This window comes from Melitaea cinxia, chromosome 1, assembly GCF_905220565.1.
Source record: "Melitaea cinxia chromosome 1, ilMelCinx1.1, whole genome shotgun sequence".
NCBI lineage: Eukaryota > Metazoa > Arthropoda > Insecta > Lepidoptera > Nymphalidae > Melitaea > Melitaea cinxia.
In genome coordinates this window covers 15,377,358-15,449,446 of record NC_059394.1, presented here as the reverse complement: position 1 = coordinate 15,449,446, position 72,089 = coordinate 15,377,358, and the positions used below count along the sequence as shown (strand labels likewise).

The 72,089-nt window shown below is 33.9% G+C and overlaps 5 protein-coding genes across 5 annotated transcripts; 1 reads left to right on the top strand and 4 right to left on the bottom strand.

Moving 5' to 3' along the window:
* Window positions 1–14,463: 14,463 nt before the first annotated feature.
* LOC123657681 (trypsin, alkaline C-like) lies at window positions 14,464–16,105 on the bottom strand. The gene is made up of 4 exons (XM_045593206.1): window positions 16,057–16,105; window positions 15,669–15,834; window positions 14,982–15,237; window positions 14,464–14,801 (listed from the first exon to the last, which is right to left on the bottom strand). The coding sequence occupies exons 1-4, from the start codon at window positions 16,103–16,105 to the stop codon at window positions 14,496–14,498; spliced, it is 777 nt and encodes a 258-aa protein (XP_045449162.1). The 3' UTR covers window positions 14,464–14,495.
* A 1,277-nt stretch (window positions 16,106–17,382) lies between these two features.
* On the bottom strand, window positions 17,383–20,656 carry LOC123657693 (trypsin CFT-1-like). Its single transcript, XM_045593215.1, has 4 exons — window positions 20,627–20,656; window positions 19,012–19,174; window positions 18,479–18,737; window positions 17,383–18,133 (listed from the first exon to the last, which is right to left on the bottom strand). The coding sequence occupies exons 1-4, from the start codon at window positions 20,640–20,642 to the stop codon at window positions 17,837–17,839; spliced, it is 735 nt and encodes a 244-aa protein (XP_045449171.1). The 5' UTR covers window positions 20,643–20,656; the 3' UTR covers window positions 17,383–17,836.
* Window positions 20,657–25,262: 4,606 nt separating this feature from the next.
* On the bottom strand, window positions 25,263–33,918 carry LOC123657703 (trypsin, alkaline B-like). The gene is made up of 4 exons (XM_045593225.1): window positions 33,873–33,918; window positions 32,034–32,199; window positions 26,185–26,437; window positions 25,263–25,730 (listed from the first exon to the last, which is right to left on the bottom strand). The coding sequence occupies exons 1-4, from the start codon at window positions 33,916–33,918 to the stop codon at window positions 25,428–25,430; spliced, it is 768 nt and encodes a 255-aa protein (XP_045449181.1). The 3' UTR covers window positions 25,263–25,427.
* Window positions 33,919–38,915: 4,997 nt separating this feature from the next.
* On the top strand, window positions 38,916–41,083 carry LOC123654232 (trypsin, alkaline B-like). Its single transcript, XM_045590150.1, has 4 exons — window positions 38,916–38,961; window positions 39,253–39,418; window positions 40,095–40,353; window positions 40,696–41,083. Exons 1-4 carry the CDS (start codon window positions 38,916–38,918, stop codon window positions 40,990–40,992), a joined length of 768 nt encoding a protein of 255 aa, XP_045446106.1. The 3' UTR covers window positions 40,993–41,083.
* An 18,688-nt stretch (window positions 41,084–59,771) lies between these two features.
* Window positions 59,772–68,571, bottom strand: LOC123654221 (trypsin, alkaline B-like). The gene is made up of 4 exons (XM_045590140.1): window positions 68,560–68,571; window positions 61,728–61,939; window positions 61,039–61,297; window positions 59,772–60,101 (listed from the first exon to the last, which is right to left on the bottom strand). The coding sequence occupies exons 1-4, from the start codon at window positions 68,569–68,571 to the stop codon at window positions 59,805–59,807; spliced, it is 780 nt and encodes a 259-aa protein (XP_045446096.1). The 3' UTR covers window positions 59,772–59,804.
* Window positions 68,572–72,089: the final 3,518 nt, after the last annotated feature.

Genomic DNA, 72,089 nt, shown 5'->3' with positions numbered 1-72,089 from the left:
AAATAACCCTAACCTATTTAATTTAAAAATTACACCGTTTATAGACATAGTTTTGTTAAAAAAAATAACCCTAACCTATCTAATTTAAAAATTACTCCGTTTATCGACATAGTTTTGTTACTAAAAGAAAATAACCCTAACCTATTTAATTTAAAAATTACACCGTTTATAGACCGACTTCCGCTACCTTGGGTCATTAATACAAAATGACGGCAACATAGACCGTGACGTAAAAAATAGAATAAATGCGGGATGGATGAAATGGCGACAGGTCTCTGGAACAGCTTGTGATCCACGAATGCCCCTTAAACTTAAGGGGAAAATCTATAAAACGATCATAAGACCTGTCGTAATGTATGGATCAGAATGTTGGGCAACAAAAGTGACGGATGAAAGAAGAGTGCACGCAGCCGAGATGAGAATGCTAAGATGGATGTGTGGAGTAACGAGGAAAGATCGGATTAGAAATGAGTATATAAGGGGAAGTTTGAAAGTAGCACCTGTGACAGAGAAAATAAGGAGCAATAGGTTAGCGTGGTATGGGCATGTAATGAGGAGGGATGACCGCTATGTCGGTAAAAGAATGTTAGGGATGAATGTCGAAGGACGAAGAGCGATCGGCAGACCGAAAAAGCGATGGATGGATTGTGTGAGTGAGGATATGAGAAAGAAAGGAGTAAGCACTGAAGTGACGAATAATAGAGAGGAATGGAAGAGAAAAACATGTTGTGCCGACCCTACATAAGTGGGATAAGGGCAGGAAGATGATGATGATGACCGTTTATAGACATAGTTTTGTTAAAAAAAATAACCCTAACCTATCTAATTTAAAAATTACACCGTTTATAGACATAGTTTTGTTACAAAAAAAATAACCCTAACCTATCTAATTTAAAAATTACCGTTTATCGACGTAATTTTATAAGAGTAAATAAATAAAAATAAAATATATTTAATTAAAAAACATAACATGAAACAAGGCTGTATCGTCTTAGACCTTTGCTTTTACAGTTATTTAAACAAAAACAATGAATTTATGCCTACATTGCTTTGGAGAGAAACGATTAGTGGCGCGCCATTTTTTTAAGGCATCTATATCTCAGTCATTAAACATCTGTTAAAAAACCGTGTGAAAACAATAACTTAACGTCTGAAATGTTTAATATCAAGTGCAAAATGTGAATATAGCATGTGAAAGCTACGGAACTGAGCATGGTTACCGCAAGTTGTATCATTTGTTGATCTTGGAGTCGAGATCGTTTTTACGTACTCCTGTTCGAAAATAACTTATAAAATTGCGAAACGGCGCATGGATTGCACTGCCCGAAGCGCCGGAGCTAAGGTGAAGTCAGACGCCGAGCTCAAAGGTATTAAAATAGCTTTAAATTTTTCCTCCAATCTCAAAACTTTAACCATGGATATCTCCATAACCATGGGGTTTCGAAGTGTGTCAGTGTTACCTTGTATAGCTTCAACTCCGCATAACTTTTTACTGGGTATACCAAGTTTGATGACTTTTAACTTAATCAAAAGCCGAAGTTTATCATGTGGTTACATTTAAATTTCATCTAGATCTGATTACAACTTTTGGAGTAATCTTTGATAATGCGTATTTACTTGACTATTTTTTCGTTTACCTACGTTGTATTACTTGTCGATGTAATTGAAGTCGGTTTTTTTCCTTTGCCAGCAAACACAATTATTTCTCACATATCAACGATGTGCGTCGTATATGAATTGTTCATTTACTGATTAACACTTGAACTCGCGGTATAAGTAGCTACGTACCTAGGTAAACAATTAGTCTATATGTTCATTGTACGCACGAAATATCGGTAAATAATATCTCAAAAAGATCTTTTAATTTACGTATTCCCAGTGAAATACTTATGGTACACCCATAATAAGTTATTAACTCTATATCGCTTAAACCTTTAACCACCATCATACATTGTTTTGTCACACTGTTACCAACATGCGGTCAAGCATAAATCAACTTTAATTTGTATTTTTAAACCACCTTAATATTTTAAGCCTCGTACTTTTGGAATATTACACGTAAGATTAATTATTCTTATTTTACAAGTTAAATTTACTGTCGAATAATAAAATATCTGGTATAAATTATATGTAAAAAGTAGTTGAATAAATGTAAGGAAAATAGATATTATACATTTTCGATACAAAACCAAAAATTCGACATTGGGTAAGCATAATACACCATTAATGTATATGTTTTAAGCACATTCCAAACATACATATTTTGTGTTGTATTGTATTTGTACTTTTCACAGTAATTACGCTGATATTCAGTTACGGAACAGAGCGGAACAGAAACCGTTGTTCGACTTTAAAGATTTCGGAAAGATGACACGAAGACACGGACCTACGGATATGACGAAAAGATAAAGATGCGACGACATATTGAACGAACAGGGAGGAAGATAATGAGAGGAGGACTTTACGTAAACGTAGAATAATGTTTATTTTAATGATGTGAATACAAATTCGTATTGAAGATGAGACATTCTGAGAGCTACTGGTCAAAAGACACAGCAAGGCACGCCTAATGAAGAGCAAGGCAAAGTACTAGAGACTGGTGTACCGTGTGTAGTGTAAGTCGGTATAGAATAATCATTGATAATTAGTAGCCGGGAAGCTAAATACATTCTCCCTTATAACTATTGTAGCGTGATGTAACCAAGGTCAGCACCATTTATTGCCGAGTGCATTACTTAACACTATCATACTTTTTTTTATAATGTGAGTTACAAAAGTGAACAGTGTAGTTAAATGTGCTTAGTTTAGAAACTAGCTAATTGTTTAACAAAAATAGTTAGCTACACAATTTGTTTGTAGAAGTAGGAAGATGCTATCGTAAATGTTATTAAATATCATACTAAAAACTATAGGAAATTAACTAAAATCATGAATAGCAATCAATTTGACAAACATCAAAACACAGTACGAGGCATATGTTGATGCATGTTGTTGTTGTATAATAATCGTCATCATCATCATCAGATAAAGTCCACAGTTGACATACCATAAATAAATGCCCCACAGCAAACGATGCCTTGTAGAATGAAATTACCACAAGTAAAAACGGATTAACCAGAACATTTTTTGGCACATAAATGCATTTAACATGAGCGGAGATTGAACCCGCTATAGCTGAATACACACTTAATAGACGATGATCACTTAATGAATGTCACTCCGACTCTCAGAACCTTTTACTTTAAGTGGTAAATACTAGTGACGTAGATCTGTATAAACATACACGAGTAGGTATGTCCTTAACCCTGCCATATTACTTAAGTGAAAAATATGCTAAAGTAATTGTTCAATTTTCCACTATATTGCAACTAAAAAAAACTAAATGACGCAATATATAGTATAATAATACGAATTGTTTTTTTCAGTTATTGTAATGAAATCATATTTACTTTTCAAATAAATAGAAGTAACAAATAAACATCTATTGTACTCGTTTTCGACCAAAATCACAGCATTACCAAATATTTTCTCTCTATCTCCTAAATATACTTCATGTATAATTAATATAATTATATTATTTTCACTATCTGTCTTGTTTGCAATGATAAAATTACAAATAACAATCGGGAAATTATGACAAGCTAACGTAATAGCAGAACCGTGATGTTCTCAGTCTTTAAATACGGTAACTTTTAGTATCTACAATTTTTTATACGTTATTTACTTTTATAAAAAGAAGTCAATTTAAAATAAAATTTAATAAGTCTTAAAAATTGTACGAAGTACAAAAGAATATTATTGTTTACGTCATTTTTCAATGTATAATGCTTCAGCTTGTAATACCCCACTGTTGGACATAGATATATTTCCCCATGTAGGTAAAGGATCAGAGCTTAATTCACTACGCTGCTCCATTGCGGGTTGGCGGATATATTCCCTACTATGAGTAACGATCGCTATCAGGTATACATGACCCGGACCGACCGGGACCGACGGCTTAACGCGCCCTCCGAGGCATGGTGGACCCAAAGGACTGCCTAAACACCTAGACCACGGCAGACATCTGTTGGCAGATATAAATGTTTCTCATGTGCGAGGATGGAGCCCGCAACTGCCAGCGCAACAGCAACAAACAGTACTGTGACCGTTGCGCCAACGCGTCGTCTCAAAGTATATAAAAGTGTAAATGTAGGTACGTTTAAATGTTAGAATTCTATCATCAATTGACATAAAACAATTAATTAATCTATTATTTGTTTGTGAGGTTGGTTAACAACACAATTAATCGAGTCAATTGTTATTCCAATTTACATGTATTATGTTTAATATGCAAGCAACTATGGTACGAAGTTAAATGTGAATCAATAAACGCCATCAGAAATAAAGTCGTGGCTATATCAAATGCGATGTTTTATTAAATTATTATTTCTAAAAAAAGGAAGTAAAAGATAAAACTAATAGCCTATTGTGAACAAATATGTATACGTTTAATATTAAATACTTTTTCTTTTGTTGGGTTTAAGAGCTGCACTGTTATAAACTGGCAGTTTCTTTTCGCAAGTATTTTGCAAAGCTGAGATACATTATATTGATTAACTTCGAACGAGGCCATAGATTAATTTTGTACAAGGTCAGGTGCCTAATCTGTTTCAAGTTCGCGTCATTCGATGGAACTGAGACATTGTCGTGATTCACAAAGGGATCTTTGTGTTATTGTCTCTTTTGTCTGTAATACAGTTTATTTTGTAAAGGGAATCTGTTAATTACTCTCAGTACGAGATAATCCAAATGATTAAATATAACTGATAATACTTTATAATACCTATTTGTTACATACTTGTGTTTATCGAAACTTATAGTTCAATAAAATAATAATTAAAAAAAAAAAAACATAAAACCCGCCTGCGTGAAGAACAACTAATAGAAAATCAACTGAAAAAGCTGGAACAAGATAAAAATTCAATATTCACACAAAGTCAGCGAAATAAATAGAAACAATATCAAACATTTTATGCTGTACATTTAAAATATATTAATACGGTTGTCCTTCGAAACTTTATGCAACGTCGTACATAACATGCAGTCGGAGATATGCACAAAGAGAGAATGATTTGACTTATCCTTCAATTTCATGCCTTGATAAAAATTTTCAATTTAAAAGGAAAAGAAAGTTTTGCACTCAAGACTTTCATTTTTAAGCGCGCACTTTGTTTACGTGGCATTGAAAATGAGATCTTGCATTAACTAGCCCATTGGCGCAGTTTGTAATAGCCCTGCTTTGGGGTTGCCTGGGGTTCTGGGTTCAATTCCCACCTAAATCTGGGTGTAATTATTGTACTTATTTTTATAATTATGTATTATTTTTATGTATATCTATCAATATCGGTCGACTTTTACTTATAACACAAGCATGAATTTGCTTACGGTAAGAAGAGACGACCGTGTGTGTACTTTATAAGATATTTATTTATATTTGTTATTATACATGCTAGTAATATTTGGTTATTTGAAAGGAATTTGCTAAAATTAAGGAACTACTGCAAAGTGAAAAATGGAAAGTGATTAGTTGTGTGGAGGTAAAAAGACAAGAAGCGACGGTCGCTTGGACAACTAGTACGGGAATGGCGATCTTGCAATGAGAAGAGTAAAACAATGAATGCTAGTACCGGGCGACAGCGACTACACTGAATAGGAACATACAATTTAAAAATGTTTTCACGATTATGCTGAAATGGTAGTTTAAGTTCTTCAATTTTGTTAAAACTATTAGTGCTACAGTCCTACACTACGCCAACGCAAATTTAAATATTTTTAGTGTAGACAACCTTGCAAATAGTCTTGTCACATCAAGTTCCACCCGTTTCACAACGTTAATCTAAAATTATGACATGATGAGAATAGCCGTTAAGGGGGTGATAGACGTGCAAGTAAGTTCGCGAAGTTGTGGCTCGACGACCTTTTTCGCTGGTGTGTCACCCTAAGTACGCATACTTTAAAACCGCCGAGTAAGTTCGTTGACGATCCGACAAGTTTGAAATTTGACTCGCAACCCACCTCCGCTCGTGCTTGTGGCAGCACTGCGAGCCGCGAGCCACCAATTTTAATCGACTTCCAAAAAAGGAGAAGGTTCTCAATTCGATACAGAACCTTAGAACTTTTGACTGGGTAGACCGATTTTCATGATTTTTATTTCAATCAAAAGGTGGTGTGTGTCGTGTGGTTCTATTTAAATTTGATTGCGATCTAATAAGTAGTTTTTGGGTTATATCTAGTAATGCGTATTTACTTGACTGTTTTTTCGTCTACCTACGATGTGTTACTTATCGATGTAATTGTAGTCGGTTTTTTTTAAACACAATTATGTTTCGCTAGTCCGTGGACGTGCAACGCTTGTAGTGTAGGTATTTGTAATTTTTATTACTTGTGATTGAGAAATTACTCAAAATGAATTATTTTAGAACTATGTTATGAATCGAAAAATCTTTTTCTATCTTCTTTCCTAGCAATAGAGGAAATACAAATAAAGGAAAATGGCAAATTTGTCTGAAGTATTTAAAGAAAACTGGCGCTCTTATGAAAAAGCTCATATTGAATTGTTTGTCTCAAATTTTACACGCTGTTAAATATTTAAGGGGCATCTGATAAAATAATGTGCTATAATTTAATTGTAATAAATACCCTAAAATATAATTGTTTCCCAAAAGTCATGACTTAAAATTAAATTTTATTCACCTTCTCAAACGCGTAATAAGCTTATTAAAGTTTAAAGTTTCTATACGACATAAAGTAACACAATTTTATTAAAAGCCTTCACATAACAAGGACAGTGTAATCGTCTTCATTGTCATCGTCTTCATTGTCATCGATACCAATGAGGTTATATTTAATGTTTTTATTATGTGTTTGGTTCTATTAAATATAACTGAAGGACGTAGCTACGCTTAAATTTATACCGAGTATTTATGTACTATTAATGTAAGTGAAGGACTATTGATTATTATAATAAACAAAGACACAATAGTGCTATTTTAATTTTCATGGTTGTCGGTCTGTGGTCGATTACAAAATATCGAATAGTTTTGACAGATCTGATAAATTACCAATATATATTCTACTCAGTACACATTTATTCAAAATACTATTGTGCGAGGCACTACATACTGATATGTTTATTACAATTTAATAATTTTATTATTATATTTATATTATTACCTAATTATTATATATGACACGATTCAGCTAGTAACATCATAATGCTGGGCGTAGGCCACTTTCTATGTTCATGTATGAGAAGGATCGATGTATAATCTATGCTTCACCACTGCGTTTTAACGAATATATTCTCTACTGTGAATAACGATAACTGTCAAATATTTATGATAAAAACGGGGACCAACAGCTAAACGCGATCTCCAAGGCACGGTGGAGAGTACAAGGGTAGACATCAAAACCGGAAAGAAATGTTTGTAAATACAAATAGCCATCTCGGGCGAAAATGGAACCAGCAATCCGCCGGTGTAGAGAGGCCGACATGGCACACGTACCACTACACTACGTTTGTTATTAAATATATGTGAATATTTTTGCCAGTGATTTTATTATTACTAAAAAATTGTGTGATATAAATCAATTTTAATATGCATTATAGTTAGGTAGTAGTTATGAAATATCTAGTATTTAATTACATTGCCGCCACGAATAAGGTTTAATAAAGAATATACAATATAATTCAAACCAAACATTTTCATTACTGTAATCTGTTACTTTGTATTATATATTTAGATAAAAATAAAAAAATAAAAAAACATTGATACGATTAACAATAATGTTCATAAATTAATATGAATTATGAAAATATCTTTAAAACCATTAGAAATGTATTGAATCCCAGTTTAAGTTATGGTAGCGACTTATAAGGTTCTTACCAGGTTCATACAGTGAGATATCTTTTCATAATTATGATGATTTAGAGACAACACAGATTGTTTTTATATGATCCGAAACCCCTAAAAACTTACAAAAAAATACAAGTAAACTAGAAAAGTGACAGCAATTTAACATATACAAATTCCATTTGCAGCTAAGTGCTGTGCCCCATAAAGGTAAGTATATCACACAGATTAGAGTTCGTTTATATATAAAAAAACAACATTCGATTATAGAATCAAGGACTCGCGTGTCATTTATTATTGAGATATCACCACATCAATGTCAGTGTTTCAAGGTGAAGAAAATACTGTAATAAATAGAACAAAGTAGTGTTGTCAAACTTTGTGTAAAAAAAACTTTGTGTAAAAATTACTTATAACTTATTTTCCTCATAATGTAATCTTTATCTAAATAAATAAAATAAATAAATAAATATTAATAGAATGAATACATTTGAAAATTAATAAAAATTGTAACTTATCAAATTAAATTATGGCAAGCTTAGGTATTTGCCTCTTACAGCAGTTAAACCATGTGATAGAAATTTGTACCATGTATCATATAATTTGATAGAAAACTTTTCAACATTCACATAATTATCTAAACATAGTTTTGGTCATATTTAGATCCACCCTAACTCGAATTCTTCAAGATTGTTTTGAGAATCGTTAATTTCGGAATATAGTTAAGGACATGAAATGTTGTACAAATGATTTAATGTAACAGAAACTAATTGAAATTATTTCCAGATAATTTTTCTATGTAGACATTTATGAAATTTCACGTGTTAATTATTTCGATTCAGCCTGCAAGATCCCACTGCTGGGGATAGGCATATTTCTCCATCTAGGAGAAGGATCGATGCCTTATCTACCACGCTGCTCCACTGTGGGTTGGCGAATAATATTAATTATTTACTTAAATGTATTTAATTTGTATAAAATCAACAACGCACTATGATATATTTTACTTTTGTAAATAAAAAAACACAAATCTTTAATATTCTGTATAATATTTTGTGTTAAACTAAATATTAAAATATTTATATAATCAGAACTCAGGAGTATCAAAGGATTGCAGTCAAATCAAGCTGTTATATTACTTAATTCACTTTACAATAATTAACAGCTTGGATAAACTTAACAGGTATACTAAAACATTTGTAAGCTATCTAAAGTACATACAACCAATATAGCAACAAATCATTCACAATTTAAAATAACAAAAGTCTAAACCACGAAAACGATGTTATAAAAATAAATCATTTTGTTTTTCGAATTCCGATAAAGCAGCCTTGGCTCAGCCATGACCGTACCTTAATAGGAGCTATAAACTGTTGTTGAGGCATCCATAGCAAGTTCAAGTAGAAAATCGATCCGGTTGTCGGGCCTTATCGAGCCCGCTCGGGTGTTTCCGTTCGCAGATATAAGCTTCCATTTCACTCCATAGGCCAACTTGGATAAAAACGTCATCTACTCGTAATAATAAACTAATTCAAAACAATTTAGATTATCTTATAATAATCTAAATAGTTTTGTTTCTAATTTAAAAATACCAGAAGCTACAATTATTTAATAGTAATAATAACAAGTAGGTTACAATTCACGTTAAATTAAAGTTTCAATTGAAGCGTGTATTATTTTCATTTGAGAGATTGATTGATTTCAATTTAAAAAAAAATGGGAATTTGATTATTTTTATTTTTATTTTTTATGTAGGTATAGGTAAAATTTAAGTGGAACCACAACCACTCAACGCGGATTCTACGATTACAAAACCTTCACTTGGAACGCACACATTTTCAACGAATAACTCACAACGGAAAATATGTATATAATCGTTTTCATCGTTCAGAAAACTCAAATTACATACGTTTGACAAACGGGTAAGTCAGTCACTAGTTCCAATAGTAAAACACACTTTCAATTGTTTTGCTAATACAAAAGATCACTATCATTAATTGAATATGAATTCATGCACAAACAGGAAAAATACATAGATTTGAATAAGTACAATTATATATTTTTTATAATTATCTTTTATTGTATATACCCTATTATATATATATTATTGTCAAAGTAGCATAAGCAACTAAATAATCCAGAAACTGATTATTCTTTACGTTGATTAGATAAAACTTTTAATTTTTTATACTTATTACCTCTTCTTTAATTTAATTTACTTATATTGAAATGAAATTTATATATCATGCAATATGAAACTCAACATTGTGAATGAAAAATAAATTTAATTTGACTTGCAAATCGTGGCAAAATCGAAAGAGTTGTTGTTATAGATATGAATGCTCGGTCCTATACATTTTAAAATGAAGAAGACAGTAAATAGGTTATGTTACATTGTCCTTTTTTAACGTTTTTAAAATTACTAGTGGTCGCCCAGAGGTCTTAAATTCGACAATAATTAAAAATTTAAAACATGATTAAAATGAAGAACCTTTTTTAAATTATTCAATTTGACTATAGGCTATGAAAATCAACAAAACAGTTATAATATGCGTATGTGTATCACATACATGGTAGTGTAGTATTTTTTTATTCATCACATCATCATCATAGCAACCTTTCGCCGTCCACTACTGGACATAGGCCTCCACAAGTTTACGCCAGAAATGGCATGAACTCATGTGTTTTGCCCATAGTCAGCACGCTGGGCAAGCGGGTTGGTAACCGCAGGGCTGGCTTTGTCGCAACGAAGACGCTGCTACCCGTCTTCGGCCTGTGTATTTCAAAGCCAGCAGTTGGATGGCTATATTCTTTGATGCCGTATTTTTATTTTTTTATTCTATTATTTTTATTTATTTTTTTTATTCGTGAGAAAAATTTCTAATGTCGCTCTTCCTGCGTTTCTTGCTTCTGTGCATAGTATCAAGGGTTTATGTTCTGATATCTTAAAATCTAATTCAGTCCAAATTACAGATGCTACAGATGCAATAGAAAACTGGAAGTTAATGTGTCCTAATGGCGATATCTCGAAGGATGTTACAAAACAAAAACTTTGGGATATACCAATAGTTCACAATACTCATATAAGTTTGACGCAAAATCTTACAAGTGACAAAAACCTTGCCAGGCCTCTAGCTGTGTCTAATAAAGAGTCAGGTCACTGGTTACACGCAATGCCGTCAAAAAATCTTGGGACACTTTTAGACAATGAAAGTTTTAGAATTGCTCTCAGTCTCCGGTTGGGAGCTCCACTGTGCTTTGAACACAGATGTCCGTGCGGAAAAGAGGTCGATTCTTTCGGACTACACGGCCTTTCCTGTAACAACCCCTACCCTAAACGATACCATAAAAAGAGCTTTTGCCACTATCGACGTTCCTGCTCTTATCGAGCCTAGTGGAAGTCGCAATGATGGCAAGAAACCTGATGGATTGACGTTGGTTCCCTGGGAAAGGGGACGGGTGCTTTTGCACTTGCTCCGTCTCATGTCAGGGAAACAGCCTCAAAAGCGGGAGTCGCAGCGGAAAAAGCTGAAACGACTAAACGGCACAAATATTAGTCACTAATTCCAAATTACATCTTTGTGCCGTTTGCAGTCGAAACACTTGGACCTTGGAGTAGCAGTGCTAAAAAATTTTTAAATGAGATATCACCTCGCCTTATTGCCTCGAGTGGTGACAAGAGGGCTGGTGCATTTTTTGCCCAGAGAATCGGCATAGCGATTCAACGGGGAAATGCTGCCAGCATTCTTGGCACAATTCCACGCGGACATGATTTATACCAAAACTATCTGTAAATATTTAGTTCCTAAGTTGTGAATTATAAATATGTATAATATTTTGTATAAATAAAATTATGATATCTTTAAAAAAAATATTTATTTATTTATTTGTTATAAAAACCTTCCGAGGACTTTAAGGAACACTAAAAAAAATAAATTAGCCGAATTGGTCGAGCCATTCTCGAGTTATGCGCTTACCAACATTCATTTTTGTTTATACATACAGATAAGGGATTACAAAAACAATCTTGTATAATTGTGTTTGCTCGCAAACGAAAAAAAAACCGACTTCAATTAGTAAAAAATAGTCAAGTAACTACGCCTTATCAAAGATTACTCAAAAAGTTGTTATCAGATCTCAATAAAATTTATATGTGACCACATGAAAAATCAGCTTTCGATTAAATTAAAAATTATTAAAATCGGTACACCCAGTAAAAAGTTATTGCGGCTTTTCGAGAGTTTCCCTCGATTTCTCTGGGATCCCATTATCAGATCCTAGTTTCCTTATCATGGTACTAAACTAGGGATATCTCCTTTCCAACAAAAAAAGAATTATCAAAATCGGTACATCCAGTAGAATGTATGCGGTATAATACAACGTAGGTCGACAAAAAAAGCGTCAAGTAAAAACGCATTATTAGATATAACTCGAAAACTAATTGTTAGAGCTCAAATAAATTTAAATGGGACCAATTGACACACACCACCTTTCGATTTAAAATAAAAATTGTCGAAATCGGTCCACACGGGCAAAAGTTACATAAAAAAAAAATAATAATAATACAGTTGAATTGAGAACCTCCTCCTTTTTTGGAAGTCAGTTAAAAATTAGTTTATTCGACAAGTAAACAATAATTAAAATCAATATTAGTAACTAACCGAGTTTTCAGTTGATCCCATAAACCAATACCGCAAAATGAGTCCAAACAACCCTGTGTTAAAAGACTCAGACAGGTGACAGATGGTATTTATTTAATGTCCTAGGTTGTATGACTAGACTCGATTGAAACCTTTTATATAACATAATATGTTATATGATTGAATTATGTCGTAAAATGTAAAGACAATTGAAAATAATTTGTTCTTTCTCTGTTTCAGGTACGTCTATAGCTTTGTAAATAATGAATAGCTGCAATCGCGTCACGATACTTTGATCACGTCACGTTGATAACTCAGTAAGTTTAAAGTCGAATTACTCTTATGGTCGACTTCAGTTAACGCCTTAACGTCTCACGCTCAACAATAACTACCGAGACTTACCGGGACCAGGAACGGGTTAAGGGAACCGAGATCTGAAAACACACGCAATGTACGACTCAGGTCCAGACTACGGCAAACTTTTGCATATAAGAGTTTACTCCTTCAGAAACGATTTTCATATAAGGCCCCCGGTATGAAAAAAATATGAGGAGTAAAATCTACTGAACTCATTAGGTCATTACCTCGATACGTTTCTCGTAACGCCATCTATCGGAACTTAATAGGGTTCCGATAGATGACATAGTTTTCTAAAAACACGATCTATTGCCGATAGATGGCGTTATTTGATTCGATTATTTACCATTTGATATGGTATTAATCTTTTTCTTAGACTAGTAAGCCTTTTTTATGCCTATTTAGAAAGTCGATCTGAAGGAGTAAACTCCAGTCGTACGTCGGAGCTGACAGACATACTTTTTTTTTACATAATAGCGATCGAAATTGTCAATGCTAGCTCACCAATCAGTTGCTTTTAAAATATATAGAAATATATAGCGTGTATAAGTAGCTAATAATTAATCTGCAGCAATAGGAATTGTTTTTAACATACATAACTAATAGGAATTTGTGAAAACTTTACTGGTCATTGAATATATTGTTATAAATACTGTTTGTTTTCCAAATAAAAATAAAAAATAAAATTATTTGCGTAACGATCACAGAACTGGGTGTAGCTGTTGCGCTGGCGGTTGCGGCTTCGATCTCCGCACATGGGATACATTTGTACTGGCAACGCAGATGTTTGCGTGGTCTGGGCGTTTGTGCTTGTGTACTGTGTGTTATCTCCAACTGAGTGTGACGAGTTTATTTATTAAATCACAATACACTTTAATTAAATTGCCGTAACATAACCATTTGGATGGAAGATTTTATAGCTTCGAATGTTAATTTACTTTTAACTACTGTACTGCATACAGCATTTTGATACAGTTAAATTAAGTGATTTAATAACTTAAGTAGTACATAATGATCTGGTTAATACTTTTGCATGTATTAATAGTTTTTTTAATGGTCTCTTCGATAATTGTTTCGTTAAATTGTTTTTATGCAACAGTACCACATTACCCTATCAAAATTTACAAACTGTCGTAATGAATATATATTTTTAATTGTACTGGATATTTCGCATGAGAAAAAAATCCTAGCCCAGTTTTAAATTTGACTTTACTTAAATAGACGAGTTACTTTGATAGACTCGTCTCGCATGATACCTTACATGAACACGTCTATAATCTAAAATGAAAAACATTCTACGAAAAGAAGAATTCAGTTCCATGTACGGTTCTTCTATATGTGCGGCAGTTATTGTTCATATTTCAATTCATCGACGATTTTTAGAGATAAGAAAAATAGTATCATGCACAATACAATTTATGGTTTGAATTGAAAGTAGAATAACTGGATCCTACTTGAATCGGATTCAAAGTTAAGGGTTTTTGTTCCCGCCTCGAATGATGATGTTTTAATTGTGTGTACATGCTCATAAGTGTAAATTTAACAGAATTTGTAAAAAAAAAACATTTTAGGAAAGTTAACGGATTTATAAAACGTCTCATATAACTTAAGATTCAGAATGGGTTTGAATCCAGCTTGTGTAGCGGGAAACGCGAGTACTGACACCAGGAAAACGAGGGAGACCGCATCCCTCACCCCAGGACGTGATGCCGATGATAACATTATTATGGATCAGAGGACCACCAGAGTCGAACTGGCACGTATCGCGACCTCCGACATCGAGATGGCCAGAGCACAGCATATTATCGGTGACCGTGCGACTGATTGATTGATAACGACTTCTGCATACTGCCTGGTTAACAGTCCACATTTGGACATGGCGAAGCTGTTCGGAACGGGTACCGCCACCACTCTGGAATATATAATATGGCACCTTATTTTAATACATTTTTTTATAATAATAATAATATGCGGTTGACATTTTTTTCTTTACTAATTACATAACGTTATTGAAAAAAAACCTGATATTAAATAGTTTCAAAAATTTTTAAATGAAAATTGATTATTACAAAACTTATTTCTGAAGACTTACTCTAGTTCTTCCCCACCCAATTGCCCAAACGGGTGAGTTGTCAGCGGGGCCATAGTTGGGACCTGCTATGGCAGCTGCACGAACGTTGTTGTTAAAGGAGAAGGAACCGACAATTTGTATTATAGCAACATCATTGTCTACAGTGCGTCTGTTGAAACCGGAATGACGGATGATTCTGCTGGTCGTGTGAACAACGCCACCACTATTTGCATAAGTGGACCCAACTCGAGAACGCCAGCGATTAGGAGGATCTCCCCTAAAATAAACAAATAATTACTCCCACGAAAGTACTGACATTATACTGTAACATTCCTTAAATATCGAAAAGCAATAATTCGCTCTCCGTTACACATATTTTATAGTTTTCAAGTAAATATATGAAATGAGAATTTGTTCTTTCCACTTCAACCTATGTCATCATAATCATCATCATAACAGCCTATACAGTCCACTGCTGGACATAGGCCTCCACAAGTTTACGCCAAAAATAACGTGAACTCATGTGCTTTGCCCATAGTCAACACACTGGGCAGGCGACCTATGTAATCCATTTAAAAAAACATTTTTAACAAAGAATTCTTTATTTAATTCCACTCATACTTATTTAGCTTCGTATGATTTTATTTTAATTATTACGTTAAAGCTGGAGAACAACTTTTTTTAAGTTAATTAAAAATGTATACTCACATCAAACAATGTGCAGCAGTGAGAATAGCTCTGTTATTTACTATGGTTCCACCACACTCTTGTATATAATTTCCTATTCCAGTCCATGAGTACAGAAGAGAAACACCGAATGGGTACCTATCAATAGTTGTGACTGAACCTCCAACGATTCTTTGCGGATTCGCAGCTATAATAAAAATATTTACATAATACAGGTGTATTATGTAAACATAGGTATGTGTTATAAATACTATATATTATTAGTAGATAAACTTTTTACAAAAATTTAAAGTTTTAAAATTTAGTTTTTTATTGTTCTTAATTTTTTTAATTATTTTTTAATAAAAAATTGTTTTTATATGAATTTACTAAACCTTTATTATTTGGTGTATTTATTATTTGTTTTTACCTGCAATGGCAGCTAAGCTTAAACCCACTAGTAAGAGAGCAGCCCTCATCGTGGTTTGAATATACTTATGACTCGCTATACCTCCACTTTTTTTATACTTTTGCTTTATCGATTTAATTATAGATATGAGAAAGATATAAGTATTTATAATATTAATATCGATTAATGTCACTTTAATACAATCGGTTTTGTTCATAAGCAGTAGCAGTTACTAAAGTCAAATTGTAGAAGTGGCAATATCGTTGGCTTACAATAACATTTTTACTGTTTATTTCGTTTTTTTTTTCTTCGTTTTAGTCATACTAGTACTAACTCTAACTTACTCTATCTATATCTTATACTAACTAATCATACTAATACTAATAACATAGGTTTCAAAAAGGTGTTTTTTTTTTGTTAATATTTAAACCCACAAAATATTATTTGAAACGAAAAAAAATGGAGCAAAATTAAGACGTACAAAACGCGTCACTATTGTTTGAAACAAAACGTGACGTAAACTAACGTGACATTGGATTTGTCGGCGTCGATATTCATATTGTACTAGCGACCTGGCAGACGTTGTCTGCCTGCGAAACGGCTACTAAATTTGATTTCTAGCATACCGATAGCAGCGCCACCTACCGGATCCAATTGATATAAAACTACCCTATCTCCCAAGTTGGACCAAATTACAGATGCTTACAAAATTTGATGAAAATTAGTTCAGTAGTTTCAGAGCTACATACCGTTAGCAGCGCTACCTACCGGGTCCAATTGAGATAAAAACTACCCTTTCTCCCAAGTTGACCAAATTACAATTGCTTACAAAATTTGATATAAATTGGTTCAACAGTTTCGGAGTCACATACCGATTGCAGGGCCACCTACCAGGTCCAATTGAGATAAAACTACCCTATCTCCCAAGTTGGACCAAATTACAGATGCTTACAAAATTTGATAAAAAATGGTTCAGTTGTTTCGGAGTTTATACCTGGAACATAAAAAGTGACACAAAATTTTTATATATAAAGATTAGTAGTGTTTGTCAGAAAATTTTATTTAATCTGTATTTGTATGCCTATTTGAACTTAATTTAGATTTGTCATCAAAATGACTGAAATTGTCTTTTATTCGGCCCTATCGAAAAGTTCGTTCTTAGCGGACGAGTACTAATTATATGTATAAACTACCTCCCTGCCAAATGTCATCTTTATGCGTCCAACAGCTTTTGAGATTTATTGATGATTCAATGGCCTAACGCTTATATACATATATAGATTTTTTACGGAACCATAAATTTAAGAGTTGCCACCGAGTCACATATAAAAATAAAAATGCACATAATTCATGTAATTGAACAACGTTGGATTATATTATCGTGCTTATCAAAAAATACAATTGAACAAATATCTATACTTGGAATTATTTTAAAATCAATCAATAATATCTAATCATTACAACGTTCATTAAAGCAAATATTACCAAATGATGAACAAATTCCTGGTATTCCAGTACATTACATAGTCATGGAAATTTTTTGTCAAAATATTAGTTTAAAACCAGTTTATATACATTCGACTACAACAATCAATTTTTATATCACCTTTAATAACAAATATTATCAGTAAAAAATAAAGTATTTAAGAAACGTAAGCTGTTAAATTTATCATCACAAATAAATGAAAAATAAATACAAGCAGATATGTAAATTTTATTACTTAAAATATATTCATTATAAGCGATAATCTTGACACAAATATAGATTTGTCACTTTATTATAAACAAATAATTAACAATTTTAAGCATTTTGCTGAATCCATGGAGTGAATCGGCTGACTCGGGTATTTATACCAGGATAAAAAGGGAGCCCGCATTGATAGCCCCATGAGCTGATACCGACAACTACGGAATTGTGGATGAGAGGACCACCGGCGTCGTTCTGGCATTGATCACGGCCTCCAACGCCAAACCAACCAGCGCAGAGCATGTTAGATGTAACATTGAACCCGATATTTCTATAGGAATTAGCGCACTGCTGCTGATTTACTGTCCAGATCTGTACGTGACGTAACTGCTCTGACTTAGAACCTCCATACTGCAATAATTCAATTTAAAAAATGTACAGTTTAGCGAGTAAATATTGTTTTGCTCTCTTATCTCGCATACTTTGATGTTTTTACAATTTAAACTTTCTTACTCCTAAAATTTTTTAATTTTTAAATGATAGTGCAAACTTGGGTTTGCTGGCTTAATCCAAGATAACTTTATTATATAATAGTTTTCTTTTATCTTTTTCTGCAGGTTGATTTTTATGAGTAAATATGAATGTTTGTTACGAAATTTCATTATAGTTTTGACATTTAATAGAAACCAAAACAATAATAGCACCGTTACAGTCATACAACTAATCAATTTAATTTGTAAGTCAAAAGTAGCTTACCGAAGTAGTTCCCCATCCTACTGCCCAAACAGCTTGATTGTCGGGTAAGTTATAGATAGAGCTAGGTATAGTTGCCACGTGTACTGTATTTGTAACAATGCTAATAGGTGATGCAGTACGAAGTATAGCTATATTGCTGTCATATGTCCGAAGATCAAAATTTTTGTGAATTATGATTTGGTTGACATAATAAACAGTACCTCCACTGTGGGCTGAACTTGATCCAGCTCTTATACGCCAGTTATTTGTTTGATCAAATCTGTAAACAAAGATATAAGATTTAAAATTAACATGGTTATTACTAAAATTATTTAAAACGGAATATTTACCATGTTTTTTATTTTCCTTTTGCGGTGCTCAATATTTCTACATTATTTACGAAAATCTTTTTCTCGTGAACAAGACATTCGTAGGAAATGTACTACGTAACGCAGATAATGAAATACTGTTATTGGTATTAATGGTATGATGATAGAATATCAAGTCCCAAATATCAATACAGCATTTAACATTATAGCTTAAATAAAACTTACATAAAACAGTGTGCAGCAGACATAATGGATCTGGTTGTGAGAATAGTGCCGGCACAAGTTTGAACATAAGTAACTAGGTTTGTGGAGCGAAGTAGCGAAGTCACGTAAGGGTATGACTGGATGGTGGTGAGTGATCCGCCCATTACCCTCATTGAAGGCTGCGCTGTAATGGCATAAATTGAATAAATATGAATATTTACGTCAAATTATAATAATCTCAGAATCATATTATATTTTAAGGTAAAATCTGACAAGGGCAAATGTGCATGTGTGTCTATTTACATTTATTTATCAGCTTCAAAAACGGAGGAGGGTCTCAATTTGACTATATTTTTTATGAGTCATCATAACGTTTTACTGGGTGTGCCAATTTTGATATTTATTTTTTCAATCAAAAGCTTGATCTTTCCATGTGGTCCCATTTAAACGTGATCAAGACGTGTGACATGTACTTGTTCAGTTATCTTCAATAATATGTATTTAATGGATTATTTTTTTTTTTTGTCTACCGACTGTACCTATTACTTATCGATGTAAATTAAAAAACCTTTTTTTGTTTGGGGACATACATAATTATTTTTTCCTAGTAAATATTCAATCAGCCAAATTTCAAGTTTGTATCTGTCATAGTTTCGGAGATTTCGTAATGAATGAGTCAACCTACCATCCCCCGTTTTAACCCCAAAAGGGAGGTGATTTCTAAAGATACATGATTTGGACATCTCCTCACCATCTATAGAGCATACATTTTACTTCAAAAACATAGGACTTTCATACAAACTTCCAACCCCCGTTTTACCCCCTTAGGGGTCGAGTTTCGTAAAATCAGTATAGATGTTATTAGATGTCTACGCCCTATAGGAGCCTATCTGCTAAATTTCAAGTTTGTAGGTGTTATAGTTTCGGAGATTTCGTGATATATATAGATATATATATATACACATATATATATATATATATATATATATATATACTAGCTGACCTGGCGAACTTCGTATCACCTTATTTTTTTCTGAAATATAATAATAACATAATATATCAAAATAAAATATAGCCTATCTTTTAAGTTGGATCAAACTGCACACGGTGTGCAAATTTGACTAAAATCGGTTAAGTAGTTTAGGAGTCCATTGAGGACAAACATTGTGACACGAGATTTATATATATTAAGATAATATAATTTTATATATATTAATAAAATAATATATATATATAAGATATATATATATATATATATATATATATATATATATATATATATATATATATATATATATATATATATATATAAATTTGTTTTGTTACAATTATTGAAACTAACATACACATCTTTGGATTATTTGTATACTCAATAGTATATATAGTAGTATATATATATATGAATTTAGTAAAAATCGGTTAATTTAATATAACAAATATTGATATGATTGATATTGTTTATTAGTATAAATAATAATTATAATTTAATTCAAAATAGAATATTTCAATTTCTAAACATCTCGATAATCATTTTTTATAAGTAAGTCCAGTTGCCTGTGGGAGCTGATACACACACACACACACACACACACACACAAATGTAATTAATTACATTAAAATATCGAAATACACTTACAATTAACTATAGCCATCCCCAGGGTCAAAAACACAAACACAAAAGCGCTTTGCATTTTCATTTTGTTAAAAGAGAAACTATTTGCTTGTAATGTTCTTTCCTTGTACGGTTCTGATTTATATAAGCAGGTTAATTGATTAAGTTACAAGTACCTTGATAAAAGTAATACCTGTTTTAGAATGTTTGCAAAACACTTGAGAATAAAGCGCAAATGTTTTTTTTTTCTTTCTTATATTACGAGAACAATTTTAATCTCTCACTTGTAGCGATGAGCTACCATTTGGTTTTTGCTTTATGCATATCAAACTTTAAAATACAGTGATATTATTTTAAATAAAATGATAATCCATGGTACTTTTAGCCATCAGCACTTGTAAATCAAGAAATTCTTAATTTAAATATGATGAAATGACGCATTATTTTATATAGTTATTAAAGATAACTAAATTTCTTTATTTCTATAAAATAAAAATTAATTGCCGAAATGTACTGTAATACGCACATAGCTTCCAAACGTCTACAAAAATTAGACATTTTCATTTTTATTTTACAAAAGCTGCCCAGACAAACTTCGTTCTATCAAAATTTAATAGTAAAAATTTTATGTTTTTTTTTTTTTTTTTTTTTTAAGTATTAAAACCTTCCGTGGGCCTTGAGGAACATACGAAAAAATAAATTAGCCAAATTAAAGGAAGCAACATTAATTTTTATTTTTATAGATTCGTTATCGTCAAGACAAGGTTAAAAATATTATGGTACAAATTTGCCAATTCAGCTAGTAATGTCTAGAAATAAATAGGCGAAGTACCTACAAAGTGATATACGGTTTTGTTAAATGAATATAACTTTTTATTTCTAAATTACAGGACCGTCATATATCACATACGTACATAATCTAATAAATATTTATGAAATAAAAATAACAGCTAAAACTTCTGAAAGAGTTTACAAATGAACCGTATATTTTTATTAGAAGTGTGTGCAGAAAAATCTGAGCTAAATGCAAATAATTTAAACATCCAGATGAATCTTCTCCAGGTTTAAATCAAGAAAAGACATCATTCAATTTATGTATATATGGATAGTCCTCTTCAACGTCCTTAAAAGTTAAAAAAAAATAATTTGTTTAAACGCTTTCTTTTCAAATAGCGCTTTTTGTAACGTTACGTGCCCTTTTTCAGGTAGTTTGTCTAAGTTTTCCTTTCCAAGTTTTGACTATACTACAGCGTTTTTTTTTTATTTCGTAATTGATGAGCACTTGTTGCTCAATGCTCATTTGCTCTTCACACCTATGTCATCATGTCCGAGGTATGAGGTAACACACAAGAATTACCTCATTAGCAAATTAAATAACATTTTTATGAGACCAAATGGCAACTATTTCGTATCGAACAAAATAAGAATCACGTAAATCAGATCAGAAATCTCGGCGTAATCGGTGGTACACCAGATTTCATATATGTATATACATAAGAAAAAAAAAATATATTCATACAAAAGAAAAAAAAATACCTTCTTTCTTGTTACTAGTCAACTAAAATAAAGATTTAGTAAACACTGAAATAAACACAACACGTGTAGAGAAACCTGTGAAAATTTACCATTTACTCAAAAAACTTATTGCAAAGGAAAAAAACTCATCACCTAGCGAATTAATATTAAGTTACGGCGATCGCATAAATGAAAGAAGTGTGTTCAAATTTTGGCAGGTTAGAATTATCGCTTCAGTCTGTAATATCCCACTACCACTACTGGGCATAGGCCTCTTTCCCCATGTAAGAGAAGGGTCAGAGCTTGATCCACCACGCTGCTCCAATGCTGGTTGGTGGATATATTCCCTACTATGAGTATCGATCGCTATCAGGTGTACATGAGAACAACTTTAGGTTAGAATTAAAGACCACCAAATTGGTAGTGACATTTTGTGAGTATTTCAACTTCTTATATATAAAAATACATTTAGAGATAGATTTTTTTCGTTACCAGAATACTTTTTTTTAAGATGAAGTAAATCTACGATTTTCTTTTTGTGTTACCCACACATTAGGAATTCTAAACATTTTTGAATATCATATCAAAAATTGACCGCTCCAGCGGGGTACACACGGTCAGTCGAAGACGTGGGTTCGAATCCCGCTGGAGCGGTCAATTTTTGATATGATATTCAAAAATGTTTATGAAGTAAATCATTAAAATCTTTTCGGTTATGCCGTGACCAAGGGAAATAGGTTTTCATTTATATATATATATATATATATATATATATATATATATATATATATATATATATATATATATATATATATATATATATATAAATGAATACCTATTTGAAATGAATACATATATATATACATACTTCGTGAAGAACACACACTTGAGTTTAATAGTATATAAATTGGCTACAAATCACCTTCATGTTCCTAGAAAATTTGTAATGGTTGAACAATGACAGATTCTCATTATTAGGTACTTAAAAAGATAGAAAGATAAAGATTATAATAACGTTTCTTATGACACTCAAAACAACGTCACGATGCTTAAGTGGCAATGGGTAGAGTAGGTCGATAAACTGATGATCGTTGGGAATTCGAGACCCTAAAATAGCGGTAACTTTTTACGTATCAGTCTAACATAAAAAACACACTAAAGCGCAAGTCCTTCAATTTTTTTCAATTTATTTTCTTTCATTAGCGTTGGTTGGACTAGAGAACCGCACCGAATCGCGATTCTGTATAAAGCAGACGGTAGGTAAATCTGTACAGATATTAAGCAGCTGACCTTCAACATGTGCAGAAACGACTTGGTGTCTCTTTGGTGGTAGAAGTAGCACAGGATGTGGTTATAATTTTATTGTACAACTAGATGTGCCCGCGACTTCGTCCGCGTAGAATTTAAAAAAAAAATATTGTTCAGTTCGCAGAGTTACAAAATATATAAATTTCTAAAATAAAAGTAGCCGAAGTTACTCCTCATTACATCAGCTATCTGCTAGTGAAAATCCCGTCAAAATCGATCCAGTTGTTTCAGAGATTACCCGGAACAAACCGTGTCCGAAACAGACAGACAGACAGACGGACAAAAATTGTAAAAAATGTTATTTAGGTATATATATCGTGTATACATCCATATGCATTTAGTAAAAAGCGATTATTTTGATATTACAAACAGACACTTCAATTTTATTTATTCGTGTATGTATGTATGCAAAACACAATCTTGTCATGTTTATGTATTGTATATGAAATATCTTAATCTTTATGGCATGAGTTTTTTTTTTTTTTCGTTTCGAATATTTCTGACTCTGACTCTGAAGTGCAAAACTAAACATCCTGACAAGATATGATAGATAAAAATTTCGATGATGATAAATAATGAATACCTTAATAAGTTTCGGGGCAGGCTTATGAATAAGTGTTTTGTGTTTTGTGTTATTTTGTATTTTTGATCAAATAATAAAAAATAAAAAAAAAGTATATTTACTTGTTTATAACATCGCGTCGTATTTTTTTTACTGCGTAATTATTTTATGCTACGTTAGCGTTTATTTTCAAATAAATTAGCGAACATATATTGAGTCTTGCATAGCGATTATGTGTAGGAGATTGATTCTAAAACTCAATTAATAAACTGCTAAAAATATTTTTCATAAAAACTTCTACATAATTACTAATCTATTGTCTTTTTAGCCAAAACTCTGCATGATTTTTACAAATATTTATTAAGTGAGATTTCAACCTACGAGATCTATTTTTTTTATACGACTAGGGAAACATGCGTACGGGGCACCTGATGATAAACGGATGCCGTAGCCCATAGACGCCCGCAACACTAAAAGCATCTCAAGCGCTTTGCTAACCCTACCCCCGACACTTCCTAGGAGCTCTTGCCACGTTACTCACCACAGAAACACAACTCTACTTGAGAAGAGTGTTATTTAGCTGAGATTTTGGCAAAGTTGAGGTCCGGTGGGGCTGCTTGACATTTTGAGCAGGGTATACATACAATACGTTAAATCACATAGAAAAAAAAAAAAATATATATATATATATATATATATATATATATATATATATATATATATATATATATATATATATATATATATTTCTTTTTTATGTATAAATGACATATGCTTCGTCTGAATTATAGCTATGCTGTTGCTCGAAATATTTTTCAATGCCATCAAAACCAGTGTTATTACCTACGTATGTACTTTAGATACTCTCATGGTGCCCTTTCCCGTCAGATTTTATCCCATCTTATTAATCAGTCAGTCAGTCGGTTCAGCCTATTGCAGTCCACTGCTAGACATAGGCCTCCTCAAGTTCGCGCCAGACATCCTGGTTTTCCGCAAGTCTCATCCAGCCTACACCGGCAATCTTACGTAGATCGTCGGTCCAACGGGCCGGAGGACGTCCCATTTTATTATTGTGTAGGTTCAAATTGCCGTCGTGATTACGGAATCGACAAACTAATACGTCGTTATATTATATCATTATCCTTAAAGTATTTTTATTGCTTCCTAGGTCTTCTAGTCTAAAATATTATTACAAAATTGTATCCCGTGTATTTAAAATGAAAACCACACATATTACACATATTTTATACTATTAATATAATTCTATCAAAAATATGTAACTACATTAAATTTTTTTATCTTTTGCTTTACATGATTTTGTTATAAAAACATATGTCCAATAAAATTATATAATTAGCTAAATTATTCCAAAACAGAAACTTTCTTGTTTACAAATTTTTACATCTTTGCACGTCGTTATTATTTTCCTCATATTTACATTTAACTGTTATTTTGAATCCAAGAAATGTAGCGGGATACACGAGCGTTGACACCAGGGTAACGAGGTTGAGCGCATCCTCTTCCCCAAGAGGTTATACCGACGACAATATTGTTATGGAGGACGGGACCACCGGAGTCACCCTGACAACCATCGCGACCTCCGACATCGAGGACGCCGGAACATATCATGTTGTCGGTGACTCGTCTGCCACCTAATTCATCATAACGAGCTCTGCAGGTTGCTTGGTTTACCACATATACTTGCACGTGGCGCAGTTGTACCGATGGTACTGAGCTTCCAGACTGAAATGTCATTCATAACACATAATTAAATTGCGTTCTTTTAACCGACATCAAAAAAGGAAAAGGTTCTCAATTCGTCTGTATTTTTTATTAATGGTTTCTCGTTACTTTTTGCTGGGTTGACCGATTTCGATGATTCTTTTTTTTTAACCGAAAGTTGATGCTTGTCATGTGGTTTTAGAAAAATTTCATCGAGATTTGTCAAGTAACTAATACCTCTAATAATGCATATTGACTTGACTAGTTTTACGTCAACCTAAGTTGTATTACTGGTCGATGTAATTAAAATCGTTTTTTTTTTTCGTTTGCAAGCAACATAATTATTGTTATTGCTAAACCGAAAATATAATTATTATGACCAGAAATAAATGTACGTTTTGATTTTAAATGTATTACAAACATAGAAAATATAAATAGGCTTTTTCACTCATAAAAACAACGTCTTGAAACTTACACTAAGTACTCCCCATCCAATTACCCACACAAGCGCGTTGTCAGCGGGGTTGTAGCCAGCGATCTGAGCCGCACGTACGTTGTTGTTAAAATTGAAAGCTCCGTCAATTCTCATAATCGCAACATCATTGTCACCAGTTCCAGAATTGTAACTGCCATGACGGATAATCATATTTACTGTTACAAGAACACCACCGCTATTATAGTTAGTGGAGCCAACTCGTATACGCCATTGAAAAGGTTGTGAGTTAAAGCTGAAACAAACAATGTTCATATTATTTTTTATCATAATAGACGTATCAGATAGAACTAACAACGCAAAATAATTTAAAAAACGTTAAAATTTATAAAACTTGGAATGGATTTTATAGGTGGATGATTTAATTTGTATTTTAAATTGTATTTATTCTTATACATAAAACTCTCGTGTCACAGTGTTAGTTACCATGCTCTTCCGGACCGATTTTCATGAAATTTTGTGTGCATATGGGTTAGGTCTGAGAATCGGCCAACATCTATTTTTATACCCCTAAATGATAAAGGTGGACCCACCCCTAAATATATTTTTTTTACTTTTTTGACAAAATTTTGATTTTATTTTATTATGATTTGCCATTGAAAAATACATACAACCCTTTATTTTCACCCTTCTACCACCAACCATTTTTAATGGCGTTTAGCAGCAAGACAACGTTTGCCGGGTTAGGTAGTCTATAAATATAAAAACTATACATTTGATCATGTCATGATCTTCAGCAAAGTGTCGTGCATGAGCCCACAAAGGTTTCTGAATTGGTACGGCAATAAAAACGCGCAGGGTACAACTAGTATCTGTATAAAAACTGAAAGTCAAAGGTAAAAATATACAAATGCTTATTATAATTTATTAATATAGTTGTTGAAATTTAAATAATCGTTACTTCTCTTAGCAACGTTTTTACTAGGAGGCTAATTCTATTTTTGAAACTGGTTAGAAGAGAGTTATTCATAACTACACGGACATTACAAATAATCTTATCATGGAAGACACTGTTAAGGTATTTTAGTAAGTCCAAAGTTTCCAGTGTGATCTACTCTCTAAGGATTATTCACATGTATCAAGTAATTATGTAGCGCTATTAGTTTTTCCAATAATTACAAGATATTAAGTGACTTTAAAATCAAGCTAAGTGTAGAATAAACCCGGTAGAAACTGACTACTGTTGTGAGTGATTAAGGAGGTCGTAAAATAAACAAAATACCAAAAAGTGCGAATACGATATAAGTAAACTGACCTTAATAGTCAAACACGATACTAACAAAGTCGTCTGTGTTGCCAAGTCACATCTTCAGGGTTCATGTAAGTAACAAGCTGAGTTCCAACCTTATCCTTCACGAAATAAATAGTACTTACTTGATGCTGAGATCAGAATTCGAAGGTGATAGTAGTGGGCCTAATCCGAATCAATGTATCAAATTCGTATAACAGCTAAGAATACACGTGATATTAATCATTAATAGCACCACCTAGTGACAATTGTCTAACCCACTTACTACTCTACTTAGATACGAACCTCTCATATATAGATTAAATTTCGATATCCTGTCTTCACATTCTCATAGAGGGCGCTAGGTGTATCATAACATTATTCATTATGGAAGAGATAAAGCAAATGCTACTGCAAATGCAGCAAGATATGTTACAACAGAGAAATGACATGTTTGAAATGAAGGAGGAAATAAAAAATACAATAAGCAGCAATATCGAAGAGAAATTCAACATTTTAAAACAAGAGAATGAATTATTAGAGAAAAAATTGGAAAAACAAAGTGAAAAAATAAACAACTTGGAAAGACACATTAGACGCAAAAACTTGGTAATGTTTGGTGTGAAAGAGGGTGAAAAATCCTACTATGAATTGGAAAATACAATAATTAATATTATAAATACATACTTTAAAATCCCATGTGATAGAATCAACATTGAAGCAGTAAGAAGACTAGGAAAGAAAGGAGAAAGAGCTAGGCCAGTTATAATTACATTCAATACACTAGGCTTCAAGCTACAAGTTCAGAAAAATAAATCTTGCTTACATAACACCTCATACTACTTAAAAGAAGATTTTCCTTTGGATGTCCTAAACAAGCGCAAGCTACTGCAAGATCAACTTAAAAAAGAAAAAGAAGCAGGAAATACAGCTTTCATAAAATATGATAAACTCGTAATAGTAAATAACAAGAAGAGCAATGTTCGTCACAAAAATAAGAGGAACCTTTCTGAATCTCCACAGTCATCACACTCCGGGCACCATAAACATCAAGATGAAAAGAAACAGCCATCAAAGAAAAATAAAGCTACTAATATGAAGGATTATATTATTCAGAAACCCAACTTAATCTTTCACACTCCTAATCAAGCAAATGCGTCACATAACAGCACAGATTAGCAACGACAAACGGACCCGCTACTTTCTCCCCATCTCCCAGTACGGCAGGTCACCGCGGGAGAGATCGACCAAAACCCTCCAAAGCAAAACAAAGTCAAGAAAAACATTTTTAATGTATGCACCCTTAATACCAGATCGCTATCTACACAATCCAAACTTATCGAACTAAAAACAGCACTACAAAACATTAAACATGATATACTAGGACTGAGTGAAATTCGACGCCTTGGAGAAAGTATTATAGAGGATGAGGACTATATTATGTTCTACATCGGCAAAACTAAAGGTCTGTATGGGGTTGGTTTCTTAGTCAAGAAAAAATTTAAAGAAAACATCAAGTCGTTCATCGGTTTATCGGAGAGAGTCTGTGTATTAGAAATCGAACTAGAAAATATTCCCTTTGCCATAATACAAGTCTATGCACCTACCGAAAGTTCACCACAAGAAGAAATTGATAAATTTTACGAAGACCTAGATAAAGCGCACAACTGTACTTCTACGAAATATGTCATCTCTATGGGCGATTTTTAACGCACAAATCGGTATTCCCAAAGAGCATGTATACTCAATTACTGGTAAATACGGCTACGGGAACAGGAGCGCTCGTGGAGAGAGACTTATAGAGTATGCGCAAGAATATAATTTACACATAGTGAATACAATGTTTAAGCTAAAACCAAAAAATAGATGGACTTGGATCTCTCCAGATAAAAGTACGAGAAATGAGATTGACTACATTATGACCACAAAACCCCAGTTGTTTACTAGCTATAAATTATTAACGTCATTTCCTTTTGGATCAGACCACAGATTATTGAGAGCTACAATCCACTTAGAACCTGTAAGAAAAACTAGACGAAACTTTTCAAGAACAACAAGTAAACTTAAAACTCAGGAAGAACGAGAGCTGTACCTAGTTAACCTAAGCAGTTATTTACCTAAACTTACGGAAACACAGAAACTATATAAAGTAGAAGAATACCACCAAAAAATCGTAGAATCAATCCTCGCAAGTTTAAAATATACTATACGAACGCAGAAACGCAAAATCTTGTCGGAAGAGGTGCTGAAGCTTATGAAGGAAAGAAGTGAATTACAGAACAAACCTAAACTGGACAAAACTGATAAAGAAAAACTCAAGCAACTTTATAAAACTACTAATAAAGAGAAATAAGACGATGCTACGATTCGTACAGATTAAATACCATCCAGAGGTGCCTAGAACAGTCCAGATCCGCCAAAAAATCCTACAAAGATTTAGATAGAGAAAAACCATGGATTTCCTCATTACAGAAGGGCTCTACTAAGAGTAAAACAAGATTAGATATAATAAACATGGCCACGGAATTCTACGCAAAACTGTATAGCCAACCAGATACGCATAAACAAATTGAAACATGTAACGAAAACACAGAAACTACATCAACACCAGAGTTCACAACACCTGAAATTATGAAACAAATAAACAAACTGAAATCAGAGAAAAGCCCGGGACCTGACGGGATCACAAACGAATGCATTAAATTCGCAGGTGCTCTCCTGCAGAATCCACTCACTCTTCTTTGGAACAAGATATTACAAGAAGAAGTTGTGCCACACTTATGGACTAAATCTGAAATCATCTTACTTTATAAAAAAGGCGACCCTACTGATATAGGAAACTATCGTCCAATAAGCCTCATGCCTTGTCTGTACAAACTATTTGCTTCTTGTTTGCTCGAAAGAATTACATCAGATATAGACAATCACCAACCGATCGAACAAGCTGGCTTTAGAAGCGGATTTAGTACAACTGATCACATTCAAGTGGTTGACCAAGTAATAGAAAAGTATCAAGAATTCCGTAAACCCCTTTACGTGGCTTTCGTGGACTACAAAAAGGCTTTCGACTCTGTATCACATGAAATCATCTGGAAAGCATTAAAATCACAAAAAATAAACCAAAAATATATAAACATCCTCAAAAACATTTACTCTAACAGTACTAGTAGAGTTAAATTGGATAGAGTTGGGGAAGAAATAAGCATGGATAGGGGTGTGAGACAAGGCGACCCGATCTCTCCAAAACTCTTTATAGCTACTTTGCAATATATGATGGACAGTTTACCTTGGGCTACGCAAGGAATTAACATAAACGGAAAATTTCTAAGCCATCTCAGGTTTGCCGACGATATAATTTTGTTCTCGGAATCTTCTCAACAACTGCACAAAATGATAAATGAACTCCACGAGGCCAGTATTAAAGTAGGTTTAGAAATGAACTTTGATAAAACTAAAATTATGACTAACCACCAAATGACACCTATTTTAATCAACCATACCCCTGTTGAATTTGTTGACAAATACATCTATTTAGGCAAACAGATCTCCTTCAGCAAAGAAAGAAACACAGAAGAAGTGGACTGCAGAATAACGATTGCCTGGAAAAAGTACTGGAGTCATAAAGAAATATTCAAATCACACCTCTCGCTACCCATCAAGAAGATGGTTATGAATTCAGCAATTCTACCATGTCTTACCTATGGATGTCAAACTTGGATATTTAACTTCAAAATTATGAACAAAATTCAAACCACTCAAAGAAGAATGGAGAGAAGCTACCTTGGCTTACAATTGAAAGACAAAGTAAGAAATAGAGACATTCGCAGAAAAACTAAGATAACAGACGCACTTACGTTTTCCCTGCAAAGAAAGTGGAAATGGGTAGGTCACGTGGCCAGATACACAGACGATAGATGGACACAAAAAGCTATCAACTGGAAAGGCCCACAGGGCACGAGAGCAAGAGGCAGGCCTTACGCTAGATGGCTGGATGAAATAGTGGAGGTGGCGGGTCGTGAATGGCTCGATTTAGCTAAAGACAGAGAGACTTGGAAGTCTTTGGAGGAGGCTTTTACCCGAAAGGGGTCCATACAATGCTTAAACGACAATGCTTAGCCTGTTTTATTAAATTTAGCTTAGTTTGTTTAATTTAAGTTTTTTTTTCATTTGTTTAATTTAATTTTGTTTAATTCGTTTAATTTAATTTTGGTTAATTTGATTATTTTAATTTCGTTTAATTTAATTTTGTACAATTTGTTTAATTTTATTCTATTTAATTTGATTAATTTAATTTGCTTAATTTGATTTGTTTTAATTTAATTTGATTTAATTTGGTTTAATTTGATTTAATTTATTAAATTTGTTAAAACTGTTGAAGAATTATGTTATTAATTTGTTGAAAAATTTTTGTATAGAATTAAATAAAGCTTTATTATTATTATTATTATTATTATTATTATTATTAGTTTTTCCTTCAATTTATAAATTAAAGTACAATGTAAACGATTTTATTGTAATTTCGTACATTAAAAAAACAATGCTAATATGAGTAATAGATTACGAAAATGTTAGAACGTGTACTATTATTAAAAACATTACATACTTAAAACAGTGGGCAGCAGTGAGAACTGATCTGTTGTTTATAATAGTACCACCGCAGCTTTGCCCGAAAAATAAGCCAGTCGAAGAGGACAGCAGAGCAGCAGCAAATGGATACTGTTCGATGGACGTAACTGAACCACCCACGATCCTGGATGCTGATGTACTGGCTATAAAAATAATACATTTATTTACCAAAGTATAGAGATACTGCAAAAGGTAGAACACCTGTTGCGCTGCCGGTTGCGGGTTCGATCCCCGCACATGACAAACATTTGTATTTGCCATACAGGTGTTTGCCGTGGTCTGGGTGTTTGTGCAGTCCTTGTGGGTCTCCCCACCGTGCCTCGGAGAGCACGTTAAGCCGTCAGTCCAGGTTGTTATCATGTCCACCTGATAGCTATCTTTACTCATAGTAGGGAATATATCCGCCAACCCGCATTGGAGAAGCGTGGTGGATTAAGCTCTGATCCTTCTCCTACATGAGGAAAGAAGCCTATGCCCAGTAGTGGGGTATTACAGGCTGAAGCGAATATTGTACTCTCATTACTTTTAATTTGTTTTGGTAAGTTCTGAAGTTGACTCTGAAAGAAAACCGTCATAATATACATACATATTTTACATTCTCATTTTTTTTACCATACACATGGTACTGTATCGATGACACACTTTCAAAGAGATAGATCTACAGGAAGCATTTCTAATAATTTTTCCTGAAAATAATTTTCGTTAATTAAAAAAAAACAGGTTTGTGTATTTTATAATGTTGTTGTATGTATTGACAATGTTAAGTTAGGATTAAAAAGGCTTCCCGGGGGGAGTCTCCTACGTGGGAGGAGCTCGCACGCATGCAGAGGCTGGCGCAGGACATCCTGTTGTGGCGGTGGACGGAGGACTTGGCTTCGCCAGTCCCCGGGCAGTGGACGGTGGACGCAGTGAAGCCGGTCCTCCGGAAGTGGGTGAGGCGGCGGTTCGGGCCGCTAACCTTCCGTCTGGTGCAGGTGCTTTCCGGACATGGGTGCTTCAGTAAGTACCTGCACCAAATCGCGAGACGGGAGGCGACTCCAGCCTGCCACGAGTGTGGAGAACCAGAAGATACGGCGCTCCACACGCTGGAGGCGTGTGCCACTTGGGAACCGCAGCGGCGCACGCTTTCAGCGGTTATCGGACGGGATCTCTCGCTACCGAGTGTCGTAAAGGCCATGCTTGACAGCGAGAGATCGTGGCAGGCGGTGGTCTCCTTCTGCGAAGAGGTAATGACGCAGAAGGAGACCGCGGAGCGGGCCAGAGAGGAAGACGCCTCTGCTGGCCCACTCCGGCGCAGACGTACGGGGGCAAGGAGAAGGCGGTTTGCCCACCTCCTCCCCCCCTCGTAATAGTGGGGTCGGCGGCCGATAGTCGGGGGACTTCGGCCGGCCGGACGACACGACCCCATACGTCTGAGGGGTGGCCTTGTTGTGAGCGAGGCCACCCCACCATCATGCCGGGGCCCGGAAGCTTTGTCCGGGCCTACCGCTGAGGCAAGGTGGCGAATGCTAGCGCGACACCTCTCGCCCCACCCAGGCGGATGACTGCTAACACGTGGTGGTTTTTTGTCAGTAGGAGTCTGACATAACCCTCCGGCGCCCCCGCGCTGGAGGGTATCCATGATGGATTTTCCCCACGTAAAAAAAAAGGATTAAAAAGGCTTTACTGGGCGATTGACTTTACATCACGCTAAAGCTTTTGCCCTGTTTGAACAACCTGTTTCCGGATTATTTACGATAATCAACCCAACGCCACATACAAAACAAGTAGCATATAAAATTATTTCTGAATTATGAGTTTAAAAAAAAATGTTTACCAGTCGCCACCACCAGGCCTAAAGCCAAAATAATAAGAGCACGCATTCTGTCCACTTAGAGCACAATGTTACACTAAATATTTTTACTGTTTATATACTCAGGATAAACCTGACATTGAGATTGTACATTATCTTTTTGCCTTAAAATAATCCCTTTGAGCCTAAATAATTAAGCGTTATCGTTTAATGATAATACAGGAAAATTTGGTAAAATGTGTCAAGACAAATGTTCAAATATTGTTTTTATTACTATTTGTGGTTAAAAAGTAATGATTCGTGAAAATCAATTCCAATTGTTTACACTAGAAGAGTGGCAAACAAGCTCCCAATCTGCGTGATAGTTAGCAGTTACCCGTAGCCTACAGACGCTTGAAACACTAGGTATACTCACCGCTGGGCTACTTGCGAACAATATTATCTAATATCTATATTGACTGATCTTTTGAAAAATTTAGGTCCAATGTCGGGCTCCCAATTTTAAGTAAAATATCTCCAAATTCAAGATAAGAACAAAAAATCCAAAGATATCGGTAAACCTCTAGAAAATAATACATTTTCTCGATTTTCGTAAGATTTTTTCATCACATAAAAGTGGTAAAATATGATGAAGTTACTAATGCCCTTTTTTGACGATGAATGATACTTGTACAATGTGTGGCATTATTCTAATGAATAACATAGAAGCAAAAGACATATATAGTTTATTTTGGTATATATGTTTAATAAATATAACTCAGGTAAACGAAATCCAAAATGTTAACTTTACAAAATCAAAATCAAAATCGAAAACAGCTTTATTCAAATAGGCCCCAAGATCACTTTCGAATCGTCATTTTATAAATTAAAACTTAAAAATAAATTATTATTTTTGTAAAACTAAAGCTACCACCGGTTCGAAATGTAGATTCTGCAGAGAAGAATCGGCAAGAAACTCCACAGCTACTCTTTTGAAAAACAATATATAAACTGTGTGTTAGTACAAAATTAGTATCATGTTGCATAAAACATCCTGCACCGAAAAATAAGCTTTACACCCTGGGATCACAAGCATGGGGTAATATTATATTTAATTTATTTCAAAATTTAACCAATTTCCAAAAAAGGAGGAGATTCTCAATTCGACTGTATTTTATTAAATGTATGTTACTTCAGAACTTTGTACTGGGTGGAGACCGATTTCGATGATTTATCATTTTTTCATTTCGATTTTTTGTATCACATAACATGCTATTTATACAACAAAAAAATTCGTCACTGAGTGCTTATTTATTAGTTTTATTCGTGTTTATTTATATCACAATGGAAATCAAATGCTATCCATATCGATTCTATACAAAATGAAAATTATCAGTTTTAAATAATAATTAAACAATAATACATCACAGAAGCTTATTAACACCATATCTTTTTATAGTACTGTGTTATGTATTTCATATTATTCTGAATAACAGGAAAAACCATTATTGATAAGATATATAATTATTGATAAGCGGGCTATAAAAAAAATGTGTACATTTTTGTCGCAGCTAGACAAGTAAGATAATTCCCAAGCTTATTTATAACTAAAATACGTAAATTTATAGTATATAAATAATAAATACTGTTTATTGTACACCACAAAGAAACATTACAAAAAAGTGATACATACAAAGAAAAATGTACAAAGACGGTCTTATCGCTAAGAGCGATTTCTTCCAGACATGGCGTATAGGATATGGCGTAGAAAAGGAGAATATATTATTATTTATTTAATATTAATTATTATTTAACTGTAAATGACCACTAAGCTAACCCACTCACATTCATTAACTTTATAAACGCGAATAGAGGATACATTCATACACATATAATCACGCCTCTTTCCCGTAGGGGTAGGCAGAAACCGCTACTTTCCACTTGCTACGATCCTTACATACTTCTTTCGCTTCGTCCACTTTCATTATTCCCTTCATACATGCTCTTCGGCTTAGGGTACTTTTGACCTGGCCTTTTATCAAGACGTCCCTTTGCGCCTAGGTCCCTTCGAATCCTTCCATTCACACTCGCCTTATACACTCATTTCGTTAATCGTTCTTCACTCATTCTCTCGACATGACCAACCATCTGAGCATACCTTTCTCAATTTTTGTCACTACATCTTCTTTCACACCACAACGTTTTCTTATCTCATCATATTTCTTATCATATCACTCAGTTTATCTCCTATCATACGCTCTCATCTCAACTGCATTTATTCTGCTTTCATGTTTCTTCTACCATACCCAACTTTCACTTCCGTACATGAGTGTCGGAACAAACATGCCCTCATCCATAGCCAAACGAGCCTTGTTAAACATCTTCCGACTGCTCATAAAGGAATACAAAGCTCCATTCACCCTGTTTCCTGCATTAACTCTTCTTTCAATATCACTCTCACACTTTCCATCTTTTGTAAACTTTGAACCCACATACACAAACTCATGTTCAATTTGTTTGTCTCCAATCACGATATTGCAGTCTGTCACTGCCTCATCTCTTTCAAACACCATCACTTTCGTCTTCTTTACATTCATCTTCATTCCCTTTCTTACAAAAGCTCCACTCATAGCAGTTACCATCTCCTGCAACTCCTCGGCTGAAGACGCAAGTAATACTTGGTTATCAACATAGAGAAGACATTTGACGAGTAACTCATTCATTTTCAATCCACTTTCACTGTCTTTTAAATCTGTCAAACAATTGTCCATGACAGCCACGGTAAAGCTACACATCCCTGTTTAGACACCTTTTTCGATATTAAACCATTCAGTGTATGCCCCGTTTATCCTCACACAAGCACTAGAATCCGTATAAAGTGATTGCAATGCTCGTATAAGGATACTGCTCACACCATTCACGGACAATGCTGACCACAACTCATTCCTCATCACTCTGTCATAGGCCTTTTCTAAACCCACGAACGCGCAATAGACTTTTTTGTTTTTAGCCAAACACTTTTCGGCTATCACTGCAAAGAAAAGACCTGATCCGTACATCCTATTCCCTTTCTAAATCCCGAATAGAGGATCAACCAGATTATTGCTACTTCTTATATGTTGTTTATATAATGGTCATACTGTTGCGTTTTTGTCTTGTATATTAATATACTGCAATTTTTTTTTAAATTAACGAGAGTTTTTCGCCCGCCTTTTTTTCTCTTGGCCTTTTTTTGACCCAGAGGAAATCTCCTATGGACACCCACGGCACAAGGGAGCCATGGGTTATTTCCGACTCCCACGAACCAAAACCCTTAGGGTGTACCTTCGACACGCCTGGGTGCCTGGGACGCGGTTGCACTTCCACGATCCCACTAGCCGTTGCCCTAACGTCGCGATTAGTAACTCCTGAGAGGCTCCCTCGAAGACAAAGGTACAATGAGGACGATATACTCCCCGATCTATCGCCCGCTGGTCCGGCGTTACGGTGGCTTACCGCGACTCGGGAGCGAGTTTGGGTCTTGTTCTCGCTCCCGCTAATAATTGACTGCTGCACTGCTAGTCTCTTCCTTTGGCTCTTGAATTTCAGGCAAAGCTACGATGGTTCTAATATAAACAACAGACCAACTTATTTACTTAAAATAAGTACCTACCTTAATGAATCAATACTTAACACCTAAACATTAAAACTGTCTGTAAAATAAAACTTTTAACATGTAACTTTGTTAGTGCTTCTGTGGTGTAAATAAATAAATAATAGTGGAGCTATTAAATAAGCTTGATTTCCTCCAGAATATTCGCATACGGTTCATATTTGGTCTTCACAAATATGACCACATTTACGATTTTGGTAATCAGTTCAAGGAAACAATTCCTATCCAGTTTTGCAGAAATACTTATACTCTCACTCTCTTTACTATTGATCTGAAGGTCTGATGACCAGCTCGTTGGCGCAGTTTATAGTGGCCCTGCTTTCTGATCCCCGGGTTGCGGATTCGATTCCCGCCTGAGTCTAGGTGTAATATTTGTATTTATATGTATTAAAATATTCAAAATTTTTATGTGTATTATATTTGTCAAAAAAAAAGTATTTAGCTATATCAGCCGGTTGTTACTATTTATTTATTTATTTATTTATTTATTTATTTATTTATTTATTAAAGGATAACCAACAAAAGATACATTAATAATAGTTGGTTACACATGAGCTTACAATAGGATGTCAATGCTCTTTTAATTATAGGTTATCAGAATATGCTTTATCACGTCAACTAATACAAAAAATTAGTTATTGAGTAAATTTGTCAATAAGCAATCATTAATAAAAATTCAGAATGACAATATCGTCTATATGTATCAAGTTTGATGTGCTAATCTAATAACAATTTAGAAATACCTGATAAAATACAATGTCAAAAGCATACAAATTTAGGATGATCCAATAAAATAAAAAAAAAGATTAAAAATATTAAAAATAAAAAACAAAAATTAAAAATGACAAAAACAACACAACATTTTTTTTTATCATTCTTTCATAATCTTTTTAGCCAGGCTTAATAAATAAAAGGAAACAAAGGCAAGAATGAAGAAGCCATAGAATATAAACATGAACAAAATTTTAATTAAATAATAAATTTGAAAAATACGATATTTATTGCTTTTATAAATACATTTTCTTGATTCAAATTCTCATCGAAATTTCCATCTATCATATCTTGTCAGGGTATTTAGTTTTGCACTTTACAGAGTCAGAAATATTTGAATAAAACTAATGCGATTAAGATTAAGGTATTTCATATACAATACACATTATAAAATTATGTAGGTTAAAAAAATATTTTGCAGAGACGAAACCGCGGGTATAAGCTAATTTTTGACAATTTCATGTAGTATCCAATCAATCTAAATGATTCATTAGCTTATTTGCCCATAATCTCTTTACAAAATATTTATTATAATTAATGAGAGGATTACTAGCTTAAGCTAATCATATTTGAATCTAATCAACGAAACGCGTGATAAATCTGTATATAAATTAGCATATTCGGGTCTCTACACTAGTTGTTACGACTTATTCTCAGCGGCCAGAATGCGTGCACTTATTATTTTGGCCCTAGGCCTAACGGTTGCCACTGGTAAGTTTTATACGTGTATCTAGTTCAAAATATATCTCCCCAACTGTAAATGTATAAAATAATTGTGTTTGCTCCCAAACGAAAAAACCCGACTTCAAAACTTTGAAGTCGGTTAAATATGAAACTGATTGTTGTGTCTTATTAAGATTTATTTTGTTAGATCGTGCACTTCACGTTGTAAGGATTCGTTCTTGGACGTCTTCCGTAAAAATCAATAACTATGAATCTTATTACAAATTATTCAGTATGGCTTTACTAAGTTATTATTTACGTGTTATATTTTTCCAGTAGGTACATCAGCTAGAAGGATCGTGGGAGGATCAGTGACAACTATTGGACAGTACCCATTTGCAGCAGCTTTGCTTCGGTCATTCTCTGGCGCTGGAACCTTCAGTCAAGCTTGCGGTGGCACTATTATAAACAACAGAGCTGTTCTTACCGCTGCAAACTGTTTCGAGTGAGTGTATTAAACGTCAAGAAAATAATATTATTTTTGTTTTACTATATAGATAATAATTTATAAAGGTAAATAATATTAGCCTCACATTCAAATTTGACGGCATCAAAACTGAAGTACTCGATCGCATTTGATTTTCTTTTTTTCAAGATGCGTTAAATTTAATTTGTTTATTTATAAAACTCGTTCGCGTAGATTTATTTTTTATTGTGAATATCTCTCGTTTTAAGCGGCGTATAAAGATGAAACATATTCGAATTAGTAAGGTAAACCTCCAGCAATACAACTGCGAAAACAACATAAAATTTTAGTACTTTTGGCGTATTGCGTTGTTATGTACACACATCTGGTATATTATACCAATACCATAAGTATTGGTCATAACTTTTATACGCTAAATCGTAAAATCTTTAAATTGTATTTACAGGCGCATTCCAACCCATGTTGGTTTATTGTTTGCTTATCTTCAAAAAATTTGGCAGTAATTTAAGTGTCGCCATACACAACTTTTTTTAATACTCATTATTCTGTGATAATGAGTTAATTATTTTTATACTAATAGCTCACGATTACAAGTGACAAGAATTAGAATATTTTTTTAAATGTTTTATAATAACCATCTACTAAAAACTGTAACTTAATTAGCAAAAGTAAAACAAAAAAATATTTGTTTTAGCTCTCACCCGCACGCTTATCAATGGCGTGTTCGCGTCGGCTCCACCTACTCCAATAGTGGCGGTGTTGTCTCTACTACCAGAAGAGTCAACGTTCATTACGGTTACGTCACGTCTACTTTAAATAACGATGTTGCAGTTATGATAATCAACGGCGCATTCAATTTTAACAACAACGTGCGCGTTGCTCCAATTGCTGGCTCAAACTACAACGTCCCTGACAATGCACCCGCGTGGGTCATTGGATGGGGAACTACAAGTGTAAGTTTTACAGCGTAAGATTCTAATTAGTTGCGATTCCTACGATCTTATCTATTTAGATTATTATTTGATTATAGAGAAGCTCTTGACAAAAAAAAATATATCAACAAAACTTCCAAAAATTATTTAGGTTCAGGCTCAGATCTGGTAATATGTTTTTGTGGATCTGTCTAGACTTGGTCCTGATCGTTATCATAAACATCAGACCCGTACTAAGGAAAACATCCGTCAACCTATAATAGAATTAAGTAGTGGACAAAAAGCGAGACGATAACAAGTTGACCAGCTCGATGTCAGTTTTATACTTATGATGTAGCTTTAATATCGTGTATGATATTTCAGTATCTAGGAGCCGCTTCTGTACAACTACGCCACGTACAAGTATGGGTGGTAAACCAAGCCGTTTGCAGAAGTCGTTACGCCGAACGCGGTAACACCGTAACCGATAACATGTTGTGTTCTGGCTATCTCGACGTCGGTGGTCGCGACGCCTGTCACGGAGACACAGGCGGTCCTGTCATCCACAACGGTGTTATCGTCGGCATAACTTCTTGGGGATATCAGTGCGGTCATGCTCGATTCCCTGGCGTCAACGCTCGTGTATCACGTTTCACTTCTTGGATTCAGAATAATAGCTAACTGAAGTAGTTGTTACGTATTAAATACACAAAAATAACCAAATTTCGACTGTTACAGTTTTGAATAAATGTTTTTGTTTTAATAGATTAAATTTTATTTTTCATCAATTGCCAACAATTTTCTGGAAATAATCATGACAAAATTAAGTGAGAAGGTTAGATAGGATATCTTTTTCTTGAAAAACCCGAAGTTTCGTTTGATAACAGCCGATATAAGTAGAGAGAGATTCCTTATTCACTACGAATAATTGAGAATAGGAAGCTACCACTACCTACTTATAATAACTTATAAGGTAGACGATTAAAATAGGTTTATTTGTTATTTGATTTTTTTTCTTTTACTTTTAATCTATTTGTGCTATGAACTTAAAATTTGCCAGAGAAGTAATTAATAGTTAATAAGCGTCCACAAAGAACGGGTTTTGCAACAGGGTCGCACTAAACAGGTCCTAAGATCCTTCGATTTTTTTTATAAAAGACCATTTTTTATGCTACAAACTCAAAAGTTTACAGGTAAAAACTAACTAACTAACTAAACTTATTTGAATTTGTTTTATAATTATTATTACTATTCAGTTTATTGTCTACGGTTATAATACAGACATACACAATAATTACCTGTAATTAATAATCAGTATTTATTTATTTATTTATTTACAGAAAAAAAAGATACAAATTATGTGATAAACAGTGCAGCAAAAACAATGAACAGTTTAACAGCGCACTGTGTTTCTAGAGTAATAATACTAAAGTACATACGATATTATATACTAACATAAAAATATGATATAAAGCTATACAAATATAGATTATACATGTGAATATAATTGGGGAGAAAAAAAAAATTAAGTTATTAAAAAATAGTAATAATCATAATAAAAATAATAAATGCGATCATGTCAATCTCTCTCTTTAAGTTGGTCTAAAAAGAATTTTTTAAATATATTTTTATAGTTATTTTTTTGATTTTTTTTTAATTTGATGGCAGATTATTTATTAAAAAAGGAATAATATATTCAAGCGTACGTTTTCCATAAAAATTACTATGCCTAGGTATTTTTAATGTGTGATTTGTAATATTTCTTGTTAGTTTATAGTGACTCATTTTTATTTAAATGTTTGAATTAAAATATTGTTCTATTAATAATGTATATTTTATTTTAGTATGTATTAGCATTACTTTGCTGTAGTTAAATAATTTCAAGGAGTTGTTTTTGTATTTATTTCTTATGTATATGGGTACGATTGTTTTTAAGATTCGTAGTTGGAGATAATAGATTCTATCGGGATGTGATTTAAATGTAAGACGGTAGGTGCATAATCCATAAGATATAATAGATTCACCTAAAGATTTATAAAACATTAATAGTATTCTGAATGGAATTTCGGGTTTAATTATGGTTAATTTGGCTAAAAGGGCGCGTAATTTGTCACAAACATTGTTTATAATATGTTCCTTCCAATTGAGGTTAGTATCTATAGTAATACCAAGGTAACGCTGAGTTTTAACAAAGTCAATGTGGTTACAGTTGCAGGTACCAGTATATGAATTATGAAAACATTGATGGCTATGTGCAGTAATTTGTATGTCCCCAGAGAATCTATTTTGCGTTGAGCTTATATAGATGGCTTTTGTTTTTTCTCTATTTATTACTAGGCCAACATCATGGGACCATTTTGAAAATTGGTCAAAATCATATTGAGTTTTTTTAATTGCTTGTTTTATATCATGATGGGCCGACAGAAGACATGTATCATCCGCATATTGATACATTTCACAGGTTTTTAAAACGTTTTTAAGATCGTTAACATATGTTAGGTAATGAACCCTGTGCAGTTCCTTCTGTTATTGGTATTTCGTCACTGAGGGTATCAGTAATTTTAACGCGATATGTTCTATTTGAAAGATAATTATAACACCAATTTAGAAGTGGGAAATTGAAATTGATTCACTTTGAACAATCATTTTTCAAATTGAAATTACATTACTTTTAATTATTAAGTAGACAGGGTCGCATTCTGGATATCAAAGGCTCTCGCAAGTTCTTACAAGGTTATATTTATAAGTTTATAAAAATGTAAAAGGTAGATCTATAATGTCAAATTTAATAGTTTTTATTGATAAAATTTCAAAGCCATACGGTGGGGTAGCAGTATTAACGCACAAGTCAATAAAATCGTAAGTACGTAATATTCATTATCGTAACTCAGGAATAGAAATTTTATTAATTAAGTTATTTAATTGTGATATAATAGAAAACATAATATTCTAGTAGCACAAAAGCACTTTGAACAATCATTTTTCAAATTGAAATTACATTACTTTTAATTATTGAAGTGAGACTTCTTTAGGCGCATGAGGGGTAAAATTTTTACGGAACAAACGCATCACGTGTACAAATTTTAAAAGTCCATACCACGTTGAATACACCTCTTCTCGTCCGATCACCGAAGTGGAGATGAAAGATGGGTGACCGCCGCGTGTTTCAATTAGTTTTTGTTGTTTTTCTAATTTTTTACATCTCACATATGACAAATTTAAAAATAAATAGGAAGCTCTAATTTGAACTGTTTACGGTAACTACCGTGATATTTTAAATTTTTTTAAATTAATGAAAAAATCAATCTTGTTTTTGGTAGATATTTTTTCATTATTCAAATCGTTTTTTTGTTTTTTTTTTTTTTGTTTTTTTAATTAGTCTGCCAAATAAGCTTCACTTCTGAAATGTGTACTTTGTACACCGATTTGGAGAAGAGATTCTATAGAGAATAAAACGAAAGAAACTTCACAGTTACTCTTAAAAAACTGTAATGTATTATAAAATTAGTAAAATCCTGCATGAAAAACATCGTCACTAAATTCACGCATCTTTATCATTATTTAAACTTAAATAATGATAAGATGTTTGCTCGCAATCGAAAAAAAAACCAAAAAAAAAAACAAATGAGAGAAAAATTATAAAATGAGACCTCGGGTCTTTCAAGAGATATCTCTCATTATTATCATTACCTGTGTTGCTGTTAATCCTTATCATTCATAAAATAATTGACCTGCGATCAGCTGTTTGACGTTTTAGAATATTACAATATATACAGTACAGTAAGTATATAGTATAAATATTTCTTAGTTTATCATTTATTGTTTACCTTTTTAATCAAATGAGGATTTTAACAATTCGACTGTATTTTTTTTATGTGAACTACCTCATAATTTTTTACTGTGTAATTTTATTTGAGAAACTTCTCCTTTTTTGAAGTCGATTAAAACTAATATTGTGAATATTGGATAGAGCCCTATCATAGTTTTAAATTTATCCGCTACTCAATGTTGTCGAAAAGAGATAGCTGTTTTAGCGATAAGGCCGCGTCTTGTGCGTCATTTCTTTTTGTTGCTATGTAAAACCAGCTTGGTGTACAGTACAAGAAAGAGTATAAATAACAAATAAACCTATTTTAATCGTCTACCATATAAGTTATTATAAGTAGGTAGTGGTAGCTTCCTATTCTCAATTATTCGTAGTGAATAAGGAATCTCTCTCTACTTATATCGGCTGTTATCAAACGAGACTTCGGGTTTTTCAAGAAAAAGATATCCTACCTAACCTTCTCACTTAATTTTGTCATGATTATTTCCAGTAAATAGTTGGGAATTGATGAAAAATAAAATTTAATCTATTAAAACAAAAACATTTATTCAAAACTGTAACAGTCGAAATTTGGTTATTTTTGTGTATTTAATACGTAACAACTACTTCAGTTAGCTATTATTCTGAATCCAAGAAGTGAAACGTGATACACGAGCGTTGACGCCAGGGAATCGAGCATGACCGCACTGATATCCCCAAGAAGTTATGCCGACGATAACACCGTTGTGGATGACAGGACCGCCTGTGTCTCCGTGACAGGCGTCGCGACCACCGACGTCGAGATAGCCAGAACACAACATGTTATCGGTTACGGTGTTACCGCGTTCGGCGTAACGACTTCTGCAAACGGCTTGGTTTACCACCCACACTTGTACGTGGCGTAGTTGTACAGAAGCGGCTCCTAGATACTGAAATATCATACACGATATTAAAGCTACATCATAAGTATAAAACTGACATCGAGCTGGTCAACTTGTTATCGTCTCGCTTTTTGTCCACTACTTTATTATAGGTTGACGGATGTTTTCCTTAGTACGGGTCAGATGTTTATGATAACGATCAGGACCAAGTCTAGACAGATCCACAAAAACATATTACCAGATCTGAGCCTGAACCTAAATAATTTTTGGAAGTTTTGTTGGAAATTTTTTGTATCAAGAGCTTCTATAAGATCTTACGCTGTAAAACTCACACTTGTAGTTCCCAATCCAATGACCCACACGGGTGCCGTTACTAACTGCCATTGTACTAGTATTTTTGTATGTGTTTTAAGTGCAATAAAGAATATAATAACATGAAAACATAATAAAATAATACGTGGGCGATGTATCAAAATTTACAATTTATAATCTCTTCTTGGTTTAATAAAAAATAATATTTAATGACCTTGAAATTATCATGGTATTACTGCAGATATTAAATGTACATAATAAGTACAAAATAGCACAGGGTTAAATGATAAAATTTGATAATGTATCTATTGTTTTTTTTTTTTTAATCAATAATCTGGTATAAAAATATTAAATTATTATAAAAAATCGCAAATATCATAATAACGCCACTGTGATGTATAACGATTATCTAATACTTTTAAACGAGAAATTCTTGTCTCTATCTCTATAATCTCTATAATCTATACATATATAAAAGCGAAAGGTCACTCATCACGAAATCTCCGAAACTATAACACCTACGAACTTGAAATTGGGCAGGTAGGCTCCTTATAAGACGTAGACATACGCTAAGAACGGATTTTACGAAACTTGACACCTAAGGGGGTAAAACGGGAGTTGGAAGTTTGTATGAAAGTTCTATGTTTTTGAAGTAAGACACTTGAAATTTAAAATGTATGCTCTATAGATGGTGAGAAGTTGTCCAAATAATGTATCTTTAGAAATCAACCCCTTTTCGGGTTAAAACGGGGGAGGGTAGGTTGATTCACTTATCACAAAATCTCCGAAACTATAACAGCTACAAACTTGCAATTTGGCAAGTATGTTCCTTATAGGGCGTAGATATCCGCTAAGATCTGATTTTACGAAAATCGACCTCTAAGGGGATAAAACGGGGGATGGAAATTTGTATGAAAGTCCTATGTTTTTGAAGTAAGAGACTTGAAATTTAAAATATATGCTCTATAGATAGCGAGAAGGTGTCCAAATAATGTTTCTTTAGAAAGCAACTCCCTTTTGGAATTAAAACGGGGGTGGTAGGTTGACTCACTCATCACGAAATCTCCGAAACTATAATAGCCACAAACTTGAAATTTGGCAGGTAGGCTCCTTATAGGGCATAGATATCCGCTAAGAACATTTTACAAAACTCGACCCCTAAAGGGGTAAAACGAGGTTTGGAAGTTTGTATGAAAGTCCTATCTCTTTGAAGTAAGAGACTTGAAATTTAAAATGTAAACTCTATAGATGGTGAAGAGGTGTCCAAATAATGTATTTTTAGGAATCAACTCCCCTTTTGGGGTTAACACGGGTGATGGTAGGTTGACTCACTCATCACGAAACCTCCGAAACTATAACATCTATAAATTTGAAATTTGGCAGGTAGGTTCCTTATAGGGTGTAGACATCCGCTAAGAAAGGATTTTATGAAACTCGACCTCTAGAGGGATAAAACGGGGGTTGGCAGTTTGTATGAAAGTCCTACATTTTTGAAGTAAGAGACTTGAAATTTAAAATGTATGCTCTGTAGATAGTGAGAAGATGTCCAAATAATGCATTGTAATCTATCTATCTATCTAAATATATAGATATAAAAGAGAAAGGTCACTGATTCACTCATCACAAGAACTCAAAAACCGCTGCATAGTCCATCCATCCAGGATGGATAAAGATGAAATTGAGCAGGGAGGTAGATTATAGTTAGTAGACGTCCGCTTAGGACGGATTTTGCGATATTCCACCGCTAAGGGGGTTTAATTGGGGTTGATAGTTTGCATGAAACATATACAGCAGCTATAAGTTCGCCCGATAGGTTATTTATACTGCCGTCTGAAAATAAAACTAAAAATGTGGTGTATAGAGAGGTTTTATAAAAATAACTATTAAATTATAATAAATTGTGCCTTTTAAAAAGTTGCTCAGTGTGATAAGCATTTCAAGTGACTGAAATAAAAAAATAATTTGCGTTAAACATCTTGATAGTAATGCATATCTTCATAACCACGCGGACGCAGTCGCGGGCAACAGTTAGTGTTAAACAAAGTCCCCAAAAGTGTATGTGATCGATTCCCTAGATGAGGTTTCACCAATGGAGAGAGTGCTTCAAGAGGAAGCTTTACAGAACGACTAAGCCAATTTTGATGAGAGTTTCACTGGAAGTTTGCCGGGATAACTTTGTGACACACTGATTTCAACGCGGGCGAAGCCGCGGGCACAGCTAGTTATATATAAAAGCGAAAGGTCACTCATCACGAAATCTCCGAAACTATAACACCTACAAACTTGAAATTTGGCAGGTAGGCTCCTTATAAGACGTAGGCATCCGCTAAGAACGGATTTTACGAAACTCGACCCCTAAGGGGGTAAAACGGGGGTTGGAAGTTTGTATGAAAGTCCTATGTTTTTGAAGTAAGAGACTTGAAATTTAAAATGTACCTATGCCTTATAGATGATGAAAAGGTGTCCAAATAATGTATATTTATAAATCAACTCCTTTTTGGGGTTAAAACGGGGGATGATAGGTTGACTCACTCATCACGAAATCTCCGAAACTATAACAGCTACAAACTTGAATTTTGGCAGGTAGGTTTCTTATAGAGCGTAGACATTTCGACCCCTGAGGGGATAAAACGGGGGTTGGAAGTTTGTCTGAAAGTTTTTGAAGTAAGAGACTTGAAATTTAAAATGTATGCTCTATAGATGATGAAAAGGTGTCCAAATAATGTATCTTTAAAAAACAACTCCCTTTTGGGATTAAAGCGGGGGATCGTAGGTTGACTCACTGAACACGAAACCTCCGAAACTATAACACCCAAAAACTTGAAATTTAGCAGGTAGACTCCTTATAGGGCGTAAACATCCGCTGAGAATGAATTTCACGAAACTCGACCCCAAGGGGGTAAAACGGGGGTTGGAAGTTTGTATGAAAGTCCTATGTTTTAGAAGTAAGAGACTTAAAATTAAAATGTTTGCTCTATAAATGGTGAGCAGGTGTCCAAATCATCATTACAGCCCATACAGTCCACTGCTGGACATAGACCTCCACAAGTTTACGTCAAAAATAACGTGAACTCATGTGTTTTGCCCATAGTCACCACGTTGGGCAGACGGGTTGGTGACCGCAGTACTTACTAGCTTTGTCGCACCGAATACGCTGCTGCCCGTTTTCGGCCTGTGTATTTCAAAGCCAGCAGTTGGATGGTTATCCCGCCATCGGTCGGCTTCTTAAGTTCCAAGGTGGTTGTGGAACCTTGTTATCCCTTAGTCGCCTCTTACGACACCCACGGGAAGAGAGGGGGTGGCTAAATTCTTTTGTGCCGTAGCCACACAGCACGGTGTCCAAATAATGTATCTTTAAAAATCAACTCCCTTTTTGGGTTAAAACGGGGGATGGTAGGTTGACTCACTCATCGCTAAATCTCCGAACTATAACAGTTTCAAACTTGAAATTTGGCAGGTAGGTTCCTTATAGGTCTTAAACATCCACTAAGACCGGATGAAAAAAAAGAATAAAGGTCACTGACTCACTCATCAAGAGAACTCAAAAACCGCTGGAGTGTCCATCTATTCAGGATGGACAAAGATGAAATTTGGCAGGGAGGTAGATTATAGTTAGTTGACGTCCGCTAAGAACGAATTTTGCGATATTCCACGGCTAAGGGGGTTTAATTGGGGTTGATAGTTTGTATGAAACATATACAGCAGCTATAAGTTCGCCTAATAGATTATTTATATTGCAGTCTGAAAATAAAACTAAGAATATGGTGTATAGAGAGGTTTTATAAATACAACTATGAAATTATACTAAATTGTGCCTTTTAAAAAGTTACTCAGTGTGATAAGCATTTCAAGTGACTTAAATAAAAAAATAATTTGCGTTAAAAATCTTAATAGTAATGAATATCTTCATAACCACGCGTACGTAATCGCGGGCAACAGTTAGTGTATTATAAAACAAAGTCTCCAAAAGTGTATGTGATCAATTCCCTCAAAATCTACTGAACGGGTTTTCATGCGGTTCAAGAGGAAAGTTTACGGAACGGCTATTTTGATGAGAGTTTCACTCAAAGTTTGCCGGGAAAATTTTTTGACACACTGATTTCAACGCGGGCGAAGCCGCGGGCACGGCTAGTATATATATAGAATCTGGATCTCAATTACTCTTAATCTTGTAATTGTGTATTTTGTATCAATTTTTAATTTATCGTTATTTTTTAATTTTATTTTGCGTTAATTCATTATGAATAATTGTGTTTGCAGACAAACGAAAAAAAAATCGACTTCAATTACATCGACAAGTAATACAATGCAGGTACACGAAAAAATATTCAAGAAATACGCATTATCAAAGATTACTCCAAAAGTTGTAATCAGATCTCAATGAAATATGACCACATGATAAACATCAGCTTTCGATTAAGTTAAAAATCATCAAAATCGGTACACCCAGTAAAAAGTTATGTGGATTTTCGAGAGTTTCCCTCGATTTCTCTGGGATCCCATCATCAGATCCTGGTTTCCTTATCATGGTACCACACCAGGGATATCTTCTTTCCAAGTACAATTACAGTTTATCCTAACGTCTGGTTTGTGAAGGCAGTCGTGGCTGTGTGCCAGTATTTTTATTGGTCTTTCGTTTTTGTTAGAATGCGTCGAGCGGATATGTACAACTTTGGTTTTAAGTGAGTTCAATACTAATCCTGCGTCATGCGAGCACATGCAAAGGTTTGTAAAGTCAAGTTGTAACATTTTCTCTGCCTTTCCTAGGTTTTTATTGGCTATTACTAGACATGTGTATATATAAATCGCACTTTGATTCGATAGTGGTGGATATTGCCTCATGCAATGTAACCTAAGTCATTAACGTGCTAAACAAATTTTGACAATGGTCATTGAATTCTTGAGGTCTTCTATAGCCCTATGTGGCTAAGGAGAGATTATCACAAGCTATGTAGATCCTATCCCACAGTCAAATTATGTCTTCACAAGGCGAGTCAATTATTTTCTCGGGCCATATCTATCTAATAAACTAAATATAAAATTACCTATATAATTCTTACCCTGTGCAAATTGCAAAAGAACTGTCCGTTCCTTTCTTCTTTCTAAAATTTATGACGAAACTGAAGAACTTTTTTTTTAATTCGGTCACCATGTAGTGCATCCACTAAATTTCCAAAAAAAGACATATTAGCACACACACACACACACAATGATACACTCGCACAAACATACACATACACTTACACACACGCAAACACAATACATATTAGTGTCCTAAGTTAAAATCATACAGACTTACAAAATTACAAAAATTACAAAAATACTATCTCTATTTCTGTTTCTGTTTTTTTTTTGTTTTTTTTTTCTTCTTTTCCCCTTCCCCTTTCTCTTGCCCCTCCCCTTCCTCACCACTGTGGCCCAGATTTCCTCCTGGACGACAGTGGACGTGTCCGCTGAGGGAGTGGCTGTCGCCTCGGAGCACCGAAGTGTCTATAGTTCGTAAAATTTTTAAAACAATATGTTTGTTAACATTAATTTTAGACAAACAGTCACTACTAGAGTTAGTAAAGGTGTCCCTGAGGTCTTAAAAAAAACTTTCGAAAAACTTGTTAAAAGCATTACATATATCATCACCCTTGGTATAGTCAATATTGTTATGTGTGAATTTAGAAGGATTTTTTTTATACCACTAGGTCAACAAACAAGCGTACGGCTCACCTGTTGGTAAGCGATTACCGTAGCTTATATACGCCTGCAACACCAGAAGCATCGCAAGCGCGTTGCCGACCCAATCCCCAATCCCCCCAGGAGCTCTGGTCACCTTACTCACCAACAGGAACACAATACTGCTTGAAAACAGTATTATTTAGCTGTGATCTTCTGTAAGGTCGAGGTACTACCCCAGTCGGGCTGCTCCATATTTTGAGCAGGAAATTCCTGCTGTGCCCTTAGAATTTTTAGGATAGGATTAGGATTAGGATAGTTTGCAGATCCCATTTTGTTTTTAACATATTTCCAAAAGTATTAAGGTGATGTTTTAATAAGTTTTTCAGAAGAGCTAATGAATAAATCGAAACAGACTTTTTGAACTCGGTGTTGCCTTTCTCGTAGTAAACTAAACTCATCATAGTCTCTGGAGTTACCATACTTTTTCCATGGCTTATGAAGTTTATTTTTTTCTTTAACAATTTTTATTAGGGCACGGCTATACCACGAAGGATATGATTTTTTATAAGAAACTTTTGTGGGTACTAAAAAAGCAATACATGATTGAATGATGTTATAAAATATTGTTACAGCGTCATTTACCGAATCGCAAGATAACAAATCTTTCCAGTCGAATTTTTTGAGGTAATTGTTAATATCATCGTAATTCCATTTGTAGAAATTGGGAGTTTGTGCTTTATTCTCAAGTAAAGGGGATACGTGTACGTCTAAAACATCTACGGGTATATTTAATGCTGGATGATATCTATCCACCACAATGATTGCTCTTGATACTATACGCGATACGGAGCACGGAGTGTTGCTAAAGCCTAAATCTAATATCTTACTAAATTCATTCTTAACTAAATAAATTGTTTTAGTCCTATGAAGAACATTAGATCTACAAATGAATTAACACTATCAGATACGACTTTAGAGCCGGAGTAAAGGTTTAAATATTCATTATAGTTGGTCCAGGATAAACAAGCTAGGTTATAGTAAGTTATCAAAAGGAAACCTATCAATTATGTGTTGTAGACTTTTTTCCAATTCTTCATAACGTATATTAAAGTCATTCAAATCAGGTGGCAAATAAACCAGTATAATACGTAGTGTGTGGCGTGAGTTTATAGCATTTGCTGGTATAGATATACACAGTGACTCAATGGCAGGGGTGCCCCGCCACTCTAAACACGGTACTGGATCCAGATCCCGTCGCACACATAGCATAACACCACCTTCTTTACTTTTGTTTGTTGCTAAGCATTCTCGATCTGAATGAAATATTATATGCCTACCGTCCACAACTCTGTATTATAATACATACGTAGTAGGGAATATATCCGCCAACCCGCATTGGAGCAGCGTGGTGGATTAAGCTCTGATCCTTCTCCTACATGGGGAAAGAGGCCTATGCCCAGTAGTGGGATATTACAGGCTGAAGCCATCTTAATATGTAAGAAATATTTCATTTATTAAACATGTGCACACATAAATGTACACACACTCAAACATACAGTATATGTATAATAATAGCATATAATATTTTAGAAAACTTGATATTGTGGGAATAATTATAATATGTAAAAAAGATATAATAATAATAATAATTAGATAAATTACATTAAACTAAAAAACCTTAAGTATATACATATATATATATATATATATGTAACTAGCTGTGCCCGCGGCTTCGCCTGCGTTGAAATCAGTGTGTCACAAAAATTTCCCGGCAAACTTTCAGTGAAACTCTCATCAAAACCGGCTTAGCCGCTCCGTAAACCTTCCTCTTGAAGCCCTCTCTCTATACCTTATACACTAATTGTTGCCTGCGACTACGTCCGCGTGGTTATAAAGATATGCGTTTCTATTAAGATGTTTAACGCAAATTACTTTTTTATTTCAGTCACTTGAAATGCTTATCAGACTGAGTAACTTTTTAAAAGGCACAATTAAGTATAATTTTATAGTTGATTTATAAAACCTCTCTATACACCACATTTTTAGTTTTATTTTCCGGCTGCAGTATAAATAACCTATCAGACGAACATATAGCTGCTGCATATGTTTCATACAAACTATCAACCAATTACCACCTTAGTGGTAGAATATCGCAAAATCCGTTCTTAGCGGACGTCTACTAACAATAATCTACCTCCTTGCCAAATTTCATCTTTGTCCATCTTTGATGGATCGACCATCCAGCGGTTTTTGATTTCTCGTGATGAGTGAGTCAGTAACCTTTCTCTTTTATATATATATATATATATATATATATATATATATATATATATATATATATATATATATATATATATATATATAGATTACGATGCATTATTACTCCTTACCAAGTTTGTAGCTGTTATAGTTTCGGAGATTTCGTGATGAGTGAGTCAACCTACCTATCCCCCGTTTTAACCCCAAAAGGGAGTTGATTTCTAAATATACATTATTTGGACACCTTTTCACCATCTATAGAGCTTACATTTTAAATTTCAAGTCTCTTACTTCAAAAACATAGGACATTCATACAAACTTCCAACCCACAAACCTACCTGCCAAATCCAAGTTTGTGTCATAGTTTCGGAGATTTCGTGATGAGTGTCCTTTCGCTTTTATATATATATATATATATAGATGTATATATATGTTATCTGTTTATAATATGTAATAATAAATTCTGTTCTATTCTATTCTGTTCTGATCTTTTCTGTTCTATTCTGTTCTATTCTGTTCTTTTTCTATTCTATTCCATTCTATTCTGTTCTGTTCTGTTCTAGTCTGTTCTGTTCTTATTCTGTTCTCTTTTCTGTTCTATTCTGTTCTAGTCTGTTCTGTTCTTATTCTGTTCTCTTTTCTGTTCTATTCTGTTCTGTTCTGTTCTATTCTATTCTGTTCTTATTCTATTCTGTTCCATTCTATTCTGTTCTATTCTATTCTGTTCTATTCTATTCTGTTCTGTTCTGTTCTAGTCTGTTCTGTTCTTATTCTGTTCTATTCTGTTCTGTCCTTATTCTGTTCTAGTCTGTTCTGTTCTATTATGCTGTATTCTGTTCTATTCTGTTCTATTCTGTTCTATTCTGTTCTATTCTGTTCTATTCTGTTCTTTTTCTATTCTATTCCATTCTATTCTGTTCTTATTCGGTTCTATTCTATTCTGTTCTACTCTGTTCTATTCTATTCTGTTCTGTTCTATTCTATTCTGCTCTGTTCTGTTCTATTCTGTTCTTATTCTGTTCTATTCTGTTCTGTCCTTATTCTGTTCTATTCTATTCTGTTCTATTCTATTGTGTTCTGTTCTGTTCTATTCTATTCTTTTCTATTCTGTTATTTTTCTATTCTATTCCATTCTATTCTGTTCTGTCCTTATTCTGTTCTATTCTATTCTGTTCTATTCTGTTCTGTTCTATTCTGTTCTGTTATATTCTTTTCTATTCTGTTCTATTCTGTTTTGTTCTTATTCTGTTCTATTCTATTCTACTCTGTTCTATTCTATTCTGTTCTATTCTACTCTGTTCTCTATCCTGTTCAGTTTTGTTCTGTTCTGTTCTTTTCTATTCTGTACTATTCTGTTCTGTTCTATTCTATTCATTTCTTAATCTGTTCTATTCTTTTTCTTTCTGTTTTGTTCTTGTTCTGTTTCTATATACAGATAACAGGTATATAAAACATATAAATATCTTCAACATACACACACGGTCATCTATTCCTAAAATAGCTAAATGCCTGAGTGTAAGAGTTGCTTATAAACGCTTAGGGAAATCACAAACATTTTAGTTATAATTAAACAACTTTTTCGGATTTTATGAGGACCAGTCCTCCCGTGACCATGGTTGCTGTAAGCTTGTAAAGTATCCGAAACGTCGAGTATCTAAAAAACTGAATAAAACGCGATAAAATCCGAAACAGTTGTTGCATTATAATGAGTAAAATTCGCGTAAAACCTAGATAACAACATTTTAGTCATTAAATAAGTTAAAATATTCTTGAGTGAGTCAGTGACTTTTCTTTTTCTTACATATATATATAAATTACAATGCATTATTTCGACACCTTTTCACCATCTATAGAGCTAACATTTTAAATTTCAAGTCTCTTACTTCAAAAACCTAGAACTTTCATACAAACTTCCAATCTTCGTTTTATACCCTTAGGGGTCGAGTTTCGTAAAATCCGTTCCTAACGGATGTCTACGTCCTATAAGGAATCTACCTGCCAAATTTCAAGTTTATAGCTGTTATAGTTTTGGAGATTTCGTTATGAGTGAGTCAACCTACCATCCCACGTCTTAACCCCAAAAGGGAGTTGATTTCTAAAGATACATTACTTGGACACCTTCTCACCATCTACAGAGCGTTTAAAAGCATTTTAAATTTCAAGTCTCTTACTTAAAAACATAGGCCTTTCATACAAACTTCCGACCCCCGTTTTATGCTCTTAGGTGTCAAGTTTCGTAAAATTCGTTGTTAGCGGATGTTTACGTCCTATACAAACCCTACTTGCAAAATTTCAATTATGTAGGTGTTATAGTTTCGGAGATTTCGTGATGAGTAAGTCAACCTACCATCCCCCGTTTTAGCCCCAAAAGGGAGTTGGTTTCTAAAGATACATTATTTGGACATCTTCTCACCATCTATAGACCATACATTTTAAATTTCAAGTATCTTACTTCAAAAGCATAGGACTTTCATACAAACTTGCAACCCCCGTTTTACCCCTTTAGGGGTCGAGTTTCGTAAAATCTGTTCTTAGCGGAGGTTTACGCCCTTTAAGGAATCTACCTGCCAAATTTCAAGTTTGTAGCTGTTATAGTTTTGGAGATTTCGTTATGAGTGAGTCAACGTACCATCCCACGTTTTAACCCCAAAAGGGAGTTGATTTCTAAAGGTACATTATTGGGACACCTTCTCACCATCTACAGAGCGTACATTTTAAATTTCAAGTCTCTTACTTCAAAAACATAGGACTTTCATACAAACTTGCAACCCCCGTTTTACCCCTTTAGAGGTCGAGTTTCGTAAAATCCGTTCTTAGCGGATGTTTATGTCCTATAAGGAGCCTACTTGCCAAATTTCAAGTTTGTAGGTGTTATAGTTTCGGAGATTTCGTGATGAGATAGTGACCTTTCGCTTTTAAATATACATATTATAGATAACAACTAAAAAATATTATTGAAAGGAGTCCCTTTAGGCAAGGTTCCCGCTCCCTCTTTTTTACTGTATATACATACATTCAATAAAATTTATAAGTATATTATAATATTTATATAGAAGTATAGCAGAGAAATGTAGTTAGCACTGTATGCATATATAAAATAATATAAATAATATGTATTTTTACATATAAAATAATTATTTAATAATAAATAGTGTTTAAAAACATATGAGATATAATAGATATATAATTTAGTACTTCCCTTGGGTATCATAACTTTAGGTTCTAAATTAAATATAGCAAAAATAATCAATTTATCTTTTCTAAGTCCTTTGTGCCCATGATATTTAAAAAAGATGATGTGTCGTTTTTTCTCACAAAAATTTTGCCGTTACGGATCAGACGCGTTGGAAGGCGGCACTGGCTGCAGCTTCACGAGTTTTCTTATAAAGCGTTTTGTTAAATGGAATAAAATTCTCGTTTATATAAATTTGATTAGGCTCTATGGATTTCATAAGTCCTAATTCAGCAGTGGTGAGTCCTTTTTTTGCAAATAGCAGATATGATTTTATCTTTCAGTAGCTGATTACTCATTTTGGCAACAATATTTTTAGCCAATTTCGTGTTAGTAATTTTTTGCGGTGCTCGGTATATGCTTATGATATTTAGTTTAGTTGCCTGAACATCTAAGGCTGTACGTATTGATAAAATTATCTGAGGAAGGTCCTCATTTTTCTTCTCGGGAAATCCAGATATTTCGATATTACACAAGCGGTCACGCTCCTGTTGAATATTTAAATCTCGGTCAACATTTAAGAGACGACATTTGTATGTTTCAACTTCTTTATCAATTTATTTTTTTTATTTCAATATTATCTTTAGACATAGCTTGTGTTTAGTTTTGAGATCATTGAATTATTTGGTGTGAAAGTCCAATGAATTAGAAAGGTCAGCAAGGTCATTTCTAAACTGAATTTGTTGCTGCGATAAAATTTCAATAGTTTTTGTTACTGTACTTCCTTGAGTATTAATTTCTGTAATTTCGGATCTTATATTGTGCATAAACTCATCATTAGACTGCTTTATATTTTCAAGATATGACATTATCTCTTTCCTAAAATCGTCAAAGTCCGCCCTCTGAACATGGTCTGTTTCTGGTTGCTCTTCCTTTTAGTGATTCGGGAATCTGAGATTGTAGAATCGTAATCTGTGTGGTCATAACGTGACCCGGCGAGTGCACGACCTGAGTATTTTTTTAATGGTGTATGCCTCACCAAGGTAATGCACCAAGAATATTGGACAAACCTAACTACCTGCAGGCAGACCAAGGAAGCTCTTCCGACGATCAACCCAGGATTGTCCCGCAAACTTCGCGGTTATGGAAGAGCCCAGCTCCGACTACTGGTCGGGGCGCTTACAGGACATGCCATGCTTAACAAGCACTTACACAATCTAGGTGTTACAGACAGCCCCCTGTGCAGAGCGTGCCTGGAGGCAGAGGAAACGGCCTCACATATCCTGCTGGAATGCGGTGGTGTGGCGAACTACAGGGCACTACACCTTGGGACACCGAGGTTGCTCCAGGAAGTCGTCGGCAACGTGAAGGGTCTGCTAGGCTTCCTCAAGGAGCTTGGCTGGCACGAATAGTGCCCACCAGCCGATCACGCAAAAAAGGCGCACCTAGACGTCGAGTTGCGGAAAATAGCCCGTGTACAACAACAATGGTGTATGCCTGACACTCATAGTTAGTCGTATACTAGGGACGTATTATATTTTATATGGTTTCACTACGCAACAGACACTGTAATTTTGTCGAAAATTATCTAAATGATGTATTATTTTACTTAAATAAAAAAAATTAAAATTTGACACACGTCTGTTTGCTCAAGCGTTGACAATTTTGACAAGAAGAATAGAATTATATATAATACTAGCTGTGCCCGCGGCTACGCCCGCGTTGAAATCAGTGTGTCACAAAGTTTTCCCAGCAAACTTCCAGTGAAACTCTCATCAAAATCGGCCTAAGCGTTCCGTAAACCTTCCTCTTGAAACCCTCTCTCCATTGGTAACACCACACGAAAATCCGTTCTGTAAATTTTGAGGGAATCGATCACATACATTTTTGGGGACTTTGTTTTATAATACACTAACTGTTGCCCGCAACGACGTCCGCGTGAGGCGCGCGCCGCGTCGAACAAAATAGTTTGTTGAATTCGTTAGAATTTTGGTATGAAATAATGTAGTATGGTAGTATAAATATGTTTAAAATATACTGCATGCAATTTAGTTTTTCATATGGTTCTACGTAAATATATGCCACGGAATAGCGTAACGCACGCTCCTCCGTGACTTCGTGACGACAGGGGTAAATAAAAAAGTATTCTAGTAACGTACAGGTTAGGTATTGTAAAAAATATATTTTTTGTACTATTTATAAGTGATCAATATAAATTTTTACTGAACACATAGGGTTGCAAACGCGGTTACTTTCGTTTAAACCGAACCTGCTGTATATGTTTCATACAAACTATCAACCCCAATTAAACCCCCTTAGCGACGGAATATCGCAAAATCTGTTCTTAGCGGACGTCAACTAATTATAATCTACCTCCCTGCCAAATTTCATTTTTTTTCCATCCTGGATGAATGGACCATCCAGCGGTCCTTGAGTTCTCGTGATGAGTGAGACAGTGACCTTTCTCTTTTATATATAGATTACGATGCATTATTTGGACACCTCCTCACCATCTATAGAGATATATCTCATTTTGAATTTTAAGTCACTTACTTCAAAAACACTGGACTTTCATACAAACTTCCAACTTCCGTTTTATCCATTCTTAGCGGATGCCTACGTCCTATAAAGAGTCTACTTGCCAAATTTCAAGTTGTAGACGTTATAGTTTCGGAGTTTTCGTGATGAGTGAGTGACCTTTCGCTTTTATATATATTATAGATTAGAATAGATACTTACAGTAAAGCGTATTATAGAAATTCAAGATAAGAAATGTAGGCTAGTTAACGATAGATGGCAGTAAATAGTTCGTTCAAATTTTTTTCAATTATTCAGTTCGTTTTTTTTTTTTAATGTTTTTTTTTTAATTAGTCTGCCAAAGAAGTTTCACTGCTGAAATGTGTACTTTAGACGCACGCGATTTTTTTATTTATATATATTTAAAAGTGAAGTTACCACCGATTTGGAGTAGAGATTCTATAGAGAATAAAAGGAAAGAAACTTCGCAGTTACTTAAAAAAACTGTAATGTATTATAAAATTAGTAAAATCCTGTATGAAATACATCGTCACTAAAGTCACGCATATTTATCATTATTTAAACTTAAATTATACTGTTTGCTCGCAATCGAAAAAAACCGAAAAAAAAAACAAATGAGAGAAAAACTTGTTTTTTTTTTTTTGGTTGGTTTGGTTTGGGTTAGGTTTGAAAACCTCGGGTTTTTCAAGAAAAAGATATCTCTAACCTTCTCACTTAATGTCATGATTATTTCCAGAAAATTGTTGGGAATTGATGAAAAATAAAATATTTAATCTATTAAAACAAAAACATTTATTCAAAACTGTAACAATCGAAATTTGGTTATTTTTGTTTGTTTAATACGTAACAACTACTTCAGTTAGCTATTATTCTGAATCCAAGAAGTGAAACGTGATACACGAGCGTTGACGCCAGGGTAGTAAGCAAGTGCGCACTGATATCCCCAAGAAGTTATGCCGACGATAACACCGTTGTGGATGACAGGACCGCCTGAATCTCCCTGACAGGCGTCGCGACCACCGACATCGAGATAGCCAGAACACAACATGTTTTCGGTAACGGTGCTACCGCGGTCAGCGTAACGTCTTCTGCAGGTGGCTTGGTTTACCGCCCACACTTGCACGTGGCGTAGTTGTATAGAAGGGGCTCCTAGATACTGAAATATCATACACGATAATAAAACTACATTATAAGTATAAAACTGACATCGAACAAGTTGACAACTTGTTATCGTTTCGCATTTTGTCCACCATTTTATTATATAATAGATTGACGGATGTTTTCTTTAGTACGGGTCAGATGTTTATGATAACAATCAGGACCAAGTCTATCATAGTTATTGTAAGAAAAATTAGATATTCTGTGCCTTCTTGCGCTCATTTGCGACCATCCCGCCGTTATCAATTTTTTGCAGTAACACGATCTCGTACGAATGCAGGTATCCGTTCCCCGTTAAATCGAATGTTTGAAACATATAATAAGAAATTTTATACATTAGACATTTTTGCCACTTGTAATGACGCATATACGAGGCAGATTATTAATATTTTAAATGGATAACCTTAACGCACAAGTCACTTACACGCATAATATACCTATTTTGAAGAAAATATGTATATAAAAGAATATTTAAAACTACTATATTAATGTATTTGTATATGTTTAGGTATGTGGGTGTATATATGTGTATATATATTTTATAGTCACTATAATAATTGTACCTATTGATCAAATGTTATATAGCTATATGTGAGTACATATGTATTATATATTATATTTTGATTAAAATTTATCAAATTTAATTATAGAAACAATGAATTGTAAAACAGGTTCACCATTTGCAATTTAATTATGTTCAATGTGACCATCAGTGTTGAGAATGCAATAACTTAAATTGTAATACTTAAGTTTAATGTAATTAATGTCTATTGTATAAACTTGTTTGTGGTTCCAATAAATTGAAAAAAAATAGTCTAGACAGATCCACAAAAACATATTACCTGATCTGAGTCTGAACCTAAATAATTTTTGGAAGTTTTGTTGATAATTTTTTTATCAAGAGCTTCTATAAGATCTTACGCTGTACAACTTACACTTGTAGTTCCCCATCCAATAACCCAAACAGGTGCATTGTCAGGGACGTTGTAGTTTGAGCCAGCAATTGGAGCCGCGCGCACGTTGTTGTTAAAATTGAATGCACCGTTGATGATCATAACGGCAACATCGTTGTTTAGAGTACGCCTGACGTAACTGGGATGACGGTTGATTCTGCTGGTAGTAACGACAACACCGCCACTATTGGAGTAGGTGGAGCCGACGCGAATACGCCATTGAAAAGCGTACTGGTTATTGCTAAAACAAATATTTTTTTTGTTTTACTTTTGTTAATTGAGTTACAGTTTTTAGTAGATGATTATTAAAAACATTTAAAAAATTAATCTTATTCTTGTAACTTGTAATAGTGAGCTATTGAAATAATTAACTTTATATAAAAATAATTAACTCTTTATCACAAAATAATGAGTAATAAAAAAGTTGTGTATGGCGACACTTAAAATACTGACAAATTTTTTGAAGATAAGCAAAAATAAATCTACGCGAACGAGGTTTATAAATAAACAAATTAAATTTACGCATCTTGAAAAAAAGTAAACTCAAATGCGATCGAGTACTTCAGTTTTGATGCCTTCAAATTTGAATATGAGCCTAAGTAACCTTTATAAATTATTATCTATACAGTAAAACAAAAATATTATTATTTTCTTGAGTTTAATACACTTACTCGAAACAGTGTGCAGCGGTAAGAACAGCTCTGTTGTTTATAATAGTGCCACCGCAAGCTTGACTGAAGGTTCCAGCGCCAGAGAATGACCGAAGCAAAGCTGCTGCAAATGGGTACTGTCCAATAGTTGTCACTGATCCTCCCACGATCCTTCTAGCTGATGTACCTACTGGAAAAACATAGCACGTAAATAATAACTTACTAAAGCCATACTGAATAATTTATAATAAGGTTCATAGTTATTGATTTTTACGGAAGACGTCCAAGAACGAATCCTTACAACGTGAAGTGCACGATCTAACGAAATAAATCTTAATGAGACACATCAATCAGTTTCATATTTAAACGACTTCAAAGTTTTGAAGTCGGGTTTTTTCGTTTTTTTTTTATGTCACTAGGTCGGCAAACAAGCGTACGGCTCACCTGATGATAAGCGATTACCGTAGCTTATAGACACCTGCAACACCAGAAGCATCGCAAGCGCGTTGCCGACCCAATCCCCAATCCCCCCAGGAGCTCTGGTCACCTTACTCACCAACAGGAACACAATACTGCTTGAAAACAGTATTATTTTGCTGTGATCTTCTGTAAGGTCGAGGTACTACCCCAGTCGGGCTGCTCCATATTTTGAGCAGGAAATTCCTGCTGTGCCCTACCTCAGTCGTTTGTCAGCAAACACAATTATTTTATACATTTACAGTTGGGGAGATATATTTTGAACTAGATACACGTATAAAACTTACCAGTGGCGACCGTTAGGCCTAGGGCCAAAATAATAAGTGCACGCATTCTGGCCGCTGAGAATAAGTCGTAACAACTAGTGTAGAGACTCGCATATGCTAATTTATATACAGATTTATCACGCGTTTCGTTGATTAGATTAAAATATGATTAGCTTAAGCTAGTAATCCTCTCATTAATTATAATAAATATTTTGTAAAGAGATTATGGGCAAATAAGCCAATGAATTATTTAGATTGATTGGATACTACATGAAATTGTCAAAAACTAGCTTATAACCGCGGGTTCGTCTCTGCAAAATATTTTTTTAACCTACACTTTCAGATTATATTATTTACAAACGTGCAAAACACAATTTTATAATGTGTATTGTATATGAAACACCTTAATCTTAATCGCATTAGTTTTATTCAAATATTTCCGACTCTGTAAAGTGCAAAACTAAATACCCTGACAAGATATGATAGATGGAAATTTCGATGAGAATTTGAATCAAGAAAATGTATTTATAAAAGCAATAAGTATCGTATTTTTCGAATTTATTATTTAATTAAAATTTTGTTCATGTTTATATTCTATGGCTCCTTCATTTTTGCCTTTGTTTCCTTTTATTTATTAAGCCTGACCAAAAAGATTGCGAAAAAATGATAAATAAAAGAATACTTTAAAAAGCTTATTTACTTTAACATTGCGTCGTTAATTTTAACTGCATAATTATGTTATTTTAGCATCTATTTTCAAATAAATTGGCGAGCATATTAAACAATCGAGTTGCATTGCATAGCGATTATGTGTAGTAGATTCATTCTTAAGCTCGATAAATTGTAAGAATAACTTGTGATAAATTTACACCAACTCTGTATTAATAAACTCCTAAAAATTAGTAAGTGTAGCTATGAAATTTGTATTAAATTTGCTAATTAAACATTTTTACCATACAGTATATACGATATATACGATAATATCGCTCGTTTTATTTGAAAACATAATCTTTTATCAACACGTCCAATATTGGTTTTTCATAAAAACAATACATAATTATTTTATCTATTGTCTTTTTTTGGCAGGTTTTGTACAGAGACATCTATTTTACATGTTATCCCACCCAGTACATTAAAAATTATCCCAAAAATAGTCAATGAAAACAACGTATAATGAAATGAAATGAAATGAAAACATTTATTTAGTTATAAGGTGATATACTAGATCGTTCAATAAGTCCCGAGACTAACTGGAAATGGCGCATATATTAAAAACTCTTTTGATTTTTAAAAAGTACTGGCTATCAATACAAGAATATGTGTCAAATTTTTAAAAATGGAACAATAAAATTATTGATTTTGAAACATTTAAGTGACGCTACGGTTGTAATTTCGATACAATGGAAAAAAACGAGTTTCGCGTGTTGATAAAACATTGTTATTTAATGGGAAAAAATACCGTTGAAGCACAGCAATGGCTTATAAAATGTTATGCAGGATCAGCTCCCTCTAAAGCAACCATTTGTCGGTGGTATGCCGACTTCAAACGCGGTCGCATGGACACCAATGATGGGGAACGCTCAGGTCGTCCAAATGAAGCATTGACTCAACAAAATATTAACCAAGTCCTCAAAATCGTATTGGAAGATCGGAAGGTAAAAGTGCGAGAGATAGCCGAGATAGTGAAGATTTCAGCTGGTAGTGTTTTCACTATTTTACATAAAAATTTGGCCATGAAAAAGCTTTTTTCTAAGTGGGTGCCGCGTTTGCTTACAACTTATCAAAAGGAACAACGTATCAATGATTCAGAGCGATGTTTGGCGCTGATGAATCATAATAAAAAGGATGTTTTACGTCGGTATGTAACAATGGATGAAACCTGGATATACCATTTCACTCCGGAATCCAATCGGCAGGCAGCGGAGTGGAGAGCGGCTGGTGAAAGCCGCCCGAAGCGTCCAAAGACTCAGAAATCGGCCGGTAAGGTTATGGCGTCTATATTTTGGGATGCGCATGGAATACTTTTCATCGACTACCTTGAAAAGGGGCAAAATATAAATAGTGACTATTACATGTGCTTATTGGAGCGATTGAAGTACGAAATTGCGGATAAACGGCCTCACATGAACAAAAAGAAAGTGGTGTTTCACCAGGACAACGCGCCTTGTCACAAGTCCGTGAGAACGATGGCCAAAATTAACAAATTGGGCTTCGAATTGCTTCCTCATCCCCCTTATTCGCCAGACTTGGCCCCCAGCGATTACTGGCTGTTTGCAGACCTCAAAAAAATGCTTCAGGGTAAGAAATTTGACTCAAATAGTGAAGTTATCGCAGCAACGGAGGCTTATTTTGAAGCCAAAGACAAATCGTTCTACACACATGGGATAGAAAAGTTAGAAAAGCGTTGGAGGGACTGTATCGCTCTTGGAGGAGACTATGTTGATGAATAAAAATTAATTTTATAAAAAAGACCTTTTTTTAGTACTTAGTCTCGGGACTTATTGAACCACGTGTTACACACTTAACGAAAGTCAAAATAATGTCATTTACAGAAATAATAATACAAATAAATTAAAAAAAAAACGACAATAATAAAAGACAGTTAAGGCAGCAAAAAAATCAAACAATAAAATAAAATATTTATATCTTAACAATGGGTACACTACAAACTTAGGTAATATACCCAGTGTTATGTGCAACCTTAACTTAGTCAAAATAATCAACATATTAAGTTACTTTAAATTTCTAATGTCTCGGTAGACATTACAATGTCATTTGTTATAAAGATATAAAATGTTCTATATGAAAAAGTTAAAGTAAATTACAATTTTTTTAGTTCTTTCAGTTATTAACATGTTTTTTTTTTATTTTTCCTATCATTTACTGCCATGGGTAAACTGGTAGAGATCTGTTTAAGAGATAAGTTCGCCCTTACAAACTGCCGTTGTACTAGAATTTTTGTATGTGTTTTATGTGCAATAAAGAATATAATAACATGAAAACATAATAAAATAATACGTGGGCGATGTATCAAAAGTTACAATTTATAATCTCTTCTTGGTTTAATAAAAAATAGTATTTTAATGACCTTGAAATTATCATGGTATTACTGCAGATATTAAATGTACATAATAAGTACAAAACAGCACAGGGTTAAATGATAAAATGCGATAATGTGTCTATCGGTTTTTTTAAGTCGATAATCTGGTATAAAAAGATTAAATTATTATAAAAAAATCGCAAAGCTCATAATAACGCCACTGTTACGAATAATAATAATAAATATTAATAGGAGAATTAGTTTATACATCCGTATGACTGCTAGATCGGTTGCCAACGGATTTCGGTTGTTACATGTGTCGGTAATAATTTATTTTCCTGCTTTCTTTTAGAGTCGGTTAAAATAATTTCAACTTTATATTTAAAAAAATTAATTTATTAATAATCCAAACATAAAATTTGTTTTAAAAAGTATTTTGTCAATTGAAATGAAAAAAAAATGATGATAATGTGGTGATAATAAAGGTAATTAAATTTAATTTTATTAATTATTTTGTCAAACAACTAAACTCTTCTATTTGATAATATTATTACGACACTGAAAGTTTCACAAGCTTGTAAATAGCCACCTTAATCTCCATCGCAAAGGTTGTCTGGAAGAGATCGCTACTAAGCGATAAGACCGCCTTTGTACATTACTATCTCTATGTGTAAATAACTGTTTTATGTAATGTTTTTTTTTTCGAGTGGTGTGCAATAAAGTATATTCTATCTATCTATCTAGAAATTATCTATAATATAAAAATGAGTCGCTGAATGTGTTGCTAAGCGCAAAACTCGAGAGCGGTTGGACCGATTTCGCTAATTCTTTTTTTAAAATATTCCTTGAAGTACGAGGATGGTTCTTACGGAGAGAAAAATTCTAAAAAAAAAATTAGTAAAATTAAAGAATCGACTGTAAGGCGATACGAAGTTCGCCGGGTCAGCTAGTTTCTTAAATAATTAGTACCTGGGTGACCGAGCTCCGCTCGGTATTTTTAGTAAATCGTGAAGGATTAGTAGTAGAAAAGAGTTAAAATGATTCGCTGCCAGTTTGGATGAAGTCTTTTTTAACCGACTTCAAAAAAAGGAGGAGGTTTCTCAATTCGGCTGAAGGAAACTCAATATATATATATCGCACCTTCGGTGCAACAAAGTCACAATTCAGGACACTTTTTTTGTTATGTCTTTTATTAGGACTTTTTGATAATTTAATATAAGATTTTTAAACTATAGCAAAGAAAGTAAACTATTAATTTTATAAAGATTTCAAACCTACCATAAATAATAATCCAGAAAAGAGGAAGTAAAAGCGAAAAAAAAAAATTAAAAGTCCTCTCCTGTAAAATTAAGAAATAAGCTGTTGTGACTTTGTTGCACCGAAGTTGCGATATATATGTCACTACATAGCATAAAACAAAGTCGCTTTGTCTGTCCCTATGTCCCTATGTATGCTTAAATCTTTAAAACTTCGCAACGAATTTTGATGAGGTTTTTTTTAATAGATAGAGTGATTGAAGAGGAAGGTTTATATCTATAATAACATCCATTAAATAGTGGAGATATACTGTTATTTTTGAGGTTTCTATTGTGATGTCGTAAATAATTACAATTTTACCGCTTACATTGCAAACGCAGCCTGAACCCTACGAGATTTATCAAAATAATGTACTAAGTATTATACACATTGAAAAGTTCTACAGAAAACTCCGCTATGGTATATATGTCTATCTCTTATGAATATCCCACAATAAAATTTTTTTGTCATTTACTTTTTACGACAAATAATGGCTAATTTTCAAAGCGATTTTAATCAATACAGCATTAATCCTTATCTAATTAAATACCTTAAATACATTGTTGATTTAATATAGATCTATATGGCCCTTTACAGTATATGATTTAAATAAATATTTTTGAAGATATTGTAGATTTAAAAATTGCGGTACGTAGCGTTTGCGGCAGCTCCTGCCGGCTTTTACTCTAAAGTTAACGCGTGCGGACCACAGGCAGTAATTCTTTTTTTGGTGGAAAGAAGATATCCCTGGTGTGGTAGCATGATAATGAAACCAGGATCTGATGATGGGCTCCTAGAGAAATCGAGGGAAACTCTCGAAAATCCACATAACTTTACATTAACTACATAATACTTAACATACTACTGGGTGTACTGAATTTGATGATTTTTAACTTAATCGAAAGCCGATATTTATCATGTGGTCATATTTCATCGAGATCTGATTACAACTTTTGGAGTAATCTTTGATAATGCGTATTTCTCGACTATTTTTCCGTGTACCTACATTGTATTACCTGTCGATGTAATTGAAGTCGATTTTTATTTCGTTTGCCTGCAAACACAATTACTAATAATTAATTAACACAAAATAAAAATAAAAAATAACGATGAATTAAAAATTGATATAAAATACACAATTACAAGATTGAGAGTAATTGCTTCTCAAAACTGATAGGCGCTCCAACAAATCGTTTTTTTTTGAAAATCATATTTACGAATTACATATTTATAAAATATGAATAATATTTTTTTTTACCGACAATAATAAAAACTATAAATAAAAATAAAAAATCAAAAATCAAAAATAAAAAATAATTAAAAAATAATAATGATAAAATATGAATAATATTTTTCGATTTTACCGACATAATAAATAAATAAAAAGGAACAGCCTATTTAAATAAAAAATAACCAGTGCAATTAGAAAAAGAAAAAGAAAAAATAATTGACCAGGGACATGGGGATTTGAACCATGATCTTCTCGGTTGGTCCCGACCGACCGATTTCCCACCGAGCTATTGCAACTAACTTGACAAATGCGAAATTTACTTTCGCATTCTAACGATATTTTTTTCACTCCCTAAAAACAGGGATAAAACGACATTTCCTGAAAATGAATCCTAGCTAGATAGATTTATCTCCCCCGAAACCCCCTATATACTAAATTTTATGAAAATCGTTGGAGCCGTTTCCGAGATCCAGATTCTATATATATATATATATATATATACAAGAATTGCTCGTTTAATAGTATAAGATTTGTACACAGTACCTGCAGGCGCATTTATACTCATATAATCAGTATCAGTTTTATTTCAATAATCCGAGGATTGTAGTCATTACAGCCTATACAGTCCACTGCTGGACATAGGCCTCCACAAGTTTACGCCAAAAATAACGTGAACTCATGTGTTTTGCCCATAGTCACCACGCTGGGCAGGCGGGTTGGTGACCGCAGTACTGGCTTTGTCGCACCGAAGACGCTGCTGCCCGTCTTCGGCCTGTGTATTTCAAAGCCAGCAGTTGGATGGTTATCCCGCCATCGGTCGGCTTCTTAAGTTCCAAGGTGGTTGTGGAACCTTGTTATCCCTTAGTCGCCTCTTACGACACCCACGGGAAGAGAGGGGGTGGCTAAATTCTTTAGTGCCGTAGCCACACAGCACAAGGATTGTAGGCTGGATGAGAATTACGGAAAACCGGTATGTCTGGCGCGACCTTGGGGAGGCATATGTCCAGCAGTGGACTTCGATAGACTGAAGTGAGTGAGTGAATCCGACGCTCACGCTAACCCGCTCCGCAGGAGATGACCAGAAGGAAAAAGACCATTCGCAATAGAGCGGGAGAAGGGCACCATTCTTCCCACTCGTCACTAGGTTAGTACAGCGCTCATAGTGCCTGTGGGCATTTAACAGACGAAGGCAGCCCGCACAAGACGGCCAACCGTTGGTTCGTCACGCTAGCATGCGAAAGCGATCCCGTGGCGCCCCACTATGATGATGAGGGCATCGCTGGGTTTTTTTGGATAGGGCACAGCAGAAAACATCAAAATCAAGGGTAACCCTTTTAGAGAAATTCCTCAACCTTACTGAAAATCGAACTCAAATAACATTACTCTCAAGTACGTTTGTATTTCTGTAGTCAATTCTAGCTTGCGATGCTTTTGTAGTTGCCGCTTGCGTGTACTGTGGGTCTTCCCACCGGGCCTCGGAGAGCACGTTAGGCTGCCGTTCCCAGTTATCATGTACACCTGATAGCGATCGTTACTCATAGTAGGGAATATATCCGCCAACCCGCATTGGAACAGCGTGGTGGATTAATCTCTGATACTTCTCTTGTATGGGGAAAAAGGCCTATGCCTAGCAGTGAAATATTTTTCGGGTTGTCTGGAAGAAATGGCTATCTAGCCATAAGACCGCCTCTTGTACTACACATTCTAAGTTGTCTGTATTATTATTATTTTATATTTGCCTATTGTGGTGTACAATAAAGAGTAAATAAATAAATAAATAAATAAATAAATAAATAAATAAATATTACAGTCTAAATCGATACATATGATATAGGTTATAAACTTTACAGTCCATTTAATTTCATTTCATTCCAATCTTTTTATTTCATTTTGTATGTATACTTACCGAAATAATGATTTCCATACGTTCGTAAAAATATAACGATGTTCTTACGTTTTTACTATGTTCAGCAAGTATGTGATGAGTACACAATAATAATATAGATTGAGGGTTCAAAAATCTCAAAATCCTGAATACAAAATTTTTTCTTTTTAAGGCCGTTACAAAAAGCTCGCTTTTTCTGCAAAAAACAAAAACAACCCTCTTGCTTTTAACAATTACTATAACTTACATAAGCACTAAAATAAATCAATTTCTCTATGTCTTATCATTAGTATTCAGTTCGCAGATTGAGAAGGATTTCTGAATTTTATCCGTAGATCAATCTGATCAGGTCTAGACAAATCTTCTGCGTTACATACGTTATCCGGTCCAGATCAGGCATGCCCGGTCCGGTCCTTCTAAGGAACATGAAAAAATTTCTACTCGGGTAGTAAGTTTGACACAGATAAGGTGTAATTTTTAGGCCATTTTAAAGAATAATAGTGTAATGCAGTTTTTAATTCAATGAATATTATAACTGACTTCAATTAAATCATTATTTTTATTTAAAATATCCGAACCGCACTGTTACCTATTCTTTTAAAATTTATTTGTACACAAAAAGGGAAGAGAACAAAAGATTATAAAACTGTAACTGTAAACTGGTTTATTATGTAGTACCAGGGTGAACGAGCTCAGCTCGGTATTTTTAGTAAATCGTGAAGGATTAGTAGAAGGAGTTAAAACAATTCGCTTCCGGTTTGGATGAAGTCTTTTTTAACCGACTTCAAAAGGAGGAGGTTACTCAAGGTTATATATATATATATATATATATATATATATATATATATATATAGCTGTTATCGTCCAATGACGGGACGGATATCTTTCAATAATAATTATTTCAGAAACGTATGAATATTTTAAACGCAATACACGAGAAACAAGGTGAAAACCATTTTTTTTTTAATGTAGTTCAATCAAATCAAGGTTTGCAAACAAGCATACCAAAGCAGGTCCATGTAATGATAAGCGGTTACCATAGCCTATGGATGCGTGCAACCGTAAAACAACCCGTTACCGACCCAAACCCCCACCCCCCCAATGACATTTGGGACACTTTACTAATCACAGGAAAGCAAATCTAATACAGAATAGTATTATTTGCTGTGATCTTCCGTAATGTCGAGGTATTTTCCCAGCCTGCTCAAAATTTTAAGCATAATATTTCATACTCAGCCCTACCGTAATTAAATCTATTCGTGTATTCAATTTACCCTCTTTGTCTGTTTAAATAATTTTATAGAAACACTAATATTACATTTGTGTAGCTATTAGAAATCGTTTCCGTGATATTAATATACTTTTTACCACAAATATCTAGAGGAGAAGATAGAACTCAACATTGATATACAGTTGACATATCCAACAACCTGTAGTGGGGCAGCGTGGTAGATTAAGCTACGATACTTCTCCTACATGGAGAAAGAGGTCTATGACCAGCAGTGCAATATTACAGGCTGAAGCGATACATATGGTATAGGTTATAAACATTACAGTTTTTAGTTACTTCCTCTTAGATTTGAATTAATGAAAAAAATACGTTTAAAAACACCAACTAAAAAGCCATCAATTAAAAACTAAAAAGAAAAAAATAACTTAATAAAGAATTACTGTAAATTCAAATTGTTATGCAAACCTATATCTGTAATAAAATACTATTATATATATGTGCTGCCTACTGATAGGTTTGAAGGCTCTGCATAAAATAAAACTTAATATTATAGACAGCTTAAATGAATACTGGTAAATTATTGTAATGAAATTCCTACTACGCTTGGGTTATTTTGTTTTAGACGAAGTCACGCCGAGTGCTACAACAATGGTATTTCTAAAATAAAACAATTAAATCTTTGTATTAGTCTAGTTCTCAAAAAGCATAGGTGTCAACGTACTTAATCATGGATCAAAGTATTTTTTTTTGTCGTTTAACAGCCTTGATCCGATACCTCAGTTAGAACAGCTGATAAGATTATGTGTTATCTCTAGACGTTGTAAATATGTTTTTAATTTCTAGTATTGAAATTGTAAATTATTAAAATTAATACATTTGAGTATGTTAAACAAAATCGTTAAGTGTCTTTTCTCCTGAAAGCTGCAGATTTTTTTCTATAGGCACTTTATCCGTCTT

What these genes read in the sequence shown, in the direction of transcription:
- LOC123654221 (XM_045590140.1), bottom strand. An exon ending in ACCGCTGCACACTGTTTCGA is followed by an intron (nt 61,298 to 61,727) that starts GTAAGTGTATTA and finishes TATTTGTTTTAG; the next exon opens with CAATAACCAGTACGCTTTTC. An exon ending in TTGGATGGGGAACTACAAGT is followed by an intron (nt 60,102 to 61,038) that starts GTAAGTTGTACA and finishes ATGATATTTCAG; the next exon opens with TATCTAGGAGCCCCTTCTAT.
- LOC123654232 (XM_045590150.1), top strand. Translation starts at nt 38,916, where the DNA reads ATGCGTGCACTTATTATTTTGGCCCTAGGCCTAACGGTTGCCACTG. An exon ending in AGGCCTAACGGTTGCCACTG is followed by an intron (nt 38,962 to 39,252) that starts GTAAGTTTTATA and finishes TTTTTCCAGTAG; the next exon opens with GTACATCAGCTAGAAGGATC. An exon ending in TTGGATGGGGAACTACAAGT is followed by an intron (nt 40,354 to 40,695) that starts GTAAGTTTTACA and finishes ATGATATTTCAG; the next exon opens with TATCTAGGAGCCGCTTCTGT.
- LOC123657703 (XM_045593225.1), bottom strand. Translation starts at nt 33,918, where the DNA reads ATGCGTGCTCTTATTATTTTGGCTTTAGGCCTGGTGGTGGCGACTG. An exon ending in AGGCCTGGTGGTGGCGACTG is followed by an intron (nt 32,200 to 33,872) that starts GTAAACATTTTT and finishes TTATTTTTATAG; the next exon opens with CCAGTACATCAGCATCCAGG. An exon ending in TTGGATGGGGAGTACTTAGT is followed by an intron (nt 25,731 to 26,184) that starts GTAAGTTTCAAG and finishes ATGACATTTCAG; the next exon opens with TCTGGAAGCTCAGTACCATC.
- LOC123657693 (XM_045593215.1), bottom strand. An exon ending in TCTGCTGCACACTGTTTTAT is followed by an intron (nt 18,738 to 19,011) that starts GTAAGTTTTATT and finishes CTTTGTTTACAG; the next exon opens with ATTTGATCAAACAAATAACT. An exon ending in TAGGATGGGGAACTACTTCG is followed by an intron (nt 18,134 to 18,478) that starts GTAAGCTACTTT and finishes GAATTATTGCAG; the next exon opens with TATGGAGGTTCTAAGTCAGA.
- LOC123657681 (XM_045593206.1), bottom strand. Translation starts at nt 16,105, where the DNA reads ATGAGGGCTGCTCTCTTACTAGTGGGTTTAAGCTTAGCTGCCATTGCA. An exon ending in ACTGCTGCACATTGTTTGAT is followed by an intron (nt 15,238 to 15,668) that starts GTGAGTATACAT and finishes TGTTTATTTTAG; the next exon opens with GGGAGATCCTCCTAATCGCT. An exon ending in TTGGGTGGGGAAGAACTAGA is followed by an intron (nt 14,802 to 14,981) that starts GTAAGTCTTCAG and finishes TATATATTCCAG; the next exon opens with AGTGGTGGCGGTACCCGTTC.